The sequence below is a fragment of the Brachypodium distachyon genome, chromosome 2 (assembly GCF_000005505.3).
Source record: "Brachypodium distachyon strain Bd21 chromosome 2, Brachypodium_distachyon_v3.0, whole genome shotgun sequence".
In the NCBI taxonomy this organism is placed as follows: domain Eukaryota; kingdom Viridiplantae; phylum Streptophyta; class Magnoliopsida; order Poales; family Poaceae; genus Brachypodium; species Brachypodium distachyon.
Genome location: NC_016132.3, coordinates 25898345 through 25969090, shown reverse-complemented (window position 1 = coordinate 25969090; position 70746 = coordinate 25898345). Strand labels below are relative to the sequence as shown.

At 47.5% G+C, this 70746-nt stretch overlaps 2 protein-coding genes and 2 long non-coding RNA genes across 8 annotated transcripts in view; 1 reads left to right on the top strand and 3 right to left on the bottom strand.

Moving 5' to 3' along the window:
• LOC104582686 overlaps positions 1-6063 on the bottom strand; it is an 8029-nt gene extending 1966 nt beyond the window's left edge. For 2 of the 4 annotated variants that reach the window (XR_002963065.1, XR_730584.3), the window contains exons 1-4: positions 5842-6063; positions 5153-5365; positions 907-5044; positions 392-488 (exon numbers count right to left, since the gene is read on the bottom strand). This is a non-coding gene — a long non-coding RNA (uncharacterized LOC104582686). The remainder of the gene's footprint in view (positions 1-391; positions 489-906; positions 5045-5152; positions 5366-5841) is intronic. The other 2 variants (XR_002963066.1, XR_002963067.1) reach the window with 2 other exon arrangements.
• A 28688-nt stretch (positions 6064-34751) lies between these two features.
• On the top strand, positions 34752-47835 carry LOC100846916. 2 transcript variants are annotated; one of them, XM_010233169.3, is made up of 13 exons: positions 34752-35477; positions 35730-36872; positions 36993-37947; positions 38085-38324; positions 38903-39032; positions 41568-41720; positions 41844-42085; positions 42195-42264; positions 44656-44862; positions 45016-45239; positions 46233-46311; positions 46384-46521; positions 47072-47835. In XM_010233169.3, exons 1-13 carry the CDS (start codon positions 34919-34921, stop codon positions 47270-47272), a joined length of 4341 nt encoding a protein of 1446 aa, XP_010231471.1. In that variant the 5' UTR covers positions 34752-34918; the 3' UTR covers positions 47273-47835. The 2 variants fall into 2 exon arrangements, with proteins under 2 accessions (XP_010231471.1, XP_003568574.2); XM_003568526.4 differs by having other exon boundaries at positions 35730-37947.
• Positions 47836-51040: 3205 nt separating this feature from the next.
• Positions 51041-54989, bottom strand: LOC112270672. The gene is made up of 2 exons (XR_002963064.1): positions 54562-54989; positions 51041-52183 (listed from the first exon to the last, which is right to left on the bottom strand). It is a non-coding gene; the product is annotated as an uncharacterized LOC112270672 (long non-coding RNA).
• A 1522-nt stretch (positions 54990-56511) lies between these two features.
• On the bottom strand, positions 56512-61996 carry LOC100844559 (hexokinase-10). Its single transcript, XM_003566262.4, has 9 exons — positions 61590-61996; positions 60705-60843; positions 60466-60627; positions 59663-59737; positions 58318-58473; positions 58113-58211; positions 57914-58041; positions 57195-57276; positions 56512-57078 (listed from the first exon to the last, which is right to left on the bottom strand). The coding sequence occupies exons 1-9, from the start codon at positions 61871-61873 to the stop codon at positions 56686-56688; spliced, it is 1518 nt and encodes a 505-aa protein (XP_003566310.1). The 5' UTR covers positions 61874-61996; the 3' UTR covers positions 56512-56685.
• Between the last annotated feature and the right edge of the window lie 8750 nt (positions 61997-70746).

The following is a 70746-nucleotide window of genomic DNA, read 5'->3' as shown; positions in this document are numbered from 1 at the left end:
TATGAATCATACAAAAATTCCTCTGCAACCAGATACTAAGGAATAAGGTTCAGAAAGAGAATGAAAGGCAATTTATACACTCTGAGCAAAATAATGCCAAACTTCGTAAGATAAATATAAAACGTAAGTCATCGTGAAGTTGCACATGTGGAATACAGAGGAATAAAAACTAATATAAAGCCCAAAACTTTATGTTTTTTCTGATTGATGTATAACTTGCCTCTAACTAAAGTAGATCAAAGCATTGTTAAATCATTCTCATTGACGATCAGTTTCCACTATAAATATGATGTTATTTTTCTTATTGGTCAGTGGTCACTTATTGGAAGCTTGAGGGATCAATTCAACATCAACTAGTATAATTGTGTCAAGTTATACACATCAGGCTTACCAAATGGCTCGGAGTTAATAATCATAAGCATCCAAGTAAAAGGAGAAGGGATATATTAGTTGAGCAAAAGGTAAAGCCTTCACATAAGCATATATACCTTGCATAAAAGCCAAAAAAAGATATATCAGTATGTGCATATCCAAACCCAAATGGAAACATGGGAGCATTCCTTGTTTAGAGACATATCATGAGGACGAGAAAGAGGGTTTTATGTTCCTTTCTTTGTTTTTGGTCGCTTAGCACAGGTTTTCCTCAGTTCAGAACTTCAGATTGATTGTTTTGGTTTTTGTAGTAACTTGTAAGTCTTGTAGGTTCCTTTTTTTACAGTGGAGTCTTGTAAGTTTGGTGCCTTCTTGGCATCCCTCTTCGAATACAACACACACAGCTAGATGCACGTTCGAGGAAAAAGAAGAAGGAAACAACAAGACAGATAGGAGTTACATGTGCACAGTACCAGGTTGATCACGAAAGTTCAAATTCTAAGCACATTTTAATGCTTGGAGGGAAAGGACTACCTGTGGATAGTAAGTGATGGAAGATGGCACAATACCGGAGTAATAAAGTAGAAAGCATAGTATTACTGCCTATTAGTGGATGTCACTGCATAATAATAACTTAATAAGTGCGATGCGTAACGTGCTCAATATACAAATTGAAGCTGAAAAATAATAACTAAAATTGATAACAAAATTTGGAATTGAAAGGGTGTTCACTGGTCTTAGCAAACATGGTAGCAATCCAGTTTTTTGTAAAATTTGCTACTTGTCCGAATTAATAACAAATTAATGTTAGTTTAGTCAAAAAAATTCTCATCCCTGGTTCAAAGACATAGTATAATAAAGCATGACATGGAACTTACCAATATTTTGGAGAAATCCTCAAACTTAGCAATATCAGCAGGAAAACTAGTATGTGAAATCATCTTACCAAAGATGCTTTAAATCCATGCTTAGTTTAACTATGAACAGTACCAAAGCACCACCTGGTATGTATGTCAACACATACCAAGTGCAGAAACAACTTCATGCCACTTCATTTTGACAAGTTGAATCCTTGGGAGGAAAAAAAATGCAACTATCAGGTGTGCAGTGTTTTTCCTTTTTTATAGCCTAGGCTTGGTTTTTGCTTTCTTCCTTTTTGTTGGGTTTCAATGTAAATATTGCGTCATCTATACGCTTACTTCTAATACAAAATGACATGCATTTGGGTAGATGTTCGGGGAAAAGATGCAACTATCAGTGTCCTGAGTCCTCTGTATGGCATCTTACTTTCTTCATGCTATATTACACTAACCGGTGCATCTAGTATGTAACGCTAGTTACGTACTCCCTCCATTTCATAAAGGTTGGTGTATTTTGGTTCGTTAAAACAAAGCTTTGACCAAGAATTACTCTATTAATATGTAACTTTTATGATACGAAATCACGATTATTCACAAGAACTTTTAAAGACGAATCTATTGATATAAATTTCATGTATGGAAAAGCACATATTAATAGAGTTATCATTGCTCAAAGCCTTGTCTTAACGAAAGAAAATACGCCAACCTTTGTGAAATGGAGGGAGTAAATCTCAACTGGGTGGTAACTGGTAAGTTCACAAAGATTCCGCACCTTCCAGACAAAATCAGAATATAAACACAGGAAGAGATGTAACGTTTCATATATGCTTGATATGTTCCAAATAGAGGTGGCATTCTTGCATGTTGGGAGAAATCAAGTAGCAGGGTTCTCCTAATTAGATATAGAAGATATCATTGAGAAACTAGTGGTAACTCCAGAACATGACATCAGTTGGGCAAAACACCATAAACCAAAAGTTGATTGGATACCAAAAAAGTGACCCGGGGCCAGAACTACTATTGGTGATTGACCTCGTTTCAACTAGTCAATGGAATGTCTAATCCATCCTAGCCATTCTAGCACCAGCTAAGAGGTGACACCAGACATCTAAAATAGCACTATCATCAAGCATGCCGAAGGGAAACATGATGAGAAATTTTGAAATATGCTTGATTTTGGGGTATCTACAGATGCAGCGACAGCAAGGTAGTTTGTCATGTCAGTGCTTCACATTATATGGTCTCAGAACTCCAGACAACTGATAATTGTATCCACTCAGGGTATTGAAAAATCAACCTCGAATCCATGCACCAGTATTACTCAGTCCTGGCAGCACCATGGTTGTGGGCCTGCCAGTTTTGATAGTAGTTGCCTAAATAAGAACAAGGCAAACTGCAAAATTTTTGCTGCTAAGTACTGATGACCAGACCCTAATTTATAGTACTCAAGTAAGATCAAGTTAGGTAAACAACACCACTTGAAAATTTTGATAACACTGACTGGTGCTACAAAAAACTTCATTCTAAAAGGATGACATCTAAAGATTTTGGTAAGGAAAATATGTACTGTTTGTTTATGAACTCACTTTATGAGTGATCTTGGCAATCAAGATTTAGTATTGATAAATATGCAGGTACTGTGTGTCAAATGGGCAAAAACAGAAAGGTGCACATATTCTAAACAAGACAAGGTAATTTAAAAAGTATTTCTTGCATGAGTATCTGTCACCTTTACCAAATTCAAGATTGAGATATACCTTAATTAAGTTTAGCACTTGCTCAATGAATAAAAAAATAAGGGCATTTTATAAATAGGTAGCAGAATGCCCTTGAGTAAAAAATAAAATCGCAAAGGAGTTCCGAATGATGAATTGGTAACTGCATGAAGTCTTTGGCATATAGTAATAATTGGTTGAACTCCTTACTGAAACAAAATAAAAAGTACAGACTATAAATTGGCACTAGAGTGCCCTTGAACAAAAACGTACATGAGTTCTAGATAATGAATTTGTAACTGCACAGCTGCACTTGAGTTTGTGGAATTAAACAGCTCGACAGTTGATAGTACTAAATGTGAGTATCTACTAATAATGTTGATGACCATAAAATAAAAATATTGTCACCTTCTCATATGAAAAATTATACTAAAATGTATATTAAATCCATCAATGTAGATTACCCATCACTAATAACGTTGGGCGAGAAAGAAAAAAAAAGAACTCATGTGGTATGTCAGCCTATCAATCTCCCAGTTTGTAATATTAGGGCATATGCAATTTTCCAAGTTACCAATGCTCAGAGATAGTTTTCTTGCCACGTTTGGCAGGTAGTTTCTCAAGTGAAGTAATGCTTGATGGGGGCTTGTGAGTTTGTGGGAGAATTTAACCACCTTAAGTAGAGAGGTGCTTGCACTAGAGACTTGGAGAGTTGAGTTTCTAAGTAGATAGTCAGTTATATGGCATACTCTCTGACTTCTAAGGACTCATTTAAGCATCTTCTAAGTATCATTAGTAATATCCCTGCATTTTTCTGAAGTTATGAGGAGTTCAGGAATCGACAAACAGGTACTTTCAAGCTAATCCTTTGAACTGTATCTTTCACTGCCTTTAAATTAGAAAGCAATAATCCTTATAACAGTGGCATCACAACGATAGGCTTAAAGTGAGTAGAAAGATCTATTGTCGTATGCAGAGGGGAAAAAACTACCACACAGCTCCATAATGAAAACAGAATCATTGCCGTGGGGAAATCAAACAGCAAAATTGGATCAAATGAGAATAAGGAACTTTTTTCCGAGAAAATGCAAAAAAAAAACTTTGTCTCTTGATGCATTGGTAGAAGAAAAGGTTGTGTACAGGGCCACACAAGGGCTAACAGTTGCCTAATAACTGTCGGGGCCTTCCCTACAGTTTTCCCGTCAAAGAACACTTGCATAATAATTAGCAAACACACGTACTTGCCTTCACATAACTGGAAATGTCCAGCTGCTCACCATAACGAAGAAGAAACTGAAGATAAATGCACTATCTATCAAGGAAATTTGTTTGAATTGCAGTTCATCAAACTGTTGAACAACAGAACATGGCAGTTACCATTACAAAATAATGAATCCAGCTGAAGAAATCGTGTAGTTACCGTTACAATAGTAAGATCTTGTACTTGTAGTGACTAGTGCCCAATAACTGGTTGTACAAATACAAGAAATTGTAAGTGCACGGGTTGGTGAAGTAGTAAACTGAAGTACTTCAGGCTTTTGTGCATATTATCAATGCTATAAAGAACTGGAATAACAATTAGCTAGTTCTGGTAACATATGTGATTGAGACAACAGTTCCACCATGTTATTGCTATGAAACTACGGTCAAATGAAGCACAAGAAAATCACAACATTTTCTCCTTGACAGATCGTTAGATACAGGCATGGAGATGGTGAAATAAAAATGAGGTGTGCTTACATGCTACCGAAAACTAGAATTTTCACAACAGTAAACTGATATAAGCCAACCAAAATATATACCAGGTAACATTAGTAATCCCCATGCAATGAAAAAAATAGGTATACAGTAAGTAAAAGGTTAGTTCTCCTATATATGCTCCCTACAAGAAAATGTCACGGACCAAAATCACCCAAGGAGTTTCAATAGCAGCTTGGCATCAGATCATTATTATCTATAAGAACTTCAAGAAATGAGCAGCAGCATTGAGCAACGGTACATTCTCGCCTTCCATTAAAGGCTTCTCACAGAAGATATTCAAAGCTGAGGTCCAGCAACTATGAAGGCAATGATAACCTCCCACAAAATGGACTCCAACTGTTAAAAATCGATGGCCAAATAAGTTCAGGAATAGAGGCACCAATTTGATATGGAAAATCCTTGCAGGGTAAAACAACGGGCGCACGACGGCGAACTTCATTATACCTGGGGTGCGTAAACCACAGGGACTAGCAATGAGTCGTCAAGTCATCATGTGTGGCTTACAAGAGGTATAATTTGAATCTTGCCAAAGTGGAAGCCTAATCCACTAAGTAGGAGAATCCGCTGAGGCCTACCGGCATCCATTATGGCCGAACCTGGCTCTTACATAAGAATTCGGATCTAATATCACCAACTCCCTTATATTAGCTGACAAGCCTGGACAGGTAACAAGAATAAATTGGTTAAACGATACGGCACCCAATCCATGTAAATCAGGACTCACTGTGTAACTCGCCGACATTTTCTTACGTTAATACGAACCTTAATTAACTCCTAGCATTTTGTGACCAAAATGAATATTTTCACGATTATGGAGGACTTCGGTGGCAATAACTGAAACCTCCTCGGCATAACTTGTGGGTTTCCCGATTTAGCAATGTCGATGGCACACCTATCCAATCTAACGCAAATGATACCCTGATGTACGGCAGATACAAGACAACACTAAACAATCGACATCGCCGCGATCGTGAGAAAGCAGCCGGAACGAACAATGTCAGGCCAATACGGTGATCGCTCTGAAAAAATTATTACGGAGAAGGTGGCAGGAGGTGATCCGATCCGATCCGAAAAGCGAACCAAGGCGTGCGACCGTCCGCTGTAGAGGGGAGGGGTGGGAGGGGAGAGCTCACAGATTGTTCGACGAAATGCTGCCGCCCGAGCGGAGGGGCCGGAGGAGACGAATACTCGGGACACCGCACGCGCGGCGCGGTTTCGCCGGCAAGGCGGCGGGTGCTCGTCCAATATCAGTTTCGTCGCCAATCCGTCCATACGCGCACCGCGACGCAGATGGATCGCAGTCTATGGTTGGCGACGCGAGGAGACTTCCGCTTCCCGTCTGGTGGACGCGATCAGAAAACAAAGCGGATATTCAAACACATCTGAAAAACAACAATTATCCGTCCTCTAAAATGAAAAAAAAAATCGGTCTTCGATTTTTTTTCGAAAAATGCAAAAACTTTGCATCTCAGCGCATTGATATAAATAAGTTTATGTACAAGATCACAGAGGGTCACACCTGAATTACAACGCGACACACCTAACTAAAGATTGTCGGTAGTAACGACTCCGAAGTCAGCAACGTCCTATTATCCGTCCATATAATCTGTATAATCCACAAAGTTAATCTTCACGGTGTATTTAATGTTTGCAAACTACATTGCACATCACCATGTGCAACCCATAAAGAAATTTTTTGGTGGCATACAATTCGATTTTTTTAGAACCTAAATTTTTTCACCTAAATATTTCATCAAGTACCCATTTTTTTATATGCATATTCGATCTTTCTAAGAATTATGAATATTCAAGTTCCCGTAGCTTCTTCTTTTTATTTCCCCAAAATAGTTCATGGTCATGTACATCAAAGTTGCTCCTATTTTTTTGTTGCACACGAGTGTTTTGGATGATAAAATCGTTTGGCTATACAATATTCATATTTTTTTTATTTGATCATTTTAGTATCATCTGATCGTAACATCATGTGCAAATATGGAAATAGAATTTTCCGCGGCAACACGAGGAATCAGCTAGTTTCATATACTACCCACCGGTCTATTTAGAATGGCCGGACGCCTGTTTTAAAATTCTACTACTTTACCGACTAATTTGATCAATAATATGTAGTTTCGTACCACAATAATTAATGGATTTATATTATGAAATTTTCAAAGTTATATGATGGCCAAAGTAAATTTCAAAATGCGTGCATGTTCATTTAATTGATTATTATCTTACGGGCGTGCTCATTTTTTGTTGCATGATGAATCATGGGACGTGCTTGGTGTATAAATTGTAGCCTCTAGTTGTCACGACATTTTCTTTTTGGTGCGTAGATCCGGTCGCCGTCTTGTTGTAGAAAATATTGTATCTAGAATTCCTCGTCCATACACGTACATGTACGCACGCGTAACTTAAGGATTCATATGCGAAATGTACCATCGAGTCCCATCTTGTTTTGTATCCACCTTTGGATGTTCATCATATATTTGTTTTAGATGAGTGGATGAATGCACGTGAAGGGACGATCCCCGATTATATAAGTTGATACGGTGATGTACTGCACATAAAAAAATGCTTTTAGTATTGTCGAGTCATTTCACTGCTACAGAAAGGCTTATCATCAACGTCGAAAAATAACATCATCAGTAACACGAAGTTAGTAACGGTACCGTTACTGATGTACCTATCATCAGTGCAACCGTTACTGATGTACCTATCATCAGTAATGGTCGCTGCGACCGTTACTGAGTACTATCATCATTGGCAGTCGGCCCGACCCGATCGTTACTGATGAATACCATCATCAGCGACGGTTACGTTTCCGCGCCCGTCACTGATGATATTTACATCAGTAACGGTTGCTTTGCCACATCAGTGTCGGGCGAGCGACCGACACTGATACATTTTCGGTAATTAAAAAAATAATTAAAACCACAAAAAATACACAGAAAAATATATATTTGAATACACATCACAGCATAGAAAAATACACAGCCACATCATTTAAAACATACAAATGTATATAAAGCCGCATCATTTAAAGCATATAAAGAATACAAATGTATCTCACTTCACGATATTTATTACAAAGTGTCAAAATTTCATAGAAGCATATAAAGAATACAAGTGTATCTCATTTTCAAGTTTGAAGCTATTGTTTTGGGGAACCCTAGTCACCACTTGTTCCACGCGTTCGTAGAAGTCTCCACTAAGTTTGATGATCTCATTGTTGATGAGATGGGCGAACTCCCTTCGAATGTTATACACGACCCATTTAGGTCGGTGTCCCATAGTCATTCGGTGCCGCCAGTACTCTTTCATCGCCGCGACTGACCCCTTCCACTCAGGCTTGAACATGCTGGCATTCTCCATAAGGATGTGACAGCAGTAGTAGCCACAGAGCACACTGCTGAGCGGCTGTTGCTGGCAAGGGAACCTATGGTTGTGGTGAGGCTCGTCTTTATAGTCTTTACCAGCTAGTTTTCCCTTGGTCGCCACTTTCTAGGCAGTGTTAATGAGTGATTTGATGGGTTTCCAGTACCGACCTCAGACACCCTTCTTCGGAAGTAGTGAATCGAAGTAGTACACCGTGGACCAAGGCAAACAAATGAGCAGTGTCACCCAATGGTCTCTGCTTTCAAAAGAAACAAAGTTTAGTATCTAAGGGTGTATAAGAAAGATTGAATTAGAAAAAACAAACGGTTCCATATATAAAATTCAACTTACTCCAAATTAAGGAAGAAGAGGATAAAGTCGTGGTCCGCGTATTTCTCCAGACATGCCACCAAGTATTTAGATGCCAGGGTTCTTGAGGGATCCTTTTCTGGCTTAAGACCGATGTCACCGTAGTTGAACACCGCGGGATCTAGAATGGCTACTTTTTTGACCTCCATTCGCCGCATTTCCCTTATTTGGTAGGCAAACCACAGCCTTAAGAGGTTGATATCAAGCTTTTGGCGGTTGAAGAGGTGGAACAGTTTGTTGAACTCCACACCAAAGGTGATAGGACGTTCCTGAACGTTCCCAGTTTCTTAGTCAAGGAAGCCATAGTCTTGTGGGATTCGAACATTGATTTGTTGGGCATGCTGTTGAGAACCAGCTGATGCTTGCATGTAGAACTGATGAAGCTCTAGCATCTCTCTGGACACGGCATGCAGGGAATCTTCGGTGACCATCGGTCTTTCAGGATATTAAATAAGCACCGGTCAAACTCCCTAGCCACGAAATAGGATCCGTCTTCGAATCTCTGGCCTTGACGGGGGTTCTTCATGAGAATGTCAGGCCTATTGTCTTCCAGACTCCAGTTATGTCGCTCTTCATCTCCGCCGGCATCGACAGGAGGAAGTATCATAGGGGAAAGACCGAGCGGCGATTGAGAAGTACCTTTGTGGGCGGAGGGAGATGGAGTCATAGAGGGCCGCGCTAGTTGTAGAGAGATACCAAGCTCCTAGGCCACATAATGCGGTAGTTTGGACAACCGCCTAGGATATCCACGCCTTCCTCTGGAGGTAGCGGGATAGCATAAACACGATGGTCCTCAACGACGGAGTCCACCATCACACTCACTTGTGTGTCGTTCATAAGAATGCCGTGCACCAGTGGCGGTGATTGTCTGGGCATCAAGCAGCCAATGGCGCCTACAGGCTTCCCAGGCTTGTCTATGTGGATACGACACTTCACCGGTACCTGCGCGTAACAAGAAGAAGGCATATGTGTGTAAGATCTTTATTCATGAAGGTAAGGAGTGAAAAAGAGTTTGAAAAGTATGCTTACAAAGATGTTGTCGCTCGGACCCGGATCGTTATCCCGGATGCCCTCGCTTGGGTCCGGTTGGCTAGCGGGGGGCTTGTCCATGCTAGGAGCTGGGCTGTAACCTGGGGTGTATGTGTCATCGTCTTCCATACGTGTATCGGAGGCGGCGCTGCTCTTCAGCGGGGTGCTCTTTCGCGGGGGAAGAGGAGGAAGGAGGTTCCTCAAACCTTTCACTCCTCCCCTGAGTATGGTGTCAAGGGCAGGGTGGTCTTTGGCCAATGTCGACACCAAATGATGGACGGCTTGCACAGCATATTCTCTTGACACCTCTTGACACACCATAGATGCCTGCTCTCGCGCCTCCGCCTTAGCTTGTTCTATTATTTCAGCAGAAGCGCGGAGCTTTTTCTGGACCCTGCTTCGCTTCGGAGCTGGCAGGAAATAATCATCCCAGCAGGCCCCTTCGCCTTCCCCTAGAACGCGGCCCGTGTGCTCCGCCTTTTGCAAGCCGACGGTCACAGCCAACTCCCACCTCTTGCTCTGCACGGAGTCGGCGGATGTTTTTGACCTCTTGCTCTCCTTCCATTTGTGGGCATTTTCCTGTTATCATATAAGACAGGACGTGAGTTTATATGGATCATGAGTGTCATAATTAACGCTGAAAACAAATTAATGCACGTGAACCCTTACCGTAAAATTTTTAACAAGCGGCTGCATTGGCTCAATGCTCGCCCACTCCTTTGGTGTCATGTGCTGACGTGCATATTCTCTAGCACGTTGGTCCTCCAGCATGTTATGCACTGGAGGCACCTTGCCTGCCGCCTCGAGAATTCGGTCCTGCTTGCGCCAGACCTTCTTCTTCCCCTCTTTCCCGACACCCCCTAGCATGTGGTTCAAGGGCTTCCTCGCGCGCAACGTCTTCATACGTTCACTCTTCGCAATGAAGGCAGGGTCAGACGATTCCTTCTTGAATTTTTCCCATTCGGCCTCATGAGTTATCGACGGCCATTTCTTCTTCATGATCTCATAGGGTTTGTCCATTCACTTTGTAGCGGTGGTTTTCCAATTAGCAAGACCATTCCGCACTGCTATGTTGACGGACACTAGGAATCACTCGCGCCACTCGTCAGTGACTTGGAACCTCCTTGCAACGTCCGCGATGCACGTGTTTCTAACGACTTCGGAGATGTCACTCCACTTGTCGATGATCTTGCAATATTTACGTGCAACGGCTCCACAGGTCGTTGCGAAGGCCTTCTGTGCCCTCTCAGGCGACTCCGGGCGGCCTCTATCAGAGTGTCGGGTGACCACGTAACTCCTTCAAGTTGTGGCTCCCCCTCGGCGTTTTCTTCCTTGGCTTCTTAGCCGTAGAAGCAGTTGGCTGTGGGTTACTCTCTTCCACCCGTCTTTCGTTGTCGCGCTCTTCTGAACGAGAGCTACCTTCGCCAGAGCTAGGTTCGCCGCCAGAGCTGGCAATTTGCTCTCCCGACGAAGACTCTTCATCGACACGATCTACCTCCTCAGGAGCTACGTCCTCAAGAATTGATTTCTGGCTACTCTTGCCCATTTCGTACCTATGCCATCAAAACCATCAAATATATATCGGCCGAAAATTTCGGCATGACCTATGCTAAAAAACTAGCAAATTTTCTCTACTAGGAGCTCGAAACCTGCATAAAAAACCCACCCGCATATGTACCCCCTCGGCACGATGGCCGGCCCCTTCTCCAATGACCCGACACGATGATCGGTCCCACAATTCAATAAATAACAACATATGTAGATGACAGCAAGATCAATAAACAACAACATATGTATAAACAACCTAAAAGAACTAATAGCAGCAGTAAATAGCAGTAGTAATATATGTGACAGCATCATATAAACAACATAATTACACTAACAGCAGCAGTAAACAGCATGTTAATGTGACATCTTATTGCTGCTACAAATTAGTGCGAAGGGCCATATAGATGGAAGATAAGCATCCAACACAGGATGATTAATTTCTCGGTGGTCATATAGTTGTCTACTAGTTTACAAAAAGGATAACTGGCATTGACATACAAATAACAATGTGTTGTTATTTTATTTTATAATCTCTTGCAGAAATAGTCATAAAAATTGATTAGCCAGATGCATGGTACAACAAACTAGACAAAAGCTGGTTTAAAAAGTTGCATTCCCACAATCAATCGTGATGCTTAAGACAGCTTAGAAAATTTCAGTCACATGGGGAACAAAACAGAGAAAGTATAAACTTAAGAAAACTCTTCAGAAAGTCGGAACTAATTAGACTACTTTTACTGAAGTAACCAACAACTGCAAGATAGGCTAAGAATAAATACATCGAGGGAAAATAGGCGGTTTAGCTATAGAGATTAATTGTTGTTAGTGCCATCTCCAAACATGATTCATAAAAAGAACCTTCTAACAACAAGCCACTACTGCAGTTCATACAAGGATTAGGCCACAGGAGGCAGCTCCTGCTACAGTATGATATAGCTTGTTTTTTACATACATATAGTTGGGACAGGAGCAATATTTGTAGTCAAATTAGCTTTGCAATGAACGGTATTACTAAGCTGAAGATGATGTAAAGCATCGGAAGCACTAGCCAATCTAATGTCTAATTAAGCTAACCTCTTTTGTCTAATTAAAAGCAATTCTCCCCAATCTAATGTCTAATTAAAAGCAATTTTGTACAGAGGAAGCTAATTTGATGGGGAAATCAAATCAGCAAGCAACTAGAGATGACTAGGGTTCGTTAGCGGCGGGCTAGAGAGACACAGAGACATGGAGGGAGGGAGAGAGAGAGAGAGAGGAGAGAGAGAGATGCAAACCTAGGGTTCGACGGCAAAGGAGGAAGACGGCGCGGAGGCGTCGGGCTCGGCGGCGCGTGGTCGAGGCGGGGACGTCGGGCTCGGCGGTGGCGGGCTCCGGGCGCGATGGCGGCGCTCGGGGCGAGGACGACGAGGCGTGGGCTCGAGGCAGAGGAGGAAGACGACGCGGGGACGTCAGGCTTGGCAGCGGCGGCGACCGGAGGGCGTCGCGGCTCGGCAGTGTTGGGCTCGGGGCAGCGGAGGAGGTCGACGGTGCGGAGGAGAAGGAGGAGGTCGACGGTGCGGAGGAGAAAGATGGCAGCGGCTGCGCGGAGATCCGGCAGGGCTTCGCCCGGGGGAGGAGAGAGCCCACTGCTAGTCTGCTAGGAAGCGACACGCAGGCGAGAGGAATAACGGGCAAGGGTTTCGGATGTTCCTTTTATACGCCGAAGCACATCAGTGGCGGTCGCCTTCCCACGCGACCGTTACTGATTAGCACCTATACATCAGTAACGGGCGAGCCACTAAGCAACCGTTACTGATGTGGATGTGCGCACATCAATAACGGGCGACAGAGCGACCGACTGTCGCACCAGTGGCACCGGGGGTGCCACCGTTGCTCAACGTGTGGGTTGCCTCGCTTGCTCCCCGCAAGGACAGCACTCCGGGCAGCACAGTGCGAGCTGCACGGGAAGCCACCAGCCCGGCAGGAGCCTGGGAAGGGGGTCACCCTGGAGCAGGACTAACCGGGCTGCGGGGGTTACCCCGGATGACAGCGTGAAGATCCCCGTCAGGACGCTCCCCAGGAAGCTCACTTGCCGGGGGGGGGGGGGGTGTCTCCTGGCGCAGACGCTTGCAACAGGGCCGGTGCCCAGTGCAGGTAGAGTATCGACGCCACGTGGCTGCCCGGCAGGCTCCTTTTGTGCAAGGCTGGTCGGAGCGTGGAGTGTGGCACAAGCCGAGCATTAAATGCTCCGACAGGGTGGTGGTTTCCTGTCTAGTCAACCTACAGTGTGTAGCCCGTAGTGAATCTAGGGCACGTATGGCCCTAGTTACAGTGCGTTTTAACGTGCATGCATGCCAGCGCAGCAAAGGCAAGCTGCCTTGGGTCTTTGTTCGGCACGTGTCCTGAGGCGCGTCCCCATGCAGACCGAGGCACCTGTGGTATCCCCTTGAGTATAAAAAGAGGACCAGCGTCACCGGTCAAATGGGTTCGGTCCCGATTTTCCTAAGGTTAGACTCGAGCGAAGGTTACGATCCCTAGAGATTTAGTCCAGAAGTAGCAAGTAGCCACTTAGCAGAAAGGAAGAGAGCGCCCGGGGACTCCCCCGGCAACCTGTAAACAGTTGTTCATTGGTTAATACACACTCAGAAGCAGGACGCAGGGTTTTACACCTCCGGGTGGCCCGAACCTGGGTAAACTGGCTTGTACCTTGCCATGCTCGTCATTGGCCTCGCCGGTGATCGCCGGAGCGATTCCCAACGCCCCCTGCCGAACCTAAAAGGGGGTGCCTAGCATCCCTGGTGTCTAAGCCCTGGGCTACGACATCTGGCACGCCAGGTAGGGTGTGCATGCGGAGAGCTCGCCGGTGACCGCCGGCGCCATCGTCTACAACTACATCCGCTTCATCTTCTCAGACGAGAGTACTCGTCGCTATGCCTTCTAAGCGGGCTTGCGACTCTCAGAACGATCCGCATGGTGCCCCAGCGGCGCACACGCGGTCACACGACGTGCAGCGCGCGTCGCAGGATCCGGAGAACCCTGAGCCTGCCCGGGTGCAACAACAGCGGCAGCAGCAGCAGGTGGTACTTCCTCCGCTTCCGCCGCGCTCCCTTGGAGACCGGCCGAGGCTAGCCCCGCAGCCTAGTGCTGGGCCCAGTCATAGCCGGGTTGTCTCTCATGCTCGCGAGCTGCACGACGAGCAGCCGTGGGCCAACGACGGGCCGTGTCCATCTCAGCATCTTTCTGTTGCGTCCCAAGCAACTCCCTCCGGCTCGCGGGATCGTCCGCAAGGCACCAAAGCCGTCCCGGACGGCAGCGCCGGGCAGGAGCACGTGGTGCCTCCTGTCCGAACCAGGTCAGAAGCCCTTGTGGCGGCTAAGGCCATCATGCGCTACAACCCGCCGCAGGGAACACCGGCGCACGAGGCGTGGACAGCGGAGCTCGCCGCCCTCCTCGTTGCAGCCAACTACCGGTCAGGAGGATCGCGCGGCCAGTCTAGGGCTGACACCGACCCGGTCGCAGGGCCTGGTGCAGGCCCTAACCCCCAGCCGAAGCATGGGGTGCCCAGCGGAAGCCGTCGCACGGGCGGGGAGCCCGGCGCCGACTCCATCGACTCGTCATCAACAGTCCTGCCTGCGGACATGCGGGGGATACTCAACGCAGGGATACTCAACACACGTCGGCAGGAGGATTTGCGCGAGCGCCTTGAGCGGCGTCGCCGACTTGCACGTGACCGTGCCAACCCCGGAGGCCAAGGCGAAGCGCTCAGGGGGGCTGACGACGGTTGCCCTGCATTCACCCGTGAACTGCGGCAGGTGGAGTGGCCCCGCAAGTTCCGAGCCCCGCCAATGCTCGGGATGTACGATGGGACCACAAACCCTAAGGATTTCCTCCTAAGCTACTCGTTGGGCATGAACGCTGTGGGTGCCGACGAGAAAGTTAGGGCCAACTGGTTCCCCATGGTCCTGAAAGGATCGGCGAGGACCTGGTTGCTCAACTTGCCGGCGGGATCCATCTCCTCGTGGGATGACCTGTGCGGGCATTTTGTCAGTGCGTTCCAGGGCAGCTACAAGCCCCCGGGAACCATGGCGGAGCTGCACACCGTGGTGTAGAAGCCAGGAGAGACGTTGCGGAGCTTCATCAACCGCTTCTCCAATCTCTCCTACTCCATTCCTGAGGCGGAGGCTGCCGCCATCATCAACACCTTCGCCATCAACGTCCGTGACCCAAGATGCGTGAGAAGCTAAGCACGCACCGGATTCAGACGACGTATGAGCTCTACGCCTTGGCGCACAAGTGTGCGATGGCCGAGGAAGGGCGCTTGGCGCCCGAACTTGCAGCTAAGGCTGCCGCGAGTCCCGTTGACGGCTCGCAGAAGAAGGGCTCCCAGAAGCGCGGCGGGAAGCAAGTGCTTGCCGCGGAACCGGGGGCTACCTTGAGGCCTGCGAAAAAGGCCTCGTCCGCTGGCGGGTCTAGCGGCAAATCGGGCGACGCGCCCCGCCGCCCCATCCACGCCAACGCCACCCATGACGTGCAGGATTGCCGTATCCTGCAGGGTATCAGGCAGAGGTGTGAGCAGCGCCTGGACCCCCCTGGGCTTCTTCTCTACCGGTGCCTGCTTCAACTGCGGGGATATCAGGCATCTCTCCCGTGACTGCCCGAATGACCCCAGAGCTGGGGCGAAGCCTGCCGGCGGAGATGCTGGCAGAGAAGAAGCCCAGGGGGGTCGAGGCCAAGCCCGCGCCGGCAAGGAGCGGCCTCCCGAGGAACGAGACAAGGCTCGTGCTAAGGAGCAGCGCGAGTCCGATTACAGCGAGGGCGACGAGCCCGGCTTCCGGGAGCCCCGCGGCGTCGCCTGCATCCATGGGGGAGCTTATGCTCTCTCATCCTATAGCGCGGTAAAGCGCCTCACCCGGGAGGTGTGTGCGCTGTTGACGGACATGGAGATGCAGCAGCCATTGAAGTGGTCGCATGTGCCGATCACCTTGAGCTCTGACGATCACCCAGGCCGGCAGCTGGGGTCAGGGGTTCTGCTCTTCGTGGTCTCACCGATCATCAACAACATGACGGTGACCAAGGTGCTGGTGGACAACGGAGCAGGGTTAAACCTCCCGTCCGTCAAGTTGGTGGAGAAGCTTCAGCTGCCGCTGGAGCAGATGAAGCCCACCGACCCGTTCCGAGGAGTGAACCCCGGGATCGTGCGCCCCCTGGGGCGGATCACGCTACCGGTTACCTTCGGGTCCCGGGAAGCGTTTAGAACTAAGCACCTCATGTTTGATGTGGCTCATACCCCGCTGCTGTACAACAGGATCCTTGGTCGGCCAGCATTGATCAAGTTCATGGCGGCAAACCATTGCGCCTATGGCGTGATAAAGATGCCGTCCCCATACGGAGTCCTCTCCATCAAGTGCGATCTCAAGGACAAGGCTTGGTGTGTCGGCGAGGTCGTCAAGGCCGCCGCCGCAGCCGATTCAGGTGACGAAGGCGTCGCCAGAAGCGAAGGCTCACTGCCGGGCGATCACCCCGCAGCGAAGAAGGCTCGTGTTACCCCGCAACAACTTGCCGGGGGAAGCACAAGCTCGAGCTCACACCACGGCAAGGGCCAGAAGCTCAAGGAGGAGGCCGCCAAATTGAAGAAGCTGCCCCTCCAAGACGGCAACGAGGAGCGCACCGTCACCATCGGTGCGAACCTCGATGCCAAATAGGAAAGCGCCCTCATCACTTTCCTTCGGGAGAACGCCGATGTGTTCGCCTTGGAACCATTGGATCTTCCCGGAGTCCTTAGGGAGGTGATCGAGCATCGACTGGCGGTGCGTTCAGACGCCCGCCCCGTCAAGAAAAAGGTCCGCCGGCAAGCACAAGAGCGCAAAGACTTCATCAAGCAAGAAGTGGACAAGCTAAAGGCTGCGGGGGCTATCCGGAAAGTATTGTACCCCACTTGGTTAGCAAACCCAGTTGTAGTACCCAAGGGGGAAAACAAACTGCGCATGTGTGTAGATTTTACTGATCTAAATCGTGCATGTCCCAAAGACCCTTTCCCTGTACCCCACATTGATCAAATAATAGATTCCACTGCCGGTTGCGATTTATTGTGTTTTTTGGATGCTTTTTCCGGCTACCATCAAATTAAAATAGCAGTCGAGGACGATGAAAAAACTGCGTTCATCACCCTGGTTGGCTGCTACTGTTACACGTGCATGCCTTTCGGGTTGAAGAACGCGGGCTCAACAATCCAGCGTGCCTTACGCGAGTGTTTGGGACCCCAGCTAGGCCGAAACATTGAGGCCTACATGGATGATATCGTCATCAAATCAAAGCGCGGGGACTCGCTCATTGATGACTTGCGGGAGACGTTTGATAACCTCCGCAGGATCAAGCTCAAGTTGAACCCTGAGAAGTGCACTTTTGGTGTGGACTCGGGGCAGCTTCCTGGCTTCTTGGTTTCACACAGGGGGATTCAAACCAACCCAAAGAAGATAGAAGCTATCGAGAAGATAGAGGCTCTCCACAAGGTAAAGGACGTCCAACGCCTCAATGGCTGCGTTGCCGCGTTGGGGCGTTTCATTTCAAGGCTGGGCGAACGCGTCTGGCCTTTCTTCAAGGTAATGAAGAAGAAGGGCCCAATCAATTGGACCCCCGAGCCCGAGGCAGCGTTCTAGGACCTGAAGCAGTACCTGAAATCATCGCCGATCCTCGTCGCCCCCAAGCCGGGCGAGCCGCTGCTACTCTACCTAGTGGTGACTGACCAAGTGGTCAGCTCGGTGCTTGTTGCTGAGAGACAAGAAGATCTCCCGAGGGCTGGGGTTGCGGGGAAGGGGGCTGAGCCAGCCCCGGCAACCGCCTCGGGCCCGGGAATCGCCATCGAGCCGGCGGCGCCGATTCCACGCAAGCGGCTCGTGCAGCACCCTGTGTACTTCGTCAGCACGGTGTTGCGCGATGCCCGCGTACGGTACCCGCAAATGCAGAAGCTCTTGTTGGGGATTCTGCTTGCATCCTGCAAGCTGCGCCATTACTTCTAAGCGCACCGCATCACGGTGGTGTCAGGGTTCTGCCTCGAGCGGGCCCTCAGCAACCGTGAAGCCACCGGGAGGGTGGCCGAGTGGAGGATGGAGTTGTCGGAGTTTGATCTGCACTTCACGAACACCAAGAGTACCATGGATACGACCATTAGAACCCTAATTGTTGGTGTATCTAATAACAATTATAATCAGGTGAATTCAATTACAAAATGTTTCCAATATGTTACTTGCAAAGAGGCGGAGCTACTATCTTGTGTAATCTTATTATGTAGGCATCTTATTGAACTTTACAAGTCCAAAGTGAAGATGAAGTGTGATAGGCTGCAAAGGGAGACTCAAAGTGAAGCCTATCAAGTCTACTTTCTAACAAATCAAACGGCACATGATTCGGAGCTTGCTAGAGAAAGATATCATGAATTAAAGTTAAATCCGATTCGGGTCCGAACTGTCAGGAGATCCGAATTTGTTTTAATCACCCAGGGCGCATACGGAGTCCAAATCAAGCAAACAAGTACTTGTTGGAAAGATAATTACAAGACCTTTCCAACGGATCTGGCCCCATCAAGATATTCAACTCGTGCTGACCGTGGCGGACAAAACAAGCGGACGGATCTGTTTTTTTGTTTCCTAAAGAGTTGTGGTTTGTTAGGAAAGTTAGATAGAGTTGGATTTCGACCTCCTTACTCAAGGTGGACGACAACCTCCTCCTTTATATACCCCATGAGCCCCCCTAAGGAGCCTTAGGTTTTGATTATATAAAGTTTAGTCATCTTTGCTACTTTCGTGTAATCACGTGTGTCGGTTAGACCACCTGTTTACCGTCGTAAGGACTCCAACTTATCGTCTCATTGAGACATTGGTTTGATATAGTATATTCACAATTTTAGATTGCATCCGCTATTTATCTTGTTCTTACTTGTTCTTCGATTGCTTGCAGGAACAAACCTTCGTGGTCAGGTTGATCGTGCCCCCGCGTGATCAATAACCCTTTGGAGTTGGTGTATCGATTGCTAAGGCGCTGCCTCTTAGGCCGTAGTCGGATCGTCAACGTCACCTTCTACCCAAATCGAGAGTTACCAATCTCATCGAAAGATCGGGCCACCCCGACCCACATCAGTATCAAGAGTGCTGCTCTGGCTGATTTCGTTGCAGAGTGGATCTCGACAGGCATAGAAGAAGAGGAGCCGGAGACCAGCCTGCCCGGCAGGCTGGACGAAGGCCACTGGGTCATGTACTTCGACGGCGCGTTCAGCCTGCAGGGGGCTGGCGCCGGAGTCGTCATCGAGTCACCCACAGGAGACCAGTTGAAATTCGCCATCCAACTTGACTTTCCCAACTCCACCAACAACACGGCTGAGTACGAGGGGTTGCTCGCCGGGTTGCGGGCGGCAATCGCCCTCGATATTAAGCGCCTGGTTGTCCGCGGAGATTCCCAACTTGTGATCAACCAGGTTAACAAGGACTACGATTGCCCACAGATGGCGGCGTACGTGGATGAAGTCCGCAAGCTAGAATGCAAGTTCAAGGGTTTGCGATTCGAGCACATCAAGCGGAAGGATAACTTCACGGCTGATGAAATGTCCAAGTGGGCAGCAGAGCGCCGGAAAGTCCTGGCGGGAGTGTTTTGGCACAGGCAAACTGCGCCTTCAGTCACTCCCAAGCCGACTGCCGGGGAAGCCCCCCTGGCAACCGAAGGAAACCCCGCAACAGTGGAGGTCCATGCCGCCGACGTGGCGGCATGCATGAGTAGGGAGACCTCGCCTTGGGCGGTGGACATCACCCGCTACCTTAAGGGGGAAGCCCTCCCTAAAGACGACGTTGCCATAGAGCGCATAGCCCGGCAAGCCAAGATGTACGCTCTATAGACGGGAATCTCTACCGGAGGCGTGCAAATGGAGTAAAACTCCTCTGGTACCCCAAGACGAAGGGCGCGCACTCCTGGAAGATATACACCGAGGCACATGCTCGCACCATGTGGCCTCCCGGGCTCTGGCCGGCAAGTCTTTTCGGCACGGCTTCTACTGGCCTACAACACTAGCCGATGCCGAACAACTAGTCAAGACATGCGAGGCGTGCCAATTCCATGCAAAGAAGAGTAGTCAGCCGACGCAAGCCCTGCAAGTCATTCCATCCTCTTGGCCGTTCGCGGTCTGGGGGCTGGACATCGTTGGCAAGTTGTAGAGAGCAGTTGGCGGCTATGAGTACTTGCTCGTGGCCATCGACAAGTTCTCCAAGTGGGTGGAAGTGGAACCAGAACGGAAGGTGACCGCTCAGGCGGCCATCAGGTTCTTCAAAGGCATTGTGTGCCGGTTTGGTGTGCCTAACGGCATCATCACCGATAATGGCACGCAATTTACGAGCGCCGTGTTCCAAGCCTATTGCGAGGACATGGGCACCAAGATCCACTTCGCCTCTGTTGCTCACCCGAGGAGCAACGGGCAAGCGGAGAGAGCCAACACAGAAGTGTTGCGAGGGCTCAAGACGAGAACCTTTGACAAGCTCAAAGGCCACGGGAAGCACTGGATTGAAGAACTTCAGCCCGTGCTGTGGTCGATCAAGACCACACCTAGCCGGGCAACAGGTGAAACTCCATTCGCCCTTGTCTACGGGACAGAAGCGGTGCTGCCCTCAAGCTCAAGCATGGATCCCCTCGGGTACGCGTGTACGGCAAGCATAACCAACACGAGCAGAGGGTTGACGATCTTAACTTCATCGAAGAACTTCGATGCCGGGCTGCTGTACGAGCTGCACGCTATCATCAGGGGCTCCGCCGTTATCATGACAGGCGAGTCCGTACCCGAGAGCTCGAGGTCGGAGACCTTGTCCTGCGCCGGATACAAGGAACGAAGGCCGGGAACAAGTTGGCTCCGAAATGGGAGGGGCCCTTCCGGGTAGTGCAGGTGACCAGGCCGGGGGCTGTCCGGCTGGAAACCGAAGAAGACTTGCTGGTGCAAAACAGTTGGAATCTTGAGCACTTGCGCAAGTTCTACCCGTGAAGCGGTGGAGCCTGTCCCACAGATGATGCTGCTGCAGCATGCCTCTCGAACTAGTGTAGCCGGGCAATCCCCGATTGTAATCCGCTAGTTTCTACGAATAAAGTTAAGTGATTTCCTCTGAATTTCAAGTTGTCTCGTTATTGCATGTTCTTTCTTCTGTCTCCTGCTCTAGGTGCACGGTAGTCTCTTTCCATCCTTGGCTATGAGCAGGGGGCTGCCGGGGCCTCGAAAACAAAAATCCCGTTGCCAGATCACTCCGGCACGGGATCGTGCCGTTGCCGGGTTCCTCGCAACGCGCACCACGCAGTAGCTACGTCTTGGGAATAAAGGAATGCTCACACCCAAGTTTGGTGTCAACCCTTCTGTGCCCGGGGGCTGGGAGGCAGGAGAACTATCTATGTTGTACCTTTTTCGTGCATTTCGAAATTTTTTTGCAGCATCTCGGGCTTGGTAAGAATCTGACATGCAGGATAAGGATAGGGATCAGACACACTGTGATACTCGTGGAGTACTCACGGGCTGTGTCGTCTAGCGGGTAGCCACTGGTGCATGGCACCCGCTTCAAGGCTCTTACCACAAGAGGGTGTCGCCACGCGTGCCGCGGTGGCTCGGCGCGCGCGGCGGCAGGATTCTCCACCATGCCTATAAAAGGGCATGGTGGCCACGGACCAACTCAAAGCAAAGCTAAGAAGATGGCGAGTGGTGTAGTAGAGAAGCGGTGGTGGTGCATTTCTCCACGCACAAGCGCCGTGGGTGTCCCGCCATCGCGTCCCTACCACATCACTCCATCGGGCGTCTCCAAGGCAGGGGTTGCCACAGAGACGCGATGGGGGTGCATGCCATCGCGGCCTTGCCTCATCCCCCGAGCAGGCGTTTCCAAGGCGAGGGTTGCCGCAGAGATGCTGTGGTGGTGCATGCCATCAGTGCTCAGCGCCGATGGGTGCACTGCCACGGCGCCCTTGCCGCATCCCTCTAGCGGGCAAGTGCAGAACCAATACGTTCGATAAGAGAATAGAAACCTAAGTGCATTATCCTATGCGCCTAGCTTTCTAATCCCAATGCTGACTCGTTGGTGTGGTTGGGTCTAGCGTGTGGCTGGAGTGTTAGAAGGACGCTTGCGGAGGGAGTGCGCTCCTCATGCGGCTTGTGGGTCCGTCCCGCAGGCGCGTGCTTGGGAGTAGCTAACCCGCAAGTGGAGTGGCTCGCCGCTACTACTTAACCCCAGGTTGGCACTGCGTGTCCGTCCTAGGTCTCTAGTCTGGTTAAGTGAGAAACGTGCGAGTCCCCAGCAACACAAAGTGTAACACACGAGGACAGGAAGGTCCACCCCGCGAGTCAATTTCAGGAACAAGTACCAAGTAGAACCAGAAAGCAGAATTTCTAAAAGTAGCGAATGATTACATGGGCTAATAAAACCATAATTGTTCAATGGCGCTGAGCGCCACTTGCAGGAAACAAAAGTAAAACAAAAGCTAGCAGGGGACTACGACGACTGGTTCCCGGGGTCTTCCGCTGAGGGCTCCGGCTTCCTCTGCATCCGCTCCACCACTTCGTCGACGAACTTGCCCACTGCCCTGGTGTGGGAGGGACCGTCCTCGCTGTCCGACCATGCATCCAGCAGCGCCTCGAAGGGGAAGTCGGGGTGGTAGTAGTGCACCCAGGGGAGGATCGTCTCGACAATCTCCCTGGCGCACGACGCTATCTCCCCGTCGAGCGCCCCGAGCTTCCCCACCATGTCGGAGAAGAATGGGATCAGGGTGCTGACATCCGTGCCGTCCACCTTCGGCGCCTGCAGCTCGAACCTCGGCAGCAGCGTGCGTACGGCCTGGGCGATCTCATGCAGCTTCTCGGTCTCCCTCCGCCGCTGCTCCGCCAGCTTATCGTGGTTGCTGCACGACAACGCCACCGCAAGCTTGGCCTTCCGGAGGAGTTCTGTAAGCCGCACGATCTCCTTTGCCTTGCCCACATTGTTCTCGCCAGTCTTGACGAGCTCGCCCTGGGCGGTGGTCAGCTCGGACTCGAGGTGGGCGCTCCTTTCCTTGGCGGAATTGAGCTCTCCCACAAGTTCGCGCTCCCGTGTCCGGAACTGCTCCCGCAGCTCCTTCTCTCGTCGTCGCGTCCTCCGCAGCCTTGGCCTGCTCCTCCAGCTTCACACGCAGTGCCTGAAGTTGGGAGGAGTATCCGCTGACTAGCTCGCTCTTCTCGTTGAGGCGGGATTGATCTGTTGCCAGCACGTCCTCGTGCTCCTTGTCGGCCTTCTCCCGCGTCGCGGACAGCGAGTCCAATACTTGCCGGTGCTCAGCGCGGGGGGCCTCCAGCTGTCGGTGGAGCTCCGCCTCGGGGACGACTGGTGTTGTGGCCTCGTCCCTGGCCTGCCGGGCTAGCCGGGTCTCCTCCCTTAGCCGGGAGAGCTCTTGCCGCTCCCTCTCGACGTCCTGCCGCACTTCGCCCAGCTGGAGCTTCATGAGCTCGTGGTGCTCCCTCACCTTGTTGAACGAGGTGATGAATGCCAGTTGCTGCTCTTTGATGGCGTCGACGAACTGGTGCCCCTGATCGTAGATACTTGGGTCCCAGGTGATTGGGTCCCAAGTCGCCCCGGCAAGAATGCCGAGGTCTGGGCTGGAGGTAGTGGCGGACGATGACGAAACCCCCGCCGCCGTGGTCTGGCCCGATGGAGCATCGTCCCCTTGCAAGGGAGCCGCCTGCTGCTCCCCTGCCGCGTCTTCCTCCACACCCGCGCCCATGGGTTGCGGGTCTGGTGGAAGGGCCGCGCTCCCGGCAGGAGTCGTCTCCTGCGGGGCGACCGCGGGACCCGCCCCCGGCTTGCAAGGCTGGGGACGCGCTGCCGTGCCCCACTCCGGTGGCGGCGGTGGGCGCCACCACCGTTGTGTCTGGAGCGGTGGGGCTTGGCACGGGAGCCACCTCCGGCACGTCCTTCAACTCAGCGTCCTCGGCGTCGGAGGTGAGGTCGATCACCGTGTCATCCGCCCCCGTGGTGGGCGCATTGGGACCTGCGGAAAGAGCAAAATAAGTACTTCAGGCCAAGCTGAGGCACCCGGCGACGGGCGCAAAGGAATTCTGGATGAGTACCTTGTGGGGTCGCCGTGCTTGCGGGGGGAGATCTGTTCCCCCCAGCCCCAGTTTCGCGTACAAGCCAAAGTAATCGCACGGTTAAGGGTTAACGTGCAGAAGGAACATGTACAGTGGAGTCAGGGGAGGGATCTATACCTGCTGCGGGCTCCTCCTCTGGAACCGGGTCGGCGGCAGGCGTAGTGGCGGCGTCGCTGGTCCTCATGCCGGTCTGGCTGGCACTAACAGTGGCCCGGGTGCGCGGCTTCTTAGTTGGCGCGGCGGGTGCAGTGTCCGTTCTCCCCCTCTTGCCGGCTCCCGCTGGAGCGCTGTCCCTGCAAGGCATCAACAAAGAAGCGAAGGAATCAAGGCAAGCACAAACTCGAAAAGAAAAGGGGGAGAGAAAACGTCAGCTTACCTTGGGGGATTGAGCTTGAGCGAGTAGCCCGTGAAGATTCCCCGCTTGGGCGGAACCGCGGACCCTCGTGGAGTTGCTGCAGCCCCAGTTGCCGCGGAAGCCGCCGAGGCGCTTGCGGCTGTTGCAGGGGTAGCCGCTGCGGCAGCGGGACCCACGAGAGATGAACTCCCGCCGTGTGCTCTTGCCGCCGGCGCTCTTGGTCGCCGCACCAGCAGCACGTCGTCCTCGTCCTCCACCTCCGCCTCGGGGAGAACCGTCTAGGCTCCGGCAACGCCGCCAGCCTCGTCGCCGAAGGACTCGTCACCGGGCCAGCTGGAATCAAATCCTCCCTCGCTCTTCTCGGCCACTTGCTTCCCACGGGCTGTGGGTGGCGGTGGCCGCGGGGCTGGGACCGGGGGATCGGACATCAGCCCCCACTCGTTGCAGGGTGGGTAGCTACCGATGATGTCGTGGAGGCCCGCGACGCCGGCATGAAGGGATGGAGCCCCCGGGGGCAGCTCTGTGAAGGGGACATCCTCGCCGGTGATTCCCTTCACCCACCCTTGGATCACCTCCGGCGTCACGCCCACGCTTTGCAGGCGTGTGGTGTCGCCGGGCCCCGTGTACATCCACGCGGGGCGAGACCGCAGCTGCAGCGACGCGATGCGCCGGCTGATGTAGGTGCGCGCCACGTCTAGATCGGTGAGCCCCGCTAGCCGCAGGGCCTTGATCTTCTTGACGATGGGAAGGAGCTCCGCGTCTCGGCTGTAGCAGTCCCGCCAGCTACCGTTACTCGCCGGCATCTCGGTGGGCGTATGGATGAACTCATCAGGCTCATCCACGCGAACCCAGCATCAGTCCGCGTGCCACTCCTTCTCAATCTTCTTCTCGGACCGCACGATGAACTCCGATTTCATCTTGTCGCGGGCACGGAACAAGACCCCGACGACATCGCTCCTGACTACTCGACGCGCGGGTAGAAGTAATGTCGGAACACGCCACTGACGGCATCACCCCGACAAACCCCTCACAGAGAAATTGGAAGACGGTAAGGAGGAAAAGGGATGTGGGGTGGAGCGGCACAACCTTGAGCTGGTACACCGCCATGAGAGCATGGAGAAAAAGGGAGTACGGAGGCACCAGCCCAGCGAGGATGAAGCGGGCGAACACCCGGAAGTCGTTGTCCTGGTGGTCGCCGCCGGCAGGGAAGATCAGCGTCTCGCCGTACTCGTTGAACGAGGTGGCGACGGCTGCCGAATCTTGTCGACCCCTTCGCCGTTGTAGCCGGGCTTGAAGAAGGCCCGCTTGGTCCTCATCTCCCGGTTCCTCTGATCCTTCTCCGACAGGGGCTTCTTGGGAGCTTTCTCACCCTTGTCTATCGCAGAGCTTGTGGAACCCTTCCCTCTCTTGGGGGCCGTGGGCGCCATGGGGAATGTGGGTGGCGATTAGCAGGGTTAGAGGCGCGAGGAGGAATGGGGATGAGGAAGAAGGACTGGGGGCTAAGTGATTACCCCTCAGCACAGCGGTGGGGTTTTATGGCACCCCAGGGCTGAGCAACGGTCACATCCGCACCCTATGGGTGCGCTGGGGATAACTGCGTTTTAAGAGGGAAGTGCGCGACGTGGCCTTAACCACCCGCGATTAAGGGGAAGGTTAGGGCGGAAATCTCGCCCCCACCACTCTGCCCGTAACGGCAGTCCTTGGAACAGCGCGTGGTCGGGGACCCGAAACGACTTGGGACCCACGCGTCGGCTAGGGCATAGCCCGGCAACCGACCAAGGATGATTCCGCCTGGGAACAAGCGTTGCCATCCCATGCCCGGGGGCTACTGTCGCACCAGTGGCACCGGGGGTACCACTGTTGCTCAACGCGTGGGTCGCCTCGCTTGCTCCCCGCAAGGACAGCACCCCGGGCAGCATAGTGCGAGCTGCCCGGGAAGCCACTGGCCCGGCAGGAGCCTGGGAAGGGGGTCGCCCTGAAGCAGGACTAACCGGGTTGCGGGGTTACCCCGGATGACAGCGTGAAGATCCCCGTCAAGACGCCCCCCGGGAAGCTCACTTGCTGGGGGGGTGTCTCCTGGCGCAGGCGCTTGCAACAAGGCCGGTGCCCAGTGCAGGCAGAGTATCGACACCACGTGGCTGCCCGGCAGGCTCCTTTTGTGCAGCACTGGTCGGAGCGTGGAGTGTGGCACAAGCCGAGCATTAAATGCTCCGACAGGGTGGTGGTTTCCTGTCTAGTCAACCTACAGTGTGTAGCCCGCAGTGAATCTAGGGCACGTATGGCCCTAGCTACAGTGCGTTTTACCGTGCATGCACGCCAGTGCAACAAAGGCAAGCTGCCTTGGGTCTTCGTTCGGCGCATGTCCTGAGGCGCGTCCCCATGCAGACCGAGACACCTGTGGTATCCCCTTGAGTATAAAAGGAGGACCAGCGCCACCGATCAAAGGGGTTCAGTCCCGATTTTTCTAAGGTTAGACTCGAGCGAAGGTTAAGATCCCTAGAGATTTAGTTCAGAAGTAGCAAGTAGCCACTTAGCAGAAAGGAAGAGAGCGCTCGGGGACTCCCCCGGCAACCTGTAAACACTTGTTCATTGGTTAATACACACTCAAAAGCAGGACGTAGGGTTTTACATCTCCGGGTGGCCCGAACCTGGGTAAACTGGCTTGTACCTTTTCACGCTCGTCATTGGCCGCGCCGGCGATCGCCGGAGCTATCCCCAACGCCCACTGCCGAACCTAAAATGGGGTGCCTAGCATTCCTGGTGTCTAAGCCCCGGGCTACGACATTGACCGTTACTGATGAGCACCTATACATCAGTAACGGTTACAGAGTAGTTGACCGCTACTGATGTGCTCCTATGCTTGTTGGGCATTTGTACCAATTTAAATTTAGAAAACTTGTCCCTTTGAAATTATGTTTGAGGAATAAATTCATACATTTCTCTACTATTTGTGCTACATGAAATTCAAAAAATTCATCACATGCATACACAAAAGTACATCGATCACACATAATTTCACTTAGTATAAAGTTTGCATTCAAATTCAGTACGAGTACATTACAATGTGACTACTAGTGCTTCTTCTTCCTTCGGTAAGTCATAACTTGACTCCTCGCAATAGTGCTTTTGAGGTAGGGTTTTTGTGGTATTTTCTCGCTCTCGCTCCCATCACTTCTTCTTTTCCCTCTCCTTTTCCTCATTAATATCGTGCGTTCCGCTTCTTCATCATCTGCGGCGGTCGTCGGATCATGAAAACCTTCGTAGTCTTCTTGTGAAGTAACTCCGTCCACTCCAACAATGCTTCTTTTCCCTCTTCTTACTATGACGCGGCCTTTATTTGCCGGGTCGTCTATGTAGAATACCTGCTTGCATTGTTTAGCAAAGACCCATGGTTCCTCTCTTGCCGGTATTTTTCTCACGTCAATTTGTTCACGAGGGATCTCAGGAGGTAGCACCATCGTTGTGAACCTGTGACTTTCTTCTTTGTCACCTTTGGTCCATCTTACACGGAACATTGGGATCTTTGTGATCGAGTTCTCCAATTCCTAGATCTCCTCGATAACGCCGAAGAACGCTTTGGTTTTGCTGTTGTCGTCGGTCGCGGTCTCAGAAGTCATGACTACACCACTATTTTGATACGTGCTTTTACGGTCCTGAGACGCAGTGTAGAAGTTATAGCCGTTGATCGCATATGATTGCCAAGTACAGACGTGGTAAGCAGGTTCTCGTGACAAACATGCAACTGTCTCTTCAGATTCATTTGTCGTCTTCATGCCGTACCAATAATTCTTTAGCCATGCCGCGAATGTTTTATTGTGCTCCCAGTGGATCCAGACTTCTCCTCTTTTAGGGTTTTCATTTCGCAGTTGTTCCATGTGCATTTCCTGATAAGGCCGGCAGCAATCGATAGTTTGCAACACAACCAAATGTGCTCTTTCAAAGTCAGCTTCCCTTCCTCTTCCATAGACATTAACGAATGTATGTCCAAGGCCACCTTCGCCATCGAGCTTGCCCTTCTGCCGTGATTCGGGAACACCTATTGATTTCTGATCGGCCAACCAATCCGTGCAGAACTCGATGCACTCTTCTGCCCTAAAGCCTTCCACGATGCTACCTTCCGGACGCGATCTGTTATGAACGTAGCGCTTCAGAACCCCGTTGTATCGTTTAGGGCCATACATGTTATGCAGGAACGAGGGCCCTAGGGACAAGATCTCATCGCATATGTGGATCATTAGATGGACCATGATATCGAAGAATGATGAAGGGAAGAACATCTCGAGTTCGCATAGAATCTGTATCATACTATCCTGTAGTATCTTGCATCGTTTAACGGTGATTGACTTCTGCGAGATGCTGTCAAAGAAGTCAGAAAGCTTCATGATTGTCTCCCTTACGTGCGGCTCCATGATACCTCTGATTGTGACTGGAAGTAACTGAGTGAGTATGACTTAGTTGTCGTGAGACTTCATGTCAACTAGATGCTTGATGCTCGACAAGTAGTTCGATGGGACTTTAATGCTCTGCAGGCACTGGCACATCCTATGCAACTCGTCTTTGTATAGGTTGTAACATGCAAGACGACACCGCGTGGTCACTGTCACGAAACCATTCTTGTCGGCTGCCGACACTTGATCTTTGCCCCACAACTCTTTTCTGATAGACATGAGTTCCAGGTCCTTCCGTGCATTGAGTCCATCTTTCGTCTTCTCTAGAATGTTCATCAGCAACTCCAACACGCTGTCGCATACATTTTTCTCCACGTGCATGACATCTATGCTATGGCGGCATTCTAAATGTGCCCAGTACTCCAGGTCCCAGAATACGGACCTCATTTTCCACACGATGCCTTCAGGTTCCTTATATTTCTTCACAACAATCTTTCCGGGGACAACTTCAAGATCGTTCACAATTTCGAGGATTTGCATACCAGACTTCTCCTTCGGCGCTGTCCCGTGCTCCATCTTCCCATTAAACCTTTCCTTGTCATCCCTCCAAGGATCTTTAGCATCCAACCACTTTCGGTGGCCCATGTAAACAATTTTGGATGAAGCGGGCAACTTCTCCGACGTCGTGTTTTCCCCGCACTTTGTACAGGCCTTGTAGCCATGTGTCACCTGACATGAAGTATTTCCATTCGCGGGGTAGTCATGCACGCATGTCAGAAGCGCTGCTCTCATCATGAAGTACTCCCTCATATTTGCGTCCCAAACCACTCTGCCAGGGTTCCAAAGCTGATTCAGTTCATCCTTCACTAGCTGCAGATACACATTTAGGTCAGCTCCCGGCTGCTTTGGACCCTGTATGAGCATGCACATGTGGATGTATTTTCTTTTCATGATTAACCATGGAGGAAGGTTGTAGACAAACAAGATCACTGGCCATGTGATGTGCTTGTTGTTCATGTTTCCGAAAAAATTTATCCCGTCAGTGCTGAGACCGAGCCTCAGGTTTCTGGGCTCTGCCCCGAAATCTGAAAATGCCGTGTCGAAGTTCCTCCACTGAGTCCCATCAGCAGAGTGTCTTAGGACCACAGCTTCCTCCACACGGTAGTGCCCGTCAGGATCGAATGCAGCCTGCGCCGGATTGTGATAGACGACATACCTCGCGTCCTTAACGTTCTGCATCCAATGCTCAACTCGGCGACCTGCCGTAACATACCAGACAGTCTTTGCCGGCCTGCCCTTCATCACTTCTTCCCCCATCGTCTTCGCCACCTCTGGCGTTTTTCTTCTTGTATCTCGATGCACCGCATATGTAGCAGCTCTCATGGTTCTCGTACTCTCCAATGTATACCATGCAGTCGTTTGGACATGAATGATGTTTCACGCAATCTAATCCAAGCGGGCATGTAATCTTCTTTGCCTCGTATGTGCTCTTGGGCAACTTGTTTGGCTGTGGAAAAACCGAAGCAAGGTAATTCAACAAGTCCGTGAAGCCCTTGTCTCACCAGCATGATGCTGCTTTCAGCCTCAAAAGTTCGAGTGTCATTTCGAGCACGCTGTTTTCTTCGCCAGCTCCATCATACAAGGGTGTGTTTGTGTCCTCCAACAATTTTTTGAACTAAGCAGACTCTGCCTCATCTTCGGGGTCCTCCAGCTGGTCCCGTAAGTACGGGTCATCTAGCATTTCGGAAATCCTGCCATGTGGAGCTCCTTCACCTTCCACATTAGCCTCCTCATCGACCCTTATTTCTTTCTCGGAATCATTCGCCAGATCATACCACAGGACATCATCATCTTCGCTACCGCTATCGACATCAACCGCATCCTCCCGGTGACAAGTCCAGCGAGAATAACCTTCCACAAAACCTGATGCCAACACGTGCATCTGAATATCTTCAGGATTCATCATGCATGTGTTTCCACATTTGCGACATGGACAACGCATCATCACAAGTCCCTTTCGTTCCATATCACCTTTGGCGACTCCAAAAAAGACCGTCCATTCGGTTATCCATCGAGCATTGATTTTTTTCCTTGGCGTATATCCAAGAATGGTCCTTCGATCTACAACACAATACATAAGAAAACACAAAGCAAAATAGTTAGCCTAATCATTGACAAGGGGATTAAGGTGTTAATTAACCGAGGCTAACTAAAAATTTGAAATTAGAGACATTCGGAGAGAAATTGGAGGCCGGCGAAAAAGATCGGGAGGGAGAGAGAGCTCACAAGGGAGAGGGAAGCTCCGGACGACGACGAGGAGGCCGCATTTTGGCCGGTGGCCGGAGCTCAAAAAATTTGAAATTGGGGAACTTCGGAGAGAAATTGGAGGCCGGCGAGATAGATTGGGAGGGAGAGAGAGCTCGCAAGAGAGAGGGAAGCTTCGGGCTCGAAGATCGGAGCTCGCCGGCCATGGGGATGGGGGCCGCCGGTGCGCACTGGGGGGGGGGGGAGAGGAGGAAGGGAGAGGGAGGAGAGGTACCTGCGGGGCTCGCCGGCGGCCGAATAGGGCATGGCTTCACCGTCGCCGGGGAAGAAGGGCCGCAGCTGGTTCGTTACGACGCGCAGCGCGACCAGCTGCGGCTCTGGTCTGCGTATTTAAACCGCGACTCTCATCAGTGGCGGTCGGGACACGGGCGACCGTTACTGATAATAGGGGATACATCAGTAACGATCGCTTTAACACGGCCCTTTAGTGATGTACCACACATCAGTAACGGTCGCGCCGAGAGCGACCGAGCGACCGTTACTGATATGTACCACACATCAGTGGTGGTCGCGTTAGGGCGACCGTTACTGATGCGTGGTTCATCAGTCACGGTCGACTCTTAACCGACCGCCACTGATGTCTCTCGCGAGGTATGATGGTACATCAGTAGCGGTCCCCTCGCGCGACCGCTACTGATGTATGGCTGGGCGGGGACGGGCAGACCCCGCTCTGTTCATCAGTAACGGTCGTGGCCGCGACCGACACTGATGTTGTAGTGACATATAGACCGTTTTGTAGTAGTGTTTTGTTTTCTAACCTAGATACTACATAATGTTCTATATCTTTTATCTGGGAATTGCAATATAGGTTGAATCACATCTCCGTATGTTCGATTTGCTCGTTAAACTGGTTAATTACTATGCAACTGCATGATTTTATCGATCGTTATAGTATTTTCTAGAATCTATCTATAATTTTTATAAAGTTGAAGCCCACTAAGTTTAGTTAATTTAGCAAGCTGCGCATGCAGCCTATCCACGTCATCGTCCACGTCACCCCTTTTTCTACGCTCGCACGCTCTCGTGACGTTCCGTTGTGACCGAGCCCAGCGCGTTCTGTGTCAGGCTTCACCAGCGTCGTATCTGGGAAATTAGCAGCCCACCAAATTCGCAGCCCACCAAGTCAGCAGAAAAGAAACTCCCTGCGAGGCGCATCTCCCTCCCTGGCCCATTCTCGCCCGACCGCTGCCCAGCCCATTCTCAAAAAAAAAAGCCCAGCTGAACCTGTCTTCTTCCTCCTCTATTCTAGCGTTGCAGAACGCATCCGGGTGCAGGTAATGAACCGCCGCCGTCGCCTTCAATCCCATCATATCGTCCGTTTCTCCGTCGCTCCGCAAACCGATTCAGGCCACCGACCATCCGTCTCCCCTCTTCAATCCTCATTTCCAACTGACGCGCCTTGAATGCCGGCCGTCGATATCCCTCGGTGGCCTATAAAACCAACTTCTGATCGCGTTTTATTGAGACCTTTCCAATTCTCTCTCAAAGTCCTCTACTAATTTTACTTGATAGCAACAATAGAGTCCATCCTTGATCAGTCCCTCTTCCGGCTCAACTATTCCATAATTCACGTCCCGCGGAACAATTTTATGAGGCCTTGCTCCGCTGAATTCGGCCCCAACGCCATATTTCTCCGCCATAGCTGCTGGTGCCACGACTCAGGTCTCCATCCTCGCCTTTCTCCACCTGCAGTGCGTACAAGCCATGACGCGAGCCCATTGTCCGTGCAAGGCGTCTGGCCATTTCTTCAGCTTGACGCTCTCCTCCACCAGTGCAGTTGTTAAGGCTGCCAAAAATCTTAGATTGGCACCGAGAAGAGAAGCTTGGTAGCGACCGATTTGCTTGCTGCGTTATTCCCTATGGTGGGTCGTTGTTTTGTCGAGAGCCAAGAGCATGAAGATTACAATGTGCTGGTAGTTTATTTTTTACCTTTTTCGTGTAAAGACTAGATCCCAATTATTATTCTATTCCTGCATTTTAATGTGCATAACAAGTTGCGCTTCCAACCGACCTCCATCAATTCCGTTCGAATTATTTGCAGGATAACATCTTCTTTCAGTCAACCTGAATTTGAAAGACAATTTTGCTGGTGTAATCATATTCTCAGACCATTGTGCAATGTTGTTGGTTATTCTACGACCCGCATTTGCGAAAGCTTGATGATTAAGATCTAAGACATCACAGGTATGACATCCCTTCGTGACACCGGCAGCGCTCACACGTTGTTCCAGTGATCACATGTGGTGCCTCTCAGTTGCATTAATTAGTTGTCACTAGCTGGTTATATATATCGAGCGAGTGTCATAATCATAATCCAATATTTGTTGAAGTAGGTATATAAAGGGCAAATGAAGTAGCAGATGGTTTAGCTGGGCAGGTGCCAGAGAGTTAGGTAGTGGTGTTTTTCAGAATTCAGTTCCACTCTGCGTAGGAGTATGTTTATGAATAATTGTAAACTTTTCTATTGTTTGATTTATAAAGCTCACTTTTAGAAAAAGAAAACAAACATCGTCTGAGGACACGGATAAATGAGCTGAAGCATCACTGCATAAGTTTCAAAAGAGGCGGACTGACCGCATAAATGTTTGGTTTCACACTTGCGTGTTTTACAAGCGTAACATAGAAGTAAAGCTGAAATTGTTCCCCTGATTTAATTACTTAGCAGTATATCTTCTCTAAACTAATAGATCATATACTAGGTGTATATTAGAGTAAGTCGTGTATATTCTGTTGAATATTGATGTACATAAAACAAAAACATTTTCCGTGGCAACGCGCGGTGTATCATCTAGTTATTTTACATGACAAACCCAATACATTATTTTTCTCTATTGTGTACTTTTATGTTTTAAATTGCACATTATTCTTATGATTGTGTACACCTAATTTAGAAATCGTAAGGCTCCCACTGGTCTATGCACAAAATGTCGATACACAAAAAGGAAAAACTGATACCCAATACCAGGGCACACATGATGCAAGGAATTCTATGCCAATTCAACGGCAAGAAGATAAATGAATACAACGTCAAATGGCAAGCCATAATTTTTAAATCACCCAACAGCCCCAAAATGCCAATTTATCATATCCAATTAACTTGTGAGTATACATGGGATATGTTGTGTGCAAATTGATACTCGTGCCTTGCCATAACTTTTTGGGTACTCATAAAAAAACATAAGTTTATGACACTGTCTTTGAAAATCTTATCAGGCCAGGCACCACCGGCGATCAAAACCATATGCAAAATTGTTGTCGGAGAATATAGGATTTCGAATGGGATCATAGGAATGTACTCACTCCGATTCTAAATTCTTGTCGTTGTTTTAGTTCAAAACAACGACAACATTTTATGATAGGAGGAAATATGATCAGCAGTACGGGCAATGGATGTGAAACTAGTTGCATGTGATTTCTGTAGGAATGCAGAAATAGTTCGAAGCGGTCTCACAAATTCCAAAAGGTCTGCACCACGGAAGCCCGGCAAGACGGCCCCATAACCAAATTTAAAAGCGAGGCATCTTCGAACCTCGAACAAAGCCCAACTCCGAAATTACCAAACAAAGCCGTCCCCGCATCCGCCTTCGCCGCCTTCCGTGAGCAACCTCCCTTCCCTTCCCTGCCCTGACCTGCCCTCTTCCCCAAATCAACCGCGGCCTTACAGAACCTTCCACACCAATCAGCCGCCGCCGGCGAATGCTCCGCCACCGACGGGGATGCCGTCGGCGGTAGCACCCTCCACCCCGCGCTTAAACCCTAGCTGGCCCCATCCACCCCCCGCCGCTCCCATGACCAGCCCCCATCCACCCTTCGCCGCTCCCATGGCCAGCCCCCACCTAGGTCTCGGCCTCGCGCCCCCGCCGTTGCCCACCGACCCCTCCGTTGCGCCTCCGCCTCGTCGTGCACCTCGGCTGGCCAAGCGCCGACACGCGGCCACCACCTCCCGCTCTCGCGCGCAACCGTCGCCATCCGCGCCGTGGAATCCATTCGGCGGCGGCGGTGATACGGATGGATCGGGGCAGAATGTAAATGGAGGGCTAGGGAGTGTGAACGGTGGCGGTGGTTCTGGGTTTGGGAAAGGTCAGACCGGGGGTGTTGTCTTCGGTTCTGCCCCAGCGGGTAAACAGCAGTCTTCGCAGCCACCGCCGGCGTCATCCAGTGATGCTCCCTTCGTGTTTGGGAGCGTGAGGGACAGCCTGCCTCGGTTTGTTGAAGGCTCGTCGGCTACTTCAAAGCTGCGCGATAGGATGGGGAAGCTGAACCTGCGGAGTCCAGGTAAATGCAGCGTTGGTGTGGGTGAGGGGGTGAATAAAAAAGATAAAAACTCTTTTTTTGGTGTTGCTATACCTAGTTTGGTTTTCAACAGTGAATTGAATGTGCTCCTGGAAAAACCGACGCAGTTGAATATAGGTAGCGGACCACCTTTACAGAGTGAGAATGCTAATGGTGTGCCAAAAGCGTTTGTATTCAGAAGTAATGTATCTGGGAATTTTGCTGATAGCAGGAGAACTGCTTCCTCTTGTGCAGATGGATACACTTCCAGTTCAGTTCATGTTACTGAGGCAAATGCCATGCAGGAGAAGCTTGCACAGGTCAGTATAGGCAATGAAGCACCTGTTAGGATCCACAGTGAAGCTACTACTGTTACACCAACGGTTTTCATGTCTGGAAGTGGCCATGCAGATAGCACTGATGATGTTGCATCTAGTTCTAGTAAGAATGCATCTAGTGCAGTTAATGGTACTGATGACACTAATGCGCTTCCGGAGAAGATAACACCGTTGAATATAGGAAGTGGCACGCCCTTTCAGAACATGAAATATGGAGGTGGTGATAGCCATCAAACTGAAGTGTTTGGCTTTGGGGGTGGCAGACCTGCAGCTGCCGGTACTGTTTATGGAAACAATTCAGGCAATACTTCAGATAAGGGCAAAGATTTTTTCTCTCCTGCAAATAACAATGCTTCTACTTCTGCTAATGTTGCTACCAGTTTGCCTCCAGAGAGCACATATAATTTGAATGTACGAGGTGGAGTGAGGCACAAAATGAAAACTGATAATGCGAATTGTCTACCAGAGACATTTGTGTTTGGAAGGAATGGAAGCACAAGCTCTGCTTCAGAGCAGTCGGCAAGGGTAGTTGTGGATGATGGTGGTAATTTTGTCAGTGGTCCAAGTACAGATACTCGTACTTCAGATCAAGGTAGCATGGAGAGCTCACTTCAGGAGGAGATGACAAAGTTAAATATACAATACAGAATCCCATCTAAGAGCATGAAAGATGAAGCAGCAAGTCTACAACCAGAAACATTTGTTTTCAGAAGTGATGCAAGTTCAAGCTTTTTTTCTGCGCAGGTCCCATCATTCACAAATTTTCAAACCAATGCATCATCTGAGACAAAGGACAGTGGCAAAAACCTGGCCGATGATATTATTAGAAAGTCAACATATGCCAAATCTAATAACAGTAATGGTTATCGGACAAGTAACTTTGTTTTCGGTAGTGGTAGTAGTGCAACTGCTGCATCTGAAGGGGCTGAAGAACATACACCACACGATATCAATAAATTGAACATCAACATGGAGGGGCCTTCTGTATGTATTCAAGTGAACGATGCTTCTATTCCTGATTTTTCATTTCAGGGCAAAGCAGAAGCTATGCCAGGATATGGTACTGTTCCGCGTCCCAAAGTCCAGGAGTCATGCCCATTTACTCGTTTGAATCATTCATCTATTTTCTCTACATTTGAAAATGTGATGCCCTCCTTCAGTTTGAATCCTATGGATGCAGGAAAAGAAACTGCCCCTGGTGAATCTGGTGCGATCAAACAGGATCTGCCTAGGTGCTCCAGAGAGAGCTTGTTTGGTATAGACTATATAAAGTCAGCATATCGAGATAAAAAGGAAGCACATAAAAGCACAAGGAAAAAGAAAAGGCCAACTAGGCTAAAGCAACATGCTCAATTCAACCAAGTTTCTCAAGAAACATGCATCAATGGAGTAAGCTCAGATTTAGCAGGTGATTATTCACCAATGGATTGTTCTCCTTATCAGGTAGCAGTTGAAGAAGTGTCAAGAGAGGCATCTGTGAGTTCTGACCAGTCCATCCACATTCCTGATGGTGGTGTCCCAAATCAGAACACCAGTTGTGCTGAAGATGATCTAGTTTCTGCAACTGAGCACTTGGTTATTGATGCAGACCTTCCAACGTACGAAGACGAAGGGAGAGCTGCCAATGTGGATGCATCTGAGAGTAACTGTGGTAGCAACTTTTCTAGTTTCGATGAAGAAGTAAATTTCTGTAATGCATCAGAGCCCTCTTTCAATAATATAAATGTTGGTGCTAATGATGAACCTAAAATGTGCACAACAGAAGCTTGGTTTGATGGCTATGAATGCAATGTTAAAGGGAAAACTTGTGAAGATGACACCTCCAGAAAGCTGCATGAGTCTGGTGAACCTGTTAATTTTCAGTCAAGCTCAGAAAATTTTAGTGGGCTGAGCTTCACCTTTGGTGCATCACTGTATCCCGATAGTACCTTATCGACTGAAAAACGTAATACCAAAAGGAAGTCAAGGACTAAAGGTGGGCAGACACCTAAGCCTTCAGCTGTGCAGGCTTCTGTAAAAACAAAAGCCTCACGGGACACAAAAGGCGTGCAGTTTACCCCGGAAACAAGTAAGACAGAACATTCATCAAAAGAAATTTCGGCAGCCTTGGAGACTTGTGACACTTGGCGTACAAGGTTTGTCCTGGCATTATTTGATTTTGTCTTTATATTTCATTGTAATTTTGATGACATTTATAAATATCTTACTGGAGAAACTTGCTTCATTTTTCTAGTTTATAATATCCAATGTTTGTTTGTTCCATTTGTGCCAGTGGGAATCAAGCCTATGAAAATGGCCACTTTGCTACCGCAGAGGGGTGTTATACCCGTGGTATAAATTCTATTTCTCATCATGGAACTTCTGGACGTTGTTCCCGTGCGTTGACACTGTGCTATAGCAACCGTGCGGCTACTAGAATGTCTCTTGGCAGAATGAGAGAAGCTCTTGAAGACTGCTCAATTGCAACATCGATTGACCCCACCTTTCTTAAGGCTAAAGTCCGTGCTGCAAAGTAAGGAGCTGCTATCCTTGACTTAACTACTTTAATATATTGGTATTTTTTCGTGGCAATAGTACTCTAGTGTATTATTCTGGTAAGTGCCTGATAGTGGTATTTTCTGATTTTACCGTGCAAGATAATATCAGACCTATTAATAATTGAAACCATGATTGCATCTGGAACAACAGAATTGCATCTTCCTGGTGTATTAGCACCGTTGCTCATATAATTCAGATCTGCCCGTTCTTCTTTCTCGTTTTAGTTTTAGTGTAGACCAGGTTTTGGTTCCTTGTTAGCTTAGTTTTAGTAAGTTTTGTGCCTTCTCAGCATTCTCCTTCTAATACAAAATGACATGCATTTTGATGCGTGTTCGAGAAAAATAACCATGGTATGGTTAAGACAGTAAAAACCGTAGTCCACGAGAACAGTGGGAACACATTTCTGTTGGACATATGTGGTTTGATGTTTGTTGTACTAGAGTGATTTGGATGGATCATTAACTCGGCAACTTTAGTTGCACATACTTCCTTTCATCTTCATACTTTCTTAAGTGATTGCCAGGTTTATTTTCTTACTATCCACTAATGCAGTTGTCAACTAGCACTTGGAGATCTTGATGGCGCATCAAGAAATTACACAGCCTGTTTGAAGTCTGACAATGCTGCTGGTTCTGACTTTAAAATGTTTGCTGAGGCTTCTGATGGTCTGGAAAAAGCCAAGGTATGCTATATTTCTTCTTAATGCATGTTTAATAATATCGGCATGTCTTAGAATCTATGCCATCTATCTTCTTTCTTAAAACCTACTAAAGCTACCAAAGGAATAAATTCTTAATTTTTTATTTGGTAGGTTCTAAAAACTACTTTTGATTCTCTAGCAATATCTCATGAAAGCATGCATTTTATGGGACTTCAATCAGTGTTCACAAAGGTGCTAGTTGGGCTACAGGCCAGCAATTAGTCCCCATGCCCCAATTAGTCTAGTGCCAAATCCCGAATTAGGTTCCTAGGTAGCTACGTGAGGATAATTTGACTAGGGGCCCAATAATTACCTGAAAAGTAGGTAGTCTGGGTCAAGGAACGGGATTGCAGGTGGCTAAATCGAGGATCGAAACGGAGTGGGGTTCTTTGGGACGCTAGTTTGGAACATGGGATGCGGTGTACGAATCTTGGTCGATGACCCCAAGTACAAATCTATTTCATATAGTACTACTAATAATCAAAGCATATATCTAAGATAAGGTCAGTTTGGATGCGTTCCTTGCTCCACCGCTCCTGCCCAGTAGCCTTGACGTGCCCTAACTCCAAAGAGGATATCGAATGGACTAAGTACTAATATGATTGGTTTAATCTATAACAGTGGCGGAGCCAGCCGGCTTATTAAGCCTGGGCAAATTCTTCACGTGGCCTCTCTAATTGATTTTTGCCCAACAAAATCAACCTAAAATCACTTAATCAACACTAATTGATAGTGTATATCACCGGCTGGAGCCTGGCTAGCCGGGCGGTGGCTCCGCCGGTGATCTATAATAAGATGGGCACACTGATGGTGTTGTCTGGTAATTCTAGCTATTTTACTGAAAACTATGCCTGTTCTAGTCATTTCCTTGTATCGGTATATTAGGAATGTCAATCATTACCCAATACCAGACAGTACGAGCAGATAAGTGTCGTGGACTCGTTGCTAGAATAAGGGCTCACTCGGTTTGCAGGATTTTAATAGGATTTCAAACCTTAGGAATTTTCTCTATGTGTAGCATTCGTTTCGCAGAAATACAGATGCTAGATCCTAAGGATTATGCCCCAATTGACCTAATCCCTAAGGATTCTTAGCATCAGGTGAGACCTCATGGAAATTTCTGAAGGATTGAAGTGTGCATGACATCCCAATCCTCTACTTTTCCTTTTCCTTTTCCTGTGATTTCAAAATCCTGTAAACGTAACAAGCCCTAAGTATTTCACCAATGTTCTTTGTCTTGTTAATTAGTAGGAACTATGTATGAACAATACTGCATTAGTGCAGGCCATGAGACTTTCTTCAATTTATTTTACTACTCCCTCCGTCCCATAAAGATTGGCACGGATTTGAACTAGCTCTAGGTCAAACCGTGCCAATCTTTGTGGGACGGAGGGAGTAGGATTTAGGCATTCCCCCGATGCACAATATATAACATACCATTGCAGAAAACAGCAAATAGATGGGTGTTGATATTCTATTACAGATACCAGGTTGTTCTTTTTCCTTTTCATTTTAAGGTACTGGTGATGATATAGTTATACTAAAGTTTCTGTTGGATAATATTGGATGGCTAGCTTATTACATTGGTGTCTATTTGGCTGCATTTGTGAAGCAGGTAGTTATTGATATGATATAAAATTGTAATTCAGTTCTGCACTTGGATTTTCGATTATGCTTGGCGTAGAAGCTGAAACTGGATATTTTTCGAACACCCCCACACATTGCCATATTATTCTCAGATTCACCTTTTTCTAAATGATTCTTTTTATTATCATCAACCACCACAACTCATCAAATTGCCCATTTTTTCTGTTACACGGCTCGTGAAATTAGCCTGACCAGACTTACTGCTTGTCTATTGTAGAGGAACACTGTCCTGGATGGTTGGACCTGGTACACCTTCTTTAGTTTGGGGCATATCTAGTGCGACTAATAGCTAGGCCCATTTATATAAGCTAATCTACATTTAGGCTACACGCATATAAATTTTAAAATCATGTTTGGTCATTCTAAAATAATTTGAGCTTCTCCTAGTATCTTTTTTGTTTGAACTTGAAGTTGTAGAGGATCATACAAGCCCCATATAGTACTACTTCCGTCCAACCATAGGGGGCGTATTAGCTTTCCTTTGACCATTGCTTTGACCTCAAATTACTCTATTAATATATGATTATATGACATAGATTCATATTCATTATATTTCTACTCAAGGATATTTGCTTATGGTAATGATTTTGATCACATTAGTCGCATATTTATGAAGTAATTTGTGGTCAAAGAGTTGGTCAACCGAACCCTAATATGCCCCATATTGTTGGACGGAGGGAGTAGTACGTACCACCTGCGCAAATATCTAGAATCTTTTGTGTTGACTGGTGCCAAAAACCTGTATCTGTTGAATGATCATTTCCTTAAGTAGAGCTGACAACTATGTGAGTTCAAAACTTCTCAGTAGGAATAAGATTAGCTGCTAGTTATACATTATATCTCAGTGACATCCTTTCACCTATGCTGCAGAGAGTGGCAGATATGATATCCCAGTCCAGGGAACTTCTTAAGAAAAGAACATTGCCTGAAGCAACAACAGCTTTGGAATTGATCTGCAACGCACTGCACATAAGTTCACACTCAGATAACCTAATGGAGATGAAAGCAGATGCTCTACTGACGGTGTGTATCTCTTGTCTGAGGTCATCGATGGATTAGTCATATGTCCAAGTGGCCTGTTATTTCATCTCTATTTAGCTCATGTATTTATTCACTAGTTACTAATATGATGGTTGGACCGAACAGCTAAGAAGATATGAAGAAGTAATTGAATTATGCCAGGAAACAGTACATTTGGCTGAAAGAAATTCTGTTTTAGTTAATGGCAATGGGGAGTCAAATAATTCCAGTGTATCTGAAAAGGCAGAATGCTCTGGAAGCCTTTGGCGGCCATACCTCATTTGCAAGTCTTACTTCCTTCTAGGCAAGCTTGAAGAGGCTCTTGACTTGCTAATGAGGCATGAGCTAGTGACACCTGTCAAAGATAGGTAACTTGGTTTCCACCACTTTCTCGTAAATTTGCCAGGTCCTGTTATTTTCCTTATTACACAGTTTTCCTTTTGATGTTTTGACTCCTGAATGGTGCCTATCATGCAGTGATGGCAGCACATCTCAAAAATGTTTGTCGTCACTTTCTACAAGCATAAGACAACTTCTTTCTTTTAAGGTATACCTCTGTCCCTATTGATTTCTTTTCATCCTGTAACATACCTGCAAAGATGGAACCTGATGTATTTGTACCCATGATGTGTATATGTTGTTATATTCTGAGATTCACCTGTCAGGAACTCAGGATTCGACCAAGTCCCTTTATCCTTTTGAAGCATATTTGTACTAATTTTTGTAGATAATGTGTTTATTTTTTTTTGTTTGATTAACAACTGCGTCAAGTACGACCCGCTTCTCGTCATCATCCTATTACTTGGGTGCTATAAATTGTCTGCATTTTCGTACGGATGAATTTCAGCCGACAAGCACTCAAGTTTTCTAATTTCAATAAGATCCATACGCAAGTTTCCTGTTGCATTTGCTTCATCATGATCTCAATTTTATGCCATACGAGCACATGTTCGCCCTATAGCTGTCTTCAGTTGGCCTGAGAATTCTTTTCATGAGTTCCTACACCAAAAAGAAGAAAGAAGAATAAAACAAACAAGAAGGCAGGACAGAAAAGGATTGACCTTAGATTAAAGCTACTAGCCTTATCATCAATGTCAGCTTTGTTTGGACTTTGGCCTCAGATTCAAACATAAGAAAACTTCTATGTTGATTTTTCATGTTAGTTGCACCAGACATGATTAGGCAACACAAAAGTGGCATCATTTTGATTTTAGAAATCATTTACACCAGAAATAAAATAAGCAAATAAACTTGTATCATGTAGATCATTTTGTGCTAACTGACAATAAAAGTAGGTGTACAAAGAAATGAATGGCATCACTGAACTAAAGATGATGCTGGTGTATCAGTTTTCTGCTTCCATGAAATTTCTTGGAACCAATCATCACTGGGCTGCAGGAACAATATTGGGTTTCATAAAGGCAACCAGATAGTTGAGTCTGTTCTTACCAGCAAACATTAAATAATTTAAGGTGCATTATTGTCCTGTTTAATTATCATTCGCGCTGTAGAAAAACTGAATCATCAGTATCCAGCAAAGCCAACAGAAAATGTGCATCAGATATTCTCAGTTTATCATCATGTTCGACAACAGCCAGTTGCCCCACAGAACAATTAGCATTCCTTGGTTACTAGGCCAAACAGCATGGTGCTTTTCTTCGCAAAAAAAGAAAAAACAGCATGGTGCTTTGGATTAGTGAAATTAGTGCTCCCTACCCTAGGCCTAGTTGTCTCTCCGGACATTCCTTCTTGTGGTGGCTGTAAGTCGCGCCCCATCATTGGGGATGTGAATGTGGTGGGCACCAAAGTGAAAGGTAAACCTACCAAGAGGTGGAGGGGTCAAAGTGAGGGGTGGCGGGCGCAAATGGTAGTGGGTGCAAGGTGTGGGATAGTAACCTTAGTGTTCTTGTACACACATGGATGGAGCTTGTGTGGCCCGCACTTGCATCTCCAAAAATCAACAGCAGCATATCTCTTCACTTTAGTTTGGTGCTGACCTGTTCATTGGCAGCCCAGGCTAGGTCTTGTTTTCTTCAGCCAAACCGAGTTTGCTCCTTTGGCCAGGCTCGGTCTTTGTTTTAACATACCGGTAGCCTGACCAGAACACTGCAGATCATCTTCAGATTTGACCATCTCCAGCTCGCATACAAAGCCTCAGCTGACACATGAAGGCCTTCTTGGAGAATGCCACTTGCTCATGCTGCCCCAAACCCTAAATTCCAAAATCCAGTACCTGAACCAGATTTGAAGATTCTTCATGTGCATGTCGTTTAGATCTTGAGTCTCCCGGTGGCCTTCCTCGTTCCATCCCTCGCCTGCTCTTTGTGCATTCCATCTTTTCTTGTAAGCTTCACCTGGCGCGATAGCTGAGGTTTGGAAGTCGCTGCCTCTTCTGTGGAGCTGTTGTCTGCATGGAGGCCTCCACAAACGACGCTTCCTTATTACTCAACTCTAAAACTGATGCTTGTGTTCATCACTTGTTCACGGTTGTGTCCAAATTTTGTTTCTGATGTGTGCAATGATGTGTTTGCTAATAGTTCAAAATTTTGTGTAGATATCTTTTATTTTTGTCCACTAATTATTAGATTAATTTGTGAGATATGTGTGGGTATGTCTGGATACTATTTTCAGAACACATCTGTCAGATTCTTGCTGTATATCTTGGATTTGTAAATTACTGCTGGTATGCTATATTCAATTGTGTGGAAACGTGCATTGTGCATTCATTTTGTGTGTGGAATTGCTACTCCAGTGCTGCTACATACTGTGTTTGCTGCTAATCAAACTTCAGACTTAGTTCCTGGAAGTCATAAATTGATATAATCAGGTCTAGTTTGGTGCAACATTACTGAATAAACATAAATTTGTTGGTCCTTAGTTTATGTTGGCAGTAACTTACAATTTCTATTGTTCTTTCTCCACGTGTGATATTTGTTAGGATGCGGGGAATGAATCATTTAAAGCTCGTCGATATTCAGAAGCTGTGGAACAGTATTCAGCTGCTTTGGCATGCAATAGTGATTCACGTCCCTTTTCGGCTGTCTGTTTTTGCAACCGTGCAGCTGCATATCAAGCACTCGGTCAACTTACTGATGCAATAGCAGATTGCTCGTTAGCCATGGTTCTTGATGCAAATTATCCGAAGGTATACCTTAGACTTTGGAAGCTTTTTCCCTATGTTATGAGCTTCCCTTGCACATGTTTCTATGTACAACAATTGGAGCCAAAGACTATGTCCAAACTGTTTTATCTCTACATATTTGTTTAAGAATTTTGTTTAATAGCTTCTTAATTCCAGGCAATTTCTAGGCGAGCCACCTTATATGAGATGATAAGGGATTATGGACAATCTGCTAATGATTTAAGGAAGCTAATCTCACTTCTTCAAAAGCAAGCCAATAAGCCTGGAGTATCACCAAAAGTTTTGAACACGTATAGTGACCTGAAGCAGGCACGTGCACGACTTCTTTCTGTAGAAGATGAAGCCAAAAAAGATGCCCCGTTGAATTTGTATTTAATCCTGTAAGTTTTTCTAAGTTAAGTTTACTGAGCTGTTTTTTCTTTGCCATGTTCAGTTCCAGTTCCATCATTCAAAATATTTGCATTTTAAAGTAGTTAATGTGTGCCTCCTACATTTGTTTCCACCTTATTATCATAGGTTAACAAACCATACCATTGATTATGCCTATAAGAAACGAGTACATTCAAATAGCCCTTAAAGGAACAATGCTCTTTCATGTAAGAAAATTGTTCGCAAGAGCATTGCTTTGGCATTGAAATGGCATTGCTAGAAAATGTTTTAAGCTATACTATGGTTAAACTCTACTGCGGTGACGATACTGTAGGGGAGGTATGTTGCATTAAGTGCATTCTAGGGACGTTATGTCCTGAGATAGCAAGATACCATTTCTTGATAGCGGCAGCAGTTATAGTTCCCATTTGTTTGACCAACACAAGAAGTAATACGAGCAAGCATGGTAGTACTGGACAGGTTAATCCTGTTTATGGTGTGTTATTCTAATATCCTAGTAGCTGCCTGTTGACACGGTTGTCTTGTGTGTTGAAGGATGATGCCATGTAACAAATATTGCACTTGGGGGGCACAAATGGTTGCTACTTAGAGCAATCTAGTAGGTAGCTACTAGGAAGTTATTGTTATTTTGTTTTTTTGTTAAACACAAGACGTCTTGTGCTATATAAAAAAGTTATATAAATATCAAGTCCAAGACAGTGAGTATAGAGCATTTGGTAAGCAAAAGAAGTAACGTGATGAAAAGGAATTTGTTAACTAGGACAGAAAACCTGCAGTCATTTATGTGTTGCAAGGGGAACTTTGTCTTGCATCCAGTCTCATTTTTACCAGTAATGTCGTTTAAAATTGGTAGCATTATCCCATTTCTTTGTCACTTCTTTTAACTTTCAGTGAACTATTCACGTTGCGCGTAGTAAAGGGAACTCTGTTTTGCTCATATAATGTGTACATAACTTAATTGCGCAATTATTTATTTTTTCCAGGGGAGTCGAACCATCCTGCTCTCCACTAGATATTAAGAAGGCATACCGGAAAGCTGCATTAAAACATCACCCGGACAAGGTTTCCATTCAGATTATTTCTCATTGGCACTTCTTAGGCAGAGTTTGCTTTTAACACAACTTTGACCTGCAGGCCTCTCAACTGCTAGTAAGAAATGAGAATGCTGATGATGGATTTTGGAGGGATGTTGTCAAGGAGGTTCATGCAGATGCTGATCATCTGTTCAAAATGATTGGGGAGGCATATAATATTCTTTCAGATCCTCAAAAGGTAAGATACAACTGCAATCAACTATGATTCCGAGAAATGGCAATCAAGTAATTTTTGCATGAAATCTGTTTGGCCTTCTCACTTTTTACATTTTCAAGTTTCAACTGTACTGAACATTCTACGGGAAAATAACAAGAGTGGCCTGAACTCTTTATGTAACTACATAAACACTTAAGTGGGTCTTCTGATAGTATTTGGCACCAGAGTTTGGGACTGGAACTAGCCGTACATGAATTCAAAATTTGAAGTGGTAGATGAAAACTTGCGAAGGTTTATTCTCATTCTAATTATATGAATATCCAAACCCAAGGTGTATAGGAAATCACCAATTTTTGGAATAATGGTAGGTGCGTACTAGCAACAGAAAACCCATGTCTGCTTTAAGTTTGTTTTTGATGTTGCTTGCTGGTTGCCACTTGACAATGGCAGTAAGATGGAGTTATCTGTAAGGAAAGAAAATGAGACTTATGGAGTTCATTTCACTTTATCAGCTATTACAGCCGACTTGTTTTCCTACTAGTGAAGCTAACTTTTTGCTTCAATTTTTCAGCGTGAAGAATATGATATGGAAGAGGAACTAAGAAATGCTGCTCGGAGAACTTTTAAGGGGAGGAGCACACAGTCACCTGAACAGCATTTCAGGAGACAATATGACAGAGGTTTTAGTCCTCGTCAGTGGCAATCTGCAGGGAAATCTGGTGCATCCCGTTCACGCTGGTCGGGACACGGATATTCTGATGACTACTGGTAATTCTATTGGTAGATGTTTGAGGCTTGATTGTGATGTGGAAAACATCTTTTGCATTGGTTGCATATGAGCATGGCCTCCTTGCACCAAGCTGGGTCTGGGCGGCGTGTGTCGTCGTGGGGCTGTTAGGTTCTACCACTACTTGCCATCCTCCTTCCTTCGCGCATGGAGATTCCTCGCAGTTTAGCTGTCTGCTCGATGCAATTCTTTTGGAGGATGAAAATTGAAGGTTTGGAAGTTGACCGTCAGGTTACCTTGGCTGACGTGATCTCAAGTGAGTCCTAACAGCAATATCAAATGTGCACAGGGATAGATTGAGTTATTGCTTTCCCGGTAGGCAAAATCATTCTTTGTTCATGTGCACAGGGGTGCATAAATTATTTTCCGTGGGCTGTGGTTTCACGGTTTTGTGTATTCACGGGTGCTTCATATAGTGTGCCCTACTCTGAGAATGTGAAACAAACAATGGTGTATATTGTGTAGACTGCATATTGTGGAATATGAACTCTCAGATCACATCTTTTCCTTTTTCGGTAGAAATACTAATGTTCTCGTGTTTACTCCTAGTAGTACTTTTTATTTCTTGGAAGAAATCCTGCTATATATCTTTTTTTTTTGGAAAAGTGCTATATATCAAGTTAAAACAAAGCGCGATACATCGAGCATCTTGAGCCGTGTCCCCCATTTGGTGCCTGCCGCGGCAGATTTTTAGGCCGCATGGCGCAAAAATAAAAAATTTAGGATCTGCTGGCACCTAGCTGCGGCCTCAATACCAAATCCTCAAAAAATAATGCTTGGCAAAATTTAATTGAGCACGGTGAATTTAATATAACTCAAAAATATAAAAAATTTAGCCTAGTAGTCCTTGAGTTAGGCCTCTGAGTCGGTGTCGTCATCCTCACGTCGGGTTGCTTCTTCGCTACCGCCTCTCGCACGCTCTAGGCGAGGATTTCGTCGTCCGTCATTGTGAGGCCGAGGGGACGCATTGCTGGCTGGCGCGCTCCGCCGCCAGCTGTCCCAGGAATTCCTCTGGGTCGCCGTCGCGGCGGAACTCTAGCGGCCGGCACTCGTCTTCCACCTCCTGTGACCCCTTCGGCTCCGGCTTTGGCCGTGTGGAAGCGATGCGGCCCCGCGCCCACGGGATGAACCCGGCTCGTCCTTAACGACACATCGTCGACGTGCGCGCCACCGAGGAGGAGGAGCTGGACCCAACGGCCAGATCGCGGTGGCAGCCGGCCGGCGCGGGAGGAGGCGACGGGGTGTGGAGGCGAGGCACATTGCCGGCGGAGATGTGCGCCATCACCGCCGTCAGCGTCCCTGCCCTGTTGCTCCTCGAAGGCACGCCGGCTGGCAATGTTGTTCCTCGCCTGCGGCGTGACCTAACCTTGGCTTTCGTAGATGGGAGGGCGGCGACGCGCTGGTTGTCAAAGAATTGCGCCCAAGCGGTGCCGGTGTGGCGGTCCCACTCCGGCAGTGCCTGCTCGGCCTCCGATAACCCATAGAAAAAGTGGTCGGCGATGAGTTGCCGGTGGCGCGCTCCATGTGGCCCCGGTGGGACAGGCACGCCACCAAAGCTCAGGACACAACCGCTCGGCAGGCAACAGTTCGGCGCCGTCGGGTAACCGACCCGCGCCAAGGCTTCACCCTCGTCTAACCGTAGCCACCGGTGCGACCCTGGCTTTGCGTCAACGCCGTCGACGACCTCGTCGGGGCTGGCGCTGCTTTTTATAAGCGCAGAATGCAAATCACCGGGCGGTGTGAACACGGCGAGAAACGGGCGTGGGGAATGCGCAGGGACGCGCCGCGTGGCATCCGACGAGACGGGGCGGCGGTTTGACCCGACGACTTGTTGGGAATATACCCTAGAGGCAATCATGTATGATGTAATTCCCAATGTATTCATAAATATTATTGAGTTGTCCTTGTTTGAACATCTGATATGTATAATTGAATATGTGATTTGATTGTGGAACTATGTATTCATGTTGTTCATACTAAATTGTCCTTAGTCATTGAGGTTGTGCTGGACACATAACCTAGACTAATGTGAAAGTTGGCTGATGACTCGGTTCCACTTGTCATGGGCATGGTGATGTCATTCCAGCTTACACGGACTCGGCTAAAGAGTTTAGCGAGTCGGACTGACCCATATTGAGATGCAACGAGTAGGTCGTCATTTGCATGTCTCAATCAATGTAATCCTTAGACCTGAGGTTATCGCACAATCCGAGTTGTGGATAACCAACTTAGGTTCTGTCAAACGTTGTTCCGTAACAGGGCAGTTATAAAGGCAGAGTTCGGGTTGACTGAGAATCAAGCTGTGTGATGTGGATAACCAAGATGGGATTTTGCCCCTCCGACTGGAGAGATATTCTCTGGGCCCTCTCGAGTGATATGATTCGGGAAGCATGGCCATGCGCGACTTGGTTAACTGTTAACCGGGTCGATCGACTAAGAGTTAGTCGGATGAGTCGTATATCACAGATCGAGAAGAGAGTTGAACTATTAAAGGGATGACGATTAATCGCCTATAGTTCGACAAGGTATATCGTGAGGCAAAAGGGACTAAGACGTATGTCACATTGGAAGGTACGTCGTCATGACTCGATGGTACTTGGGAGTCGGCACGTTCTGCTAGGAGCCGCTACCGATTGATCGATTGTGAGTCGGACTCCAATCGTGTCCAAGTCGCCATGAGCCTGTGGGATCACACACTTAAGAGCGGGAGCAAGTATTTGGTCGGGTTGGACCCGAACTGGAATTGGGCTGACAATGCGAGTTGGACTCGCAGGGTGGATGGGCCACAAGGCTTGGAGCCCACTTCCACTCGATATATAAGCAGGGGCGTGGGATGCCTAAGGGGCACGGTTTTTCCACTCTCATGCGTTGAGAACCCTAGCCCGATTCAGTTCAACCGTCGCACCGGACCTAGCAGTCCGCCGCCGGAGCTCCTCCTCGCACGTGTGGATACCGGCAAAGGTGCTGTACGTTCAGCACTTCGACGATCGCGGGATTGGATCGGCTGGATCGGATCGAGGGACTGCACTGCATCAAGGCGCCGCATCAATAATCCGCAACTGCGCATCTAGTGGTAATCCTCGTGGCCTTCTACCTCGGCTAGATCTTGGGAGTTCGCGTAGGAAAAGTTTTTGTTTATCTCTACGCGCCCCTTCACGACTGCCATTAACTCGTTGGGGAAGCCGAGGAGAGGCCAGTGATGGCGCTAAATTGCCGCTAATAGGGCGGGCCCGCTGCAATAAGCGTGCTGACGACGCCCCCGCTTGCCTCCCTGTGGGTTGGGTTCCGCATGGGGCCGCTGACTATTTTTATTGGGCCGCGGCGTCTCAAATTTTCATTTGAGGAGGCCTGATGGGTCCGTTTTTTTGTGCTAGCGGCCCCAAAACTAGTTTGGGGTCCTTTTGGGTGGCGGTGCGCTGGAGATGCTCTTAAAAAACTTTGACGAAAGAAGCTAGACAATGCTGTTTTTTTTTGTTTTTTTCTCTCTCCCCTTTGTATCAATCAGGCAAGCACAGCACAAACCTATTAACTTTCGTACTCACATTTTCTTTCTCATTTTTTCTTTAATATATTTTGTTTCTTTTGTGGATGAAATTTTGAAGAGGTACACTATTTCGCTTGTATTGATTTTACTTGTTGGTACATATTATAGTACGTTAGGCACATGCACACCAAAAGATAATACATAATGCAACAATGCAAGTACCTAGTACCTCGTCCACTTAATAAAAGCTGAGTACATCATGATCCATGTTAATGAATGTACGTAATCTCAATATTTAGTACCTAGTCCAGTTGTACATCCTAGTATATAGCAGATACATCAGAATACATGTCAATTCCATCGGGATAGTTGACAATATATCATCAATTTTAGTATCATATCAATACTCATCGACACTACAATTACAATCAACAATACCAAGTACCTTCTCAATCACAGTACTTCATCAATTTTTAGTATACTACGATTACAATCGACAATAATACCAAGTAACTTCTCAACCATAGTCCGACGCTCTGACCGCCCTTGCTTCCATCCTCGACGCCGTGGGTGGCTGCGATGTCGTAGAGGGAAAGGGAGGAGACGAGAGGGTCGAGCTTCATCAGGAGCGCACAGCAAGGGGCTGGCCGATGCCGCCTGCCTTAGCAGCACGACCGCCGCTTCAGCCTCGCCGTCGACGCCGCGTATCTCTGCCACCGAGGAGGACCCAGCCGAGATCTACAGGCATGAAAGCGGCGGTGAGCAGTCTAACCCTGATCTGAACGGGAACCCTTGCCTCCATCCCCTCGTCTCGCGGCGTGAGTCGTGACGGCGGCCGCCGGACGATGCGCCGGTGAAGAAGAACTTGGACCCGCACGGCCTCTACGGGAGCCATGGGAGGAGCACGCAGCATGCAGGCGAGGCTGCGGTGGCACTCGATCGGCGCGCGGGCGAGCACGAAGCCATATTGTCTGGATCTCCGGTGGATTGGTCGCGCGCGAGATTTGTCGTCGTTGCCGGGGTCATATGGCGTCGGCCGCAACAGGTGCCCACCCCCTCGTCGTTCCTGCCGGAAGCCGTGGCACGGCAAACGCCCTTGCTGCTCGCACCTGCGAAGGCTATCTGAGTTGAAGCAGCTCGCGTGGAGCGCACCGGCAGAGGAGGGGACGCACCTCGTGGACTAGGTGCACAGCACGGGAACCAGGCGCTGCGGCGCTGCTGTCGTCATTCGACGCTGTGGTGAATCGCCTTTATGAGGCCATGCTTGATTCCAAGAACGACGTAGTCGCCGGCGAGCCAGAGTGCGCGCCGAGGTGACCGCAGTCTGGTTCGTTTTCGTCATCGACCGCAAGGGCGCCGTCAGCCTCGTCCACGGCCGTGCGGGCACGCTCGAGCAGTGCCAAGGGGGGTTTCTGCAAAAAAATTCTTTCCGCCCACTCAGCAGATCCCTCTAACTTTTGAGCCGAGTACAGGACAATACCGTGTAGGGACCGTATATGAATGTATAATGCAGGTTCCATGACCTAAGAGCATCTCTACCCGTCCCCCCTAAAGGCCTCCTAAACGGATTTGGGAGGCGCTGACACAAAAATTCCGACCCAGCCAGCCTCTTCAATTTGTTTTTTATCCGGCACGGCTTAAAAAGTTAGCGGGCGCCCACAGTCCGAATCCAACCCACGCGCGCAGGGGGTGGGGGGGGGGGGGGCAAAACCTCGCGGGCCAACATTGTCAGCGGCACAACCCCAAAATCAAACCCTATTTGCCCCTCTTTGTGTGAGCTTCGCCGACTTCCACCTCGGATCGTCACCGGAACCACCCCTCTCACCGACGACTTCCACCCCTGAACCTGCCGCCATGTAGATCTTCCTTTGCCGCCGCAGTTCCAGTTCCGCCGTCCGCCGTCGGCCAGTTCCAGCACCGCGCCGGTGCCCACCCAGCGGCCACCTCCTCGCTTCTTGCTCGCAAGGGGTTCAGCGATTTGGCAAGGCCATGGATTCGGACGATGAAGAGATGCTCGCCGCGCTTTTTGACGAGGAAGTCGCTGCTGCCAATGATGCTGGCCTTCGGCGGCAAACAGGAACATCAACTCATCGTCTCATCGCTTCTTGCCCTCAGCGCGGAAGATGCAGAGCGGCCGGGAAGGGGAGGATCGAGGAAGGGCCACCGCAAGAGCATGGCCGGGCAAAGGAGGAAGGCTGTTGCATGCTGTACGCCGACTACTTCGCCGATGATCCATTGCACAACGATGTGATCTTTCGGCGCCGTTTCAGAATGTCTCGGAAGTTTTTTTTGAAGATCGCCGAGTACCTCTGGGAGTATGACGATTACTTCAAATTGAAGAGGGACGCCGTCGACACACTCGGTTTCACATCAATTCAGAAATGCACGGTATCACTCTGTTTGCTTGCTTATGGAATTCCCGCCGATACACAGGATGACTACCTCCGCATGGCCGAGTCCACGGCCATCGATTGCATGTACAGGTTCTGTAGGGCAATTGTGGCGGTGTTTGGAGAGCAGTACTTGAGGACACCCACTGCAGAAGACACAGCTCGGATCATGGCACAGAATGCACAAAGAGAATTCCCATGTATGCTTGACAGCATCGACTGTATGCATTGGTCATGTAAGAACTGTCCATTTGCACACCAGGGCATGTATAAAAGCCAAAAAAGATTATGCAGTATGGTGCTTGAGACGGTGGCCGATCAGGATCTGTGGATTTGGCATGCCTTCTTCGATATGGCAGGATCGCACAATAACATCAATGTGCTGCAATGCTCGAATGTGTTTGCCAAGCTCGTTGAAGGCACTGCTCCTCCGGTGAACTATGAGATCAATGGCCATGTGTACAACAAGGGATATTACCTGGTAGATGGCATTTATTAAAGATGGTCGACCTTTGTGAAGACAATCTCAAACGCAGCCGCAGGAGGAGCAAGATCTTGGTTTGCGATGCAACAGGAAGCATGTAGGAAGGATGTCGAGCGGACATTTGGTGCGTTGCAGGCTCAATTTGCCATTGTCCGGTACCCTACTCTCACTTGGTCGAATGATCAGATGTGGGAAGTCATGACTGCCTGTGTGATCATGCACAACATGATCATTGAGAGCGAGCGGGAATGTCCGGTGTTTGACACTGAACCGTATGAACGGATGGGTCCTCTAGCCAATGTTAATCACCAGGTGCAGGCCGCCTTTGCTGCTTTCCTCGCTCGGCGGCAAGAAATCCGATACGCCGGTACTCATCATTAACTTTAAGATGATCTGGTCGAGCATTTGTGGAGGCTCCGAGTAAACGTCTAGTTTTTTTTATTTATTTGTTTGAATTTGATTAAATTTGTTTGAAATAAGATTTAAAAACGGCTGGACCTTAAAAACAAATTCTAACCGGTGCCCCGTATACGGCCCAAAAAAATGAGAGACCGGATGCGAAATGACTGGAGTTGCTCCAAAGAGGCAGGTTGCAAGTTCGAGGACCTACTCGGACGTACTTTGCTCAAAAGAAAAATACGCCTCCGGGGGTTCTCTGCTCTCGGCCAGACAAATCAGAGCGAAGCAAACGAAAAACAGGTCGCCTCAAAACGGCAGCTACAAATCAATGCAAATCACTAGGAATCCAGCAACCACGAATCAGAGCAAATTACTACTATTCCTCCGTCCTTTCTTCCGTCCAACCAAAAATGTCTCAATTTTGATTAAATTTGGATGTATTTATACACTAAGTCATGTATAGATATATTTAAATTTTGACAAATTTAAGACATTTTTTGTTGGAAGGAGAAAATACCGGTAACCAGACTCAATCCTTTCTTTCTTCCCACCGCGAGCGCCCCTCACATCCCCCTCTTCCCAGCTAGCCCCTTACTTCCTCGACCTGGCACACACTCAGAGCAGAGCACACCAAGGAGGAGCAAGCCTAGCTAAGAGCAGCTGCGCCTTCACAGCCGGCTGGCAGGCGACTGCAAGGGGAGGCAGCCTGCGCGGCGGCTGCATCTCGCCATGGGCAGTACGGAGGGAGGGACGAAGGGTGTGTGAGAACAGAGCTGTGGCATGGCAGAGAGGAGAGAGGAATGATGGAAATCCATCTGCTAATGACACAGGAGAGAGATTAAGTAAAAGATGGATGTACACGTGGTTGGCATATACCGTGGGTGTAGATGCCGTGGAGGTTTTGGCGTCTGGTGGATCCTATGGCGTGAGAGCAATGCACGTCCTTTTAAAAGGGAGGCTGCTACTCTTGACTCTTCTGACTACTTCAAAGATTTCAAAGATGAGTTTTCCACTTGGAAGGATACTAATTTGTCTGGAGTCGCATCCTTCTCTTCCTTTTATCCACTCGGTAGATGGCTCCTGTAGATGGCTATCGGACCTAATTAACTTGAGAACCTTCCGGTGTCTCATGAACTCTTGTACTCACTCAATTCCAAAATAAATGACGTAGATTTGTAAGAAGAAGTATACTTCGTTGCTTAATGAATGAATAGCAATGCTTGCGGTATAAATGAATAGCAATACCGCAAGTATTGCGCCAAAGAAAAGAGTTTAGAGAGAGTCTGTCTCTCAAAATTAGCCAACGTGAGTCATTAGTATAAATGTAATTTGTTTTTTCCGTAAGGAAATTAATGCACGTCATACTCAATTTCTATTACTCTCTCCGTCCAACAAAGAATGTTTCAACTTTGACTAAATTTAAATGCATTACACTAAATCATGTCTAGATACATTCAAATTTTGACAAACTTTAGACATCTTTTGTTGAACGGAGGGAGTATTATAGAAAGAAATTCGAATCATTTTCTCGAGCCTATGTGGCCCCCGCCTGCCAGGCTCTCCTCTACCCTCGCCGTCACCGGAGGAGGCAGCGGCTGGTGGCGCACGGTCTTGCAGCAGCGGTGGCGGGCCTTGGCTAGTGCAGTATCGGGCCAATGAGTTGTCATGGGCATTCCAGTCATTGATTAGCGTCCAGTTTTGTGGTCAGTGCTGCGATCAGTGTCTTAGTCTATGGACATCCTAGTGTTTGGTGGTCGTGGTGCCTAGGCGAAAGGTTTGCCTTAAGAATGTCAATGTTGGCAAATGCTACGTCCCAGAGCGTGTTGCTTCGCTCCTTAGTGAAGTCATCATGGATCCGTGATTTTGCCCTGTAGGCGAAAACACTTGCCCGCTTGCCGAGTTCCGGCCCTGGTGGCAGTGGTGGTTGCCATTTCTCTTCTCATATGAGTTATAAGGAGACAATAACCGTTATATCCTATAACATTTTTTCCTTATTTCTCAATTGGGTTTGAAAGAGTTTTAACAACTTATCAAATACTCCCTCCGTTCATAATTCTTGTCTCAAATTTGCTCAAAAGTGGATGTATCTATTCCTAAAAAGTGTTTAGATACATGTAATATTTCGACAAGAATTATGAAACGGAGTGAGTACCGTTATCGATCCTCTTTCTTTTTTCCAAAGGGTTACTATGAGTTATAAGGATTACTATGCACATTGACCAGGCCAAAAACTACCTAGGAACATTATTTACTGTATGTACTCCCTCCGTTTCATAATTTTTGTCTCAAATTTGCCCAAAAATGGATGTATCAATTCCTAAAAAACGTCTAAATACATATAATATTTCGACAAGAATTATGGAACGGAGATAGTATTTGATATCAAGTTTCTTTGTTAAGAGCAAAGGCAATATCTGGGCATGCAAGGTTTACCATATGTCTGATCACAAACACCCTCTACTTCAGCGGACTCATTTACATTGCAAACATTTATCTTGAGACAATTCATTAGTACATACACATTGAAGCACAAGCACAATTCGATCTCAGCAGAGAGGAAAATCAAGCTTGAGCAAATACCACTAACTTTTAACAATGAATGAATGAGTACTCTCCTTTTTTGTTTTCATTTTCACAGGCGTTAAGTCTGCACCATTCCTACATGTATGGAGTTGTGTTGATTCGACGAATATGCGGCCGCGACGAGAGCAGCCCCGATCCCAGACCCCTCCTCCACCATCCTAAGAACAACGGTGGCCGCAATCTCCTCCCCAAGGATCTCGCCTACGGCTTCATTCATATACTCTCTGAAGGCTGCATATCCCTGGATGAGGCCGCCCTCGATTGCGATGACCGATCTCTTTGGCATGCCCGTGATCCTCCGAACTCTGGTGGTGCCACCACACGTTCCATCGCGGCCAATTTTCTGTAGCAATGCAACGATTCCAGCTGCCGCTAGACGTGCAGCTCTTCTGGTGACGATGTCGCACACTCTCTGCACAAGCCTGCGCGTCTTTAGGGGGACATTGGATATCTGCACAGGAAATACCGAAATAATTAATGAAGAAAAAAACATGAGAAGATTGCATCTGCATAATCTGGACAAATAGGGGGAAGAGCTTATCAGGTGGGCTGGGAGAACTAATTAACCTTGAGATGTTCCTCCAGCCTCCTTCCAACCTCTCTCAAGTCTCCGGAATCATCCTCCCGGATAGCAGCTAGACATGGAGTGCTGGATGAAAAGACAAGTATCAAAAAGTTTCTATCACCTGTACCAGATTATGTTCATCGATATTTTCTGTTGAGCCAGTCAGACAGCAGAGATTTTCTGTTAAGGCATACACCTGAAATATACAAAAATTGACCACATAGTTCGCAAAAACTAAACAGGCAGCCTTCGATCAATGCTTCCAGGACAAGGCCAAACTAATTTAGAATGGCCTCATTCAATTTTATAATCATTAACTCTAAAAAATTATATACCCAGTTTAATATGAAAACATCACTAATGCTGTTTTTTTAGCAATATACATGAAACTTTCACTTCTGAAATATACCATACACTGTTAACAGAGATCCATTTGAACGTGACCATGTTGCGTCTTATCAATCACACCTAATATATTTATATAAAGCCATATAGAATGGGAAAGTTTAGCGGTAGAGCAAAGTAGCATAAATGTGCTACAGTATTTTATCTGCAGAATTATACAGATATAGGTTATCGTCAAATTCAGGGTGGTCATGTTTTGACCATGTCAGGAGTGACAAGATTATAGACCGGAAAAGAGTATCATTTATGATCATAACAATTCATTTGCTAAAACATGCATTAATTCAAAGGAAAAGAGTTCCAGGTATGAAGGTACCTTAAGGTGAAAGGAATAGCTAAACCATCAACAGCAGTACCAAATACGTCTGACACTTGAGCCATTTTGTGAAACACCAATCTTGCAATCTCCCCAAGATACACACCAGAGATCATTTTCTCAAAACCCTGACAATTAAATGACATTAATTCCATCTTCATTACCATAAGGTATTCCAAAGGGAAAGTTCTCGCCTTACCTGATCATAGTAATTTTGTGTCTCATTATTGAAACATATGTCATACGGAGTTAATGGTATTTGCGGAGGACGGAAACTCCCCCATTCCACATTTACAACCTGATGAATGAAGCATTGTAACATAAGATGCAATGATCAAACCAAACAACTCAACTGCAGCAGAAAAAGAAAGTTCCGCTCAAAATAAATAACTGAAGTAAGATACCATTCGTCCGGAGTTAGTAAGAAGGCCCTGGCCTTTAGTGATTGCCTCATTGCTCTCAATATAGCAAGCATTGGTGCCAGCTCCAATAATCACCGCAGCTACTGTATCTTTATCATAATAATGCCCCAGAGCTAGTGTCCCCACGGTATTGTTCATCTATTTTTGAACATCACATTAATTAATTAACAAAAATAGGTGTATGTTCTAATCTACTAGTGAATAATATTACATGCACCATACTTGAAAAGAAAATTTGCTGGACTTGATCAAGGAGCAGACATCGATTCTCAACTAATTCATCAGAATTGAAAGAACATATGAGCTTAACAAAAGATGATTTCATTTACCTGTATGTGGGCATGGTTTTTCAATTTAACGTTTGATTATGCAATCATACAAATCTGCTGAGCACACTAAATGGTGGGTTGTCCAACAAGAGTATAATCTAGAACTAATAATAATAGACAGCAACACAGTACTGATATCAATAACTAACCAATACACTGAACCAATTTCGGTCAAAAATACACTGAACCAGTTAAGGACCAAGTTGATTCATTTTATGTTCTTAGTTTGAAATCCCCAGTCCGCATTCTATATTAAAAAAATCAGTATTAACCTCCCTCGCCATGATCTGATGAACCACATTCTGGCAGAAATTGACCAAGCTGTTCATAGACTTGTTAACTAAATTCGTTATTTCAACAAGCATGTAGTGGAAGCAGAGTGGTAATGTTTCTTGTTTTCCTTGACGTATAGAAGTGACATAGTTAGCTACAGTGCAAAATATGAATTTAGTCAACAAGACTTTATGTAAATATCCTAGCTATAGAAGCCAAGTATGTTACTAGAAGATGTTCCAAATAGCTAATCTGTTCCTCTATTTGTCTGCATAAGGAATCGGGCTATAAACTTGATCCCATGAGCATGAATTCAAAGTCAAAGCTGCATCTGATTTGGAATTAGTGGATCCCATCATTAACATGTAAATGTATGCCCTGCCCCCTACAAGTAATAGCAGCCGTAGCAGTCTGCCACAACACTGCAACTTTGAAGAGATGCTACGATGACACTAGGTACCATCCAGAACCCCATGTGGCCGTGTTTGCTATAGTGTGTTTCAAATAAATGTTTTAAATAATGAGTTTACCATACGAAAAGAGTGGATTGTCAGGTAAGATGGCTAAATTTATTTATAAGACAGTACTTGCGTACACAAGAGAATTTTATGGAATCAAATGATCAAAAAATTCAGATTAAGAATGTACTGAAATGCTTGTTTTGTAATGTGAACGAGAATTTTCAATAAATACTTCGCCCAAATATGTAGAGAGCAACAACATACCAGTGCATTGACTTGCAAATGCATTCCGTTCCTAACTAGCGCTTCATTTAAACACTGAGCAACATCTTTTCCAACCTGGCCCAAAAGTACAAAATTAAGTAACATTGCAATTAACAACAGTGTTAGAAACAACATAATAAGTTCTTCAACATTAATCAAGCAGCATGACATCAAAAAAAATGTTGCATCACATATCAACAATAATAAACCTGCAGAAAACAACAGGTTATTTGAATAATTCTGCACCATCTGTTTGTCGAAAATGTACAATTGCAAGTAATCAAATCAGATGTTCGAAAACCATATCTCTTTATGGCAAATTGCAGACTGATATATGATAGTTGAAATTTGCAATATTATTATCTTTCTATATGCATTGTTTTCCAGGAGTACATAAGATTAGAACATAGTTATGCTCATAATGATAATAAATTTTGCTTCTGGCACATCTCTCTTCTTATCTTACACTAGCAGGTGTGCCCGCGCGTTGCTACGGGTCAACAAAATCACAAATTATTTATTTTTATTTTCTGTGTAGACAACTCATGACGCCGTCTAGGTCGGCATGCGGGTGTGGTGGCGTCGGTTGTAAGACGGAGTAGGAGAAATCGTGAAGAAGAAAAACTGGAGGAAAAGAAAATAGCGGGCAGTGGCATATTGGTTACGAAGTTAACCTACGACGACGACCGTACCATCACCACCAACTCCAGTTTAATATATTGATATAGAATACATCGATCGTCCAAAAAATTAGACATCCGTTGGTTAAATAGTTATAATGGAAGGGGTAGTTCGTAACTTACAGCCTCTTCAATTGAAAACTCTTTAGTCCATCGAATTAACGACCCGGAGGTTATGGAAAATTGTTCTATAGGAAAAGAAAATGTAAAACCAAGTGCCTTTCCCTTATCGCCTTCCTTTTCAATAAAATTCTTTAGCGTTGAGGCAATGAAATTGAAGAAGTCCTGCAAAAAGTGTAAAATTCATATAGAAAAACACAATAACTTGTATGGAATTGGGAAAAAAAGAGACAAAACCTTACCTCAATAGTACCTTTAGTTGGGATAGGTTGAAGTTGAACTTTCTTATCAATTATTGTATACCCTGCACCAAGTTGAACTTTTAACACTCTAAAACTCGTTCCTCCAATATCGATGGCGTAATATATGCCTTCCTCATTCCTGTCCACATCAACAATATGAACTACTGTAAGACAATTATACAATTTTAATATTTTGTCCACGAGTCACACTATGCGAACAAATAGGAAATGTATGAACGTACATTACCAAATTTATACCTGAAAAAGACTAAAACATATTGTTGCATCAAATGGTCAAGGTATGAGGATCATGCAAAACCATTAATACATTTCCAATAATTAATAAATGCAAGATTAAATAAAACCAAGATAACCAAAGAATTTTTTTTTGTTAAATTCTTCCACACTCAATAACTAGCTAGACTGCTCAAAATATTATGATCAAAATGAACACTGATTTTTCTCTAATCACACTAACTAATACTAGTCAATATCATACTCTCTCTGTCCCATATTAAGTGACTTTCTATTATAGACACTTTTTAGGTATACATACATATTTGGACAAATTTGAGTCACTTAATATGGGACGGAGGGAGTATATTGTTTGACCAGAAGCATTAACCCATCAAATAGAACATTTTGTTTTCTAAAAGTTGGTGATCAGCCAAATATTCAAGATCTTTAGCACATGCAAAAAGGCAACGAAAATGCAACTGAACTGATACCATTGGAAAGCCACGAAAGCAAGAACCTAGCTACCGTGTTAAAGATCGTCACCTTTGCGGCACTCACATTCTGAAACTAAGCAAGATGACAAGTTGGCCATGAAGCAAGATCAAGAAGCCAAATTACGAGGGCATCACATCAGTGTCTGTAATGTACCAATTCGGGAGGCGGTCGACGCAGGTGAGCAGCATCCGCACCTTGCTGGCGTTCTCGGACGCGAGCCCCGCGAACATCTCGATGGCCAGGGAGTTGACGACTCGCTGCAGCCGCTCCGTGGGCGTCTCGAAGCTCTCCTCGAACTCGCGCACCACCTCCACGGCCCGGAGCCACTGCTTCCACGCCGCCACCCGCTCTTTCACCATCGCCGCCGCCAACGCCCACGCCGCCACCGCGCAACCCGCCGCCGCGGCAACCTGGAGCCACCCCGCCGCTCTCCCCATACGGCCTCCCACCCGCACCGGCCGCGCGCTTAGCGAATCACGCTCTACGCCGATCGATCGCGCGCCGCCCTCCCAATGTGGCAGACGATCGATCGCGACAGCAGCGCTCGAGGAACAGAGGCGAGGAAGCGGCGCGGCCTCGTCTGCAGAGGGAAGAACGCGGCGGGGGATTTAATAGGCGAGCCAGGGGGATGGAAGGAGAGGGGTTTAAGAGGGATGATGACCGGTGGCGTATATCAAGCGGCAGGCAGCACTACCGTTTATTTCCTTCCATCTATCCCTCAATAAATAGAATCGATCTTCTATATATACTCCTTGGAAGGTCTATCTTCATCGGCAACAATCACTACTAAATTCCAAAGAATAAATGCATTTCTTCTTCGTATCATTAAATTTTGCAAAGTATATCTTGTCCAGATTTCCACGGCTATTAATGATTATATCCCGGTTATATATGATTTGCAATGCTATCTCCTAGATATACTCATATAGCTGAGTAGCACGTAATTACTTACTACTATACGTCGCATATTAAAAGTCACCCTAATCAAAGAGAAAATATAAGTGTTGGACTATGTACAACACTTATCTTTCGTGCATTGGCAGGTCAAAATTGTGGCAGGATAGTATTGTATTAGTAGGGACTTGTACCGAACCGGATCAAGGAAGTCAAACATATCAACTTTGATCGATTTTATTGGAAAGCATAGCAACATTTATGACATTAAATTAGTATTATTAGATTCGTTTTGAAATGTAGTTTCATAATATACCGATTTGATGTCATATGTGTTGCTATTTTTTCAACAAAATTAGTCAAACTGACATAAAAAAAGTTTGACTTAGAACAAAGCCTAGAAGTACACTTATTTATGGACGCAGAGAGTAGCTACTAACAGTAGAACAACTAACTGCATACACATAAAAAAATCTACTAAGGTCAGTCTTCTTCATCGGCAACGATCACTAGCTAATAAATTCAAAAGAATAAATGCATTTCTTCTTCGTATCATTAAATTTTGCAAAGTATATCTTGTCAAGATTTCCACGGCTATTTAATGATTATATCCCGGTTATATGGATTTCCAATGCTATCTCGTGTAGATATACTCGTATAGCTGAGTAGCACGTAATTACTTTCTCCTATACGCCGCATATTAAAAATCACCCTAATTAAAGATAAAATAGTAAGTGTTGGACTATGTATACCGGCGAAGTATCCGGTGAAAACCCTCATTCGGTGCAAACCGTGAAAACTCCATAAAAAGCACGTTTAGAGGTTTCAAAAATATTCTAAAAAATATCATATGTTGGGACTATGAATTTCTACAAACCTGCAAAATTTCAAGTTCAAAATCAAAAGAATTTGGGAGAACTTAAAAAGAGAAATTTACAATGAATAGTGTCAAACACTGAAAAACCACTATTCATGCAGAATTTGTCTTTTTCGCTGCTACCAAACGAAATTGAGTTTGGACTTGAAATTTTACACATATATAAAACATCACTTTTCTAACATATGTGATTTTTTTAGAATATTTTGAACTTTTTTCGATGGAGTTTTCATAGTTTGCACCGTAGAGGTGGTTTTCACCGGATACTTCACCATTCCACATATCAATCGCTCATCTTTCGTGCATTGGCCGGTGAAAATCATGGCAGGATATAGGTTGACTGGTCAAAATTAATTTCAGCAAGGGAAGATGAGAGTGTAGATTGAATTTCAGGAAAAAAAATTAGATGGGACTTGTAATGTAGTACTCCGTAGTAGAAGTGTAGAACAACTATTTACATACACATATAATATTTTTTCTACTAACTAGGTGTCCGTGCTTTGCTAAAATTTTTTTATAAATTTATTTATATTTAAACAATGATATTTGGGCTTATCATTATCCCCTTCTTATGCATGAGATTGGTTTTGTTTGTTGACTTATTTGAGGACCAATCGATTCGACTTGTGCCGAGCGGGACATTGTGGATGATGAACAAGTAATGATGTACCTTTGGAGTTATATGATAAATTTAGCTAGACAAGACCGTAAAGATTTGAATGAGGTTGCGTTTCTAGGATAGAGCAAAAGACGTACTCCTATAAAGAAGACAACGAATCAATATTGAAAAGTCTGACAATTCCAATCTAAGACCATCATCAATAAACGTTTGGAGAATCAATATTGAAGATTTGAAATTTTTTATACCTTTAACCCGCTCCGAGACTTTGAAGAATCAAGACCAATAATTTGGACCATAAACGTTTGGAGAAAGAAGACAGCGAAAGTTTTTCCGCAAAGAAGTTCCTTCGTGCTATCCATAGAAGTTCAATCGAGGATTTCAAAGTAATTACACACAAGCACTAACACAATGACAAGAATTTAGGATCGGATGGAGCAGTGTACTCCAACAACAACGGAAAGGCAGGGGCGAATGATTACTCAAACCCATTATGTAGCCGGCCTGAATCTCAAGGACGTCTTTCAAAGATAGTAGAATTGTAACTCCAAACTTTTGAAACTTTTCAAAAGTTTTTTATGAAAATGAGGACTGGAAATTTTTTGAATTAGAGAAAACTTAATTGAGAATTCCCTAAAACTTTAGTTTTAATGTGAATTAACATCAACATGAACCTTAGTTAGAATGTTAATTTGAGAAAAAAATTGTATTTTTTTGTTCTCTCTGCATACTAAGTTATGTGCGTTCTAGAATTTTGTTTAAGCTTTCAGAATTAATTTGGTATTTGTTCTAAGCTTTTCTGAAATCTTCGGAAAAAGAAAAAAAATCCTTTCCCGTTTTCCTCCCCTTGTCCTGGGCTTCAGCCCAGCTTCTCTTTCCCTGCCGGCCTGGCCCGACTCCTTTTCCCCTCTCTCGTTTTCTTTTATGGGCCGTAGCCCAGCTCTTTCTCCTTTCTTTTTTCGGTTGGGCTATCTTCTTCCTAGCCCAGAGCGTGCGTTTCTCGAACGGTTGGGCCGACTCAGATCGATCTTTCGTACCAAAAGAATCGCTTTGCATATAGGAACCTGTTCAGACTTCAGACAGGCGGTTGCCAATCCGTCGACCACAGTTGCCCTTTGCCCAATCAAGATTAGGAATCAACCAATCCTCGTCACCGCAGCAAAGCCGTCGTCTGCCATTACTACTCTCACGGAAACACCACTCATCCGCTCAACTTTTTGCCAGGCAAATCACCTGTTGCTACTGTGTTACGGAGTACCTACAAGGCTACAATTCTTTGGAGCCCGAATTAGGTCTTTTTCTTTTGGCCTTCTAGCCCAGCTTCTAGGTCCGAGGCATCTGAAGCTGAGAAGAAAGAAAATCTTCTACTCAGCTCCTCCTAAAAACCCCTCCAAATCTTAGTGCAGAGTGGGAAGAAACTGGTCCGGATCAGTTTTTCGGCCTTCTCCGGTCGCCCAAATCCAACGTACCACGGCAACCGTTATTACGCTAAAAATGCCACCGCCAAGTTGCCAGCGTCGCACGAACAGTTTCGTCCGAGTTCTGAACCCCCTCCTCCCCTGATTTGTATCTCGAGCTCTCCTCCCGATCCATGCTCGCCGCTGCCCGGATCCCCTCCCTTTCCCACCTCCCGCCTCTGCTGGATCCCCCGCCCTCCCCATCACCACCGGATCCGCCGCCGCCACCTCCCCCACTCGAGGAACCGCCTCTTTGCAGGAGCTCGTCGCCGGCGTCTGCGAAGGCGCCCGTCGCGCGGCAGCCCCTTGCCTCCCCCACTTGTACCAGACGCCGGGCCGTTGGGTTCCTCCTCCCCTCGCCTCCCCCACTCGTACCGGACCGATGCGACGCGTGGAGGCGCTCGAGGCGCGCCGCCCTCCCTCATCCCGACCGCCGCCGTCGCAGTTCCCCTTCTCCCGCTCCTCCCCTCGGCCCATCGGATCCGCGGCAGAGCTCGTCGCCCCTGACCAGGCCGCTCAAGATCCAGCAATCCTGCGGTGAAGTTCTGAACATGCTCTGCCCTTTTGATGTGTGTGTGCAAATTGTTTGCTAATGCGTGCAGATGCCTGTGTTAACTAACATGCTTTGAAAAAAATTGTGTTCAGGTGTTAACTAATATTTGGAGATGAGTGAAGATTTCAGTTCATATTCTGTTTTGTGTATCGAGTGATGCACTGTGATGAGTGATGCACTGTGATGACTCTTACGTGCTAGTATATGAACACACTCCAAAATAGTGATATTATTAACAGTGAAAGTATAACAGAATTGATCTAAAGGTATTTCAGACTATTCCAACCAAACAAGCCAATAAACTGTATTTTTAGAAGACGAAAAAAATGAGACGGAATAGTTTCTCAGTGATTCCTGTGGCAGCAGGTTCTCTCAGAACTTCAGAGTTTCGGAGAAGCTGCGGCCGAAAGGAAGGGGCCTGAGTGCCGTTTGACAAGCGCGGTCCGGAATTAAACACGGATCGATTAGACGCACGCTTTCATGACCGGTGGACGAGGAGGCGGACGCAGCGGCAACTGAACTGGATCGATCGCTACTGTTCTCCGACCGGACCGCGCGGGCACATGCAATGCAACCCCAACCCAACCATTGCGTCTTTGCTTTGATTGTCCTGGGTGGGCCGTCCCAGCCCGAGCTGACATGGCAGCTCAGGTGGCGGCCTCAGCCTGGCAGCGGGGAGGCCGAGAGGCGGCAGAGTCAAGGTAGGGCGGTCGGCTGGTAGGGCCGTTTCCCGGGCCAAGTTCCGCCCGCGCGGCTCGTCATGGATCATGGGGTGTGATTTTTGACGGGAGTTGCGGCGGCCCACGGCTGGGCCTCGCGTGATGCGCTGTTCCTCCCGCGTACAGTGTGCCGTTTGAAGGCCCGAATGGGACACCGCGCCGAACCGGTTTGTGCGTGCATCCGCATCCGGCGGCCGGCGGGAGCGAAACTATACAAAAAACCACCCTACCTCTCAAAAAACAAATGCACGGGTGTTCAATACGGTCCCATGCGGCCATGCCTCATGCAAACAAATCCTGGCCGCAGGTGCGGAGAATGTGCATATGTCATGGCTGGACAGCCCTAGTGGACGAGATGGGCCAACAGTGTCAATGCATTTTGATTCTGGACACGGTGCAATTTCAAGCACTGCTACAAAATAGGATATAAGTAACGGGTCTTCCCTGTCCGTCACTGATGAACCTCATCAGTAACGCGCACACCACGACCGTCACTAATAAATCCTCGGGCGCACCAAGCCCGTCACTTATGAACCATCATCAGTGACGGTCACTGAAAACACGCCACTAATGGCCAAATATGAAAAATTGCAAAAATAACAAAAGAAAAACATCAGTGGCGGTCTTTACATATAGCCTCGCCACTGATGATCCCCTGGAGACCTTTGAAGATTGAAAATATCATAACTAATTCATAAAAAAAACAGAAAAATGAGATATTTTCTGCTGAAGTTTTTTTTTCTTAACATAGTGGAATAATGATATCATATGGTCACATTTGAAAAATGACATGCGTAGTACAATTTGTTATTTTCCATAGTTGAAGTTTAGGTTTTAAGCCAAATGGCTTATTATGTATGAATGATTATGGCTTTTGTTGTAGTAAAATAAAACACTTATATGGGCCGGGACGTAAATCCTACGTGGCGACGACTAGGTCAACATTTCGCAACGTGAGTCAAGGCCCCAACGTGGCGTAGTCAATCTTACATGGCAAAGTAAGACAAGTCAACAAGTCAAGTCTCTCATGCCATGGTCAATGGGAGAAATGAGTTTTAGTAGGGGACAAAAAAGGTGTGAGGAGGGGACCCTTTGGTCCATGGTGGACTATGGGCCAACCCTACTTTTTCCACTTGGTGCACATACAAGTTATGGACCAAGAAGCTACTTTTATCAATTTGCTCCCACTTTTCTCTCCCTCAAGGGTAACCATGTTTTTTTGTCACGTACCCCTAGGTTATAAATGCCCCCATGGGGCATGTACCATTCACTCTCAACTTGAATAAACTCAAGGGGAGAGGGCTAGAGAGTCTCTTTGAGAGAAATTCTAGTTTCGGGACCTCGGGAAGCCTCGTTCGGCCCGAGCCCGAACGAGGGAATCGGGTTAGAGTCCTAAAACTATCTCGACCTCGCTACTTGGGAAGCCTCGCTCGGCCCAAGTACGAGGCGGCCCCTTTCGACCTCTCGCTAAGTGATTCGGGGAGCCTCGATCGACCCGAAACACTTTGGCTAACGATTTCCTCAAAGCCTCTCCTAACATAGGACTAGGTCGCACCCGCAGGGTCGACCGAACCTATTCAAAAAATATCAACGTGTCAACTTGTCTAAGTGTACGGCGATCTTCGCTATAAGGCCGGCGTACACGCCCTACTTTTATGCACTTGTGCCATCGAGTTTTGGCACCCCTTACTCTAATTGTTGTGGAGAACAACAACAGCTTTCAAGCCAAATGATCAAAATCACGACCATTTCTATGTCATAATTCATGACGTGTATTCATTTTTTGCAGAGAGGTGCATATTTCCATGTCAAACAACATTGTAAAAGAGGTCAACAACTTTTTATTAATTGGGTGCCCAACTTGCCGCGAAGTCTACACGGTTGCAAACGAAGAAAGCAAGTGCCTCGGAGACTCCCAAGGAAGAAGGAATCCTCACCAATCCGGATGTCGCCGCAAGCATGGTCGCTACGACGGAAGTCATGGTCGCCCCTCCGCTCCCGGTCATCCTGGAAGGGACCGAGGTGCTCGAAACTGTCGTAGGCGGTCCCTCGACACTCGCTGACATGGTGGTAAGGATCGGCGAGCTGCCTACGGTTGCCGCCCCCGCAGGGGATACGGAACTCATCATGCCTTGCTCGATGGGTTTTGCGCCACCTTCCCTACAACCGGTAGTGACCTTGCCCCTCGGAACCCGTGCCAGGAGGATCCGCGCCAAAAAACCAAGAAGTCCCAGCCTACGACCCCTCCAACCTGGGACTACCTCCACTGGCGCTCGCCGCGATCGCGCATGGAGCTCCTTGGTATCATCCTTATTGGGAGCTTCTGCCGCAAAGCGCTCTCCAAGTCGCGCACGCACAATACCAACCTCGCTTTGCGAGCGCCCCGCAAGCACCCCTTACTCCCCCCGTCGGGGTCGAGCAGGGTGGCAACCAGGTACCGCCTCAAGCTGCGCCTCGCGGGGAATGAGACCCCAGGGTGCATGGGAATGAGCAAGTGGCAGAGTCCGGAGCCCGTGCCGGCGGCGAAAGGAATTCCCGTCGACGCTCCGAACCCCCAAGAAAACGCCGAGATCATTCTCCAAATGACCCTTCTAGCAACGAAAGCGACTCTGACAAGGGAGGACCTCGCCGCCGAAGGAACCGGAAGAACCGGCCGACTTGTAACCCGCTCACACGAGAGATCTAAGACGCACCTTTTTTGCCAAGGTTCCAGCCGCCTACAATACGGCCGTACGATGGGGAGTCAAATCCTCTTCGGTTCTTGGATGTCTACTCCACCGCCATACGGGCTGCCGGGGGAGGTCCCATCGAGATGTGCAACCTCTTTCTGCTTGTGCTCACTAGGATGGCGCAAACTTGGTTTTACAACCGGCGGAAGAACTCCGTGCACTCATGGGAGCAAAATACTCGGGGGCTCCGCCACGGGCCGGGGATCGAAGCGGCAACGCAAGGAGTATGCTCGCGAGGTCAACGTCGTGGGAACCTTCACCCCGACACCACCAACAAAGTGGGCGAGCGTGCCAATTGCCTTCACCGAGGAAGACACCAAGGGGATACGCTTCCCACACGACGATGCCCTCTTCGTGGTAGCGATCATCGCCAATTGTGAGCTCAAGAAGATTCTTCTGGATGGCGGAAGCTCCGCCAACATCCTATATCTAAGCACGTTGAAGAAGTTGATGGAACCACAAGGGGGATACAAGAACGGCTCGTTGCAGCCATCCCTTTATCCTCTCACCAGCTTCGTGTCAGGGAAGTCCATTCAGCCGCTCTGACAAATTGAGCTCCTCACGACCTTCGGAGATGCCACGAATCATCGAACCGAGCTCATGCGCTTCGACGTGGTGGATATGGAGGCCTCTTTAACGCCATTCTCGGGAGAACGACGCTAAACCGTCTCTGCGCCGCCATCCACTACAACTTCTTGTGTATGAAGATCCCGGGCCCAAAAGGCGTGATAACGGTCCGTGGTGAGCAATCTTCCGATAAGAAGACACTCTACCGCCATGAGACCAAGTGCGCCGAAAAAAGGGAATCATCCAAGAGTATCAACATGTTTTCGAACGTGGGAGCATCCGAAACCAATCACCTGGAGCGCTACATCCCTAAGCCCCTACCCGAAGGAGAACTCCAGGAGGTACACGTCTCCCAAGATGACGTCACGCGCACAGTGAAGATCGGAGCCGACCTCCCGAGTAAACTCGAGGAAGAACTTGTCGACCTACTCCGAAAGAATTCCGATCTCTTCGCTTGGTCACCTTCTAACATAGGAGAAGTCCCGCGCGACGTCATGGAGCATCGCCTCGCCGTGAGGCCCGACAAAACTCCCGTGAAGCAAAAGCCTTGGAAGCTCTCCACTGAGCGAAGCAAAGTCATCAAGCAAGAAATCGCCAAACTTTCCCATGCCGGGCTCATCCGAGAAGTCTCGCACCCCGAATGGTTAGACAATCCGGTCTTGGTAAAGAAAGCCAACGGCAAGTGTCGAATGTGTGTCGACTTTACCGACTTGAATAAGGCGTGCCCCAAGGACGACTACCCGTTCCCTCGGATCGACCAACTGGTCGACTCCACGACGGGATGTGAAAGGTTGAGCTTCTTGGATCCCTATTCAGGATATCACCAAGTCCACATGGCCAAGGAAGACGAGGAAAGAAATCAGCTTCATCATTCCCATCGGCACCTTCTGCTATC

What these genes read in the sequence shown, in the direction of transcription:
- LOC100846916 (XM_003568526.4), top strand. Translation starts at nt 34,919, where the DNA reads ATGCCGTCGGCGGTAGCACCCTCCACCCCGCGCTTAAACCCTAGCTGG. An exon ending in GACAACTTCTTTCTTTTAAG is followed by an intron (nt 42,265 to 44,655) that starts GTATACCTCTGT and finishes GATATTTGTTAG; the next exon opens with GATGCGGGGAATGAATCATT. An exon ending in TAAAACATCACCCGGACAAG is followed by an intron (nt 46,312 to 46,383) that starts GTTTCCATTCAG and finishes TTTGACCTGCAG; the next exon opens with GCCTCTCAACTGCTAGTAAG.
- LOC100844559 (XM_003566262.4), bottom strand. Translation starts at nt 61,873, where the DNA reads ATGGGGAGAGCGGCGGGGTGGCTCCAGGTTGCCGCGGCGGCGGGTTGC. An exon ending in CACAAAATTACTATGATCAG is followed by an intron (nt 58,042 to 58,112) that starts GTAAGGCGAGAA and finishes TTTAATTGTCAG; the next exon opens with GGTTTTGAGAAAATGATCTC. An exon ending in GCTATTCCTTTCACCTTAAG is followed by an intron (nt 57,277 to 57,913) that starts GTACCTTCATAC and finishes CTTTTCATCCAG; the next exon opens with CACTCCATGTCTAGCTGCTA.